We start from the raw sequence: 72,089 nt of genomic DNA on the forward strand, positions 1-72,089 counted from the left end.
CATTTTTCAAACTATTATTTAAAAAATATAATTTTTTTTCAAAAAATAGAAAACTCAAAATTAATTATTAATTAGGGTTAATTGCAAATTCATACACGAACTTTGCCTAATTTACAATAACAACATAAACTTTGAAACTTGAAAATGTTAGTAACCAACTTTACACTTTTGGCAAATCGATACACCAAACACGAAAAACACTAACGTGGACATTGTAATATACCGCCATGTGTCATTGCGTGATTGGTCGGTGTACCAATTTGCCAAAAAATGAAAATTGGTTACTGATATTGCGAAGTTTCAAAGTTTATGTTGTAATTGGAAATTAGAGTAAAATTTGTGTATGCATTTGCAATTAACCCTATTAATTAAATATTATATATATTGAGAGTTCAAATGTTTTTTTATCCAAACATTAGATTTGAAAATCATGAATTTAAAATGTAGAATTTAAAATGTAAAATCTAAAATCCAAAATTTCAAATTCAAATCCATGTATGCAAACATAATCTAAGGGTGCGTTTGGATAAAGGTGAATTTGAATTTGGATTGAGTCTAATCTTCTATTTGGATTGTTAAATTGGTTGGATTTGGATTTGATCAAATCCAAGTTAATTTTAACACATACAAAGTTGAATATTTGAAATAACTTCTATTATCTATGAATTTCAAATAATCTCATTATCTTTATTAAAAAAATTAACCGATTGAATTAATTTAGTCAAAATTCGACTATAACCCGATTCGAATAAAGAAAAAAATGAATTTTTTATCCGGCCAATATTTTTCCGATTTTTTTTCCAGAAAAAAATTTATGGAGGAAGAGCCTGTTTCACCTTTTCCGAGATACCCGCCGTCGCTATTCGACGGTAATTTTTTCCGAATTGTTTTTTGAAGAATCAGGCTCCTCCGCTTTCGAGGTACCCGCTGCCGCCGTCCGATATAATTTTTTTTCGAAAAATCAGGCTCCTCCTCTTACGAGGTACCCGCTGCCGCCGTCCGACATAATTTTTTTCCAAAGTTTTTTTATCTGCATATTTTTTCGATTTTTTTTTATTTATTCCAGAATTGTTTTCAACGGTAATTTTATTCGGAATTTTTTTTTCGAATGTTTCTCTCTAAAAGATAAGGTTCATCCTATTCCGAGGTAACCGCTGTCGGCGTTCGACATAAATTTTTTTCCGATAATTTTTTTTCCGATTTTTTAATCCACATATTATTCCTGGATTTTTTTTCCAGAGGATCGGACTACTCCTTTTTCGAGGTACCCGTTGTCGGCGTCTGGTGGAATTTTTTTTCCAACCATTTCTTTTTTAATTTTTTTAATCCACATATATTTTTTAAAAAAAAATATTTCGGAAACTTTTTTTCCGAACGATTAGGCTCGTCCTCTTCCGAGGTACCCGCTATGCCCATTCGACAAAAAAAATTTCCGATAATTTTTTTCCTAGAGGATCAGGCTCTTTCAAGGTACCCGCAGCAGCCATCTGACTCAAATTGTTTTTCCAATTTTTTTAATCCACAGATTTTTTCCAAATTTTTTTTCCAAAGGATCTGGCTCCTCCATTTTCGAGGTACCCCCTACAGCCGTTAGACGAAATTTTTTTTTCTGAGGAGGAGATTCTAAGATACCCACCGCCATCTCCCGACGGAATTTTTTTGTTTTTATAATCTTTTCTAAAGAAATTCCAATTTTTTTAAAAAAAATTCGTTAGAGGGTTGTGGCGGTATACCTAGGAAGAGAAGAAACAGGTTCCTCCTGAAAAATAAAATTTCATCGGAGGGTGGCGGCTAATAACTCTGAAGAGGAGGAGCAAGCTCCTTTTTCGTGAAAAACAATTTTGGAAAATTAATTTTTGAAAATTTTAAAAAATTATACGGATTAATTTTAAAGAATATTTAAAAATAATTTTAAAGAATATTTAAAAATAATTTTAAAAAATAGAAAAAATTTTGTTTTGAAAATTTCGGTTTAGTTTTATTTAAAAAAAACAAAAGAGATTTTATAAAAAATTTGTTTTCCTGTTCGGTTTTGAACATAAAAAATTTAGTTAAATTATAATAAAAACCAAACCAAAAAAATTAATAGGTTCAATATTTTTTAAAAAAAATTGTTGCTTTCAAAGTTTTGATTCTTTTTTATTTTGAAAAAAAAATGGTTTGGTTTGATGTAAAAAAGATACATTTTTGAGTTATTATTTAAAAACATATAATTTTTTAAGTTATTATTTAAAAAAATATGATTTTTTAAAAAAACAAAAAAAAATTAAAATTAATTATTAGTTAAATATTATATATATTGAGAGTTCAATTTTTTTTGTTCATCCAAACAATATATTTGAAATTCATGAATTTGAAATGTAGGATTTGAAACGTAAATTTTTGGATACATGAATTTGAATTTGGATTTCAAATTTTACATCTCTGATACATAATATACATGGTAGATATATTATTTATACATTTAATCCGTATTTGATATGTATCAACAATGTATCCGATAAACAATTTATAAAATTATACTTATTTTTTAAAGTAATATCATTTGTGTATTTTTATATTTTAAAAATTAATATTTAAAAATTTAAATAAATACATAAATAAATTATTTATTTTAAATAAAAAATGAGTTCCAAATTCAGCAGGCTGAATTGGGTACAAAATGAATTGGACCCGATTCAGCTTGCTGAATTGGCCAATTTCTACAATGCGCGCGAGTCAGTGTCATTTAATATGGTGCACCAAATAACGCTTCAGCTGGCCTAACGCACGCATCAGGCCAGCTGGCGCGTGTTGATATCAGTGTGCGTCAGACTGACGCACACTGACGTCAGAAAATGGCATTGTTGCAATTTATTTAAAAAATGGCAGAGATGAAATTTTTTATAATAACATGACATTGTGTGAAAATAGAAGCTATTTTATGGTGATTTTGTTATTTTTAAAAAAATAAAAGTATAGTTAATTTTGAAATAATTAATTTATATAATGTTTTCACTTTTATTTCTTTAAGTTTTTGACGTATAAATATTAATATCAAATATATAATTTAATTCATTTTAAATGATATATAAAATTATAAAGAATGTCAACTACTCTTATATTTTATGTTTCCTTTATTAACACATTTCATCATCACATAATATGTGTTTAATTTAATTTTAATAATTTTAATATAAAAATTAATTATTAATTGTGTATTACATTACTATTTAGTTTATTTTTTATTTTTTATTTATTAGCTCACAAACAAAATTAATATAATAAACTTAGGTGATAATTGAGAATTTAATGTCCAACTAACAATACTTTTATTTAAATATCATGAAATTAGTTTGACATGATATATGTAAAATAATATACAAAAATATTATACTTTTTGTCAAACAATTTCTAATTTGTCCAAATAGCACATAAATATATTTCCAAAATAAAAATATAATTATTCATAAATACAAAATTATTTAAAGAAAAATGCAAAAAAATATACTAATTAAATATTCTAAAAGAAGTAGTAAAAAATGTAATAATTTAGTTTAATAAACTATCTAATTTTTTTAAAAATATTATAATCATAATTTTATTAAAAATAAATGAAAATCCAATAATAAATAAATAAACCGTGCAACGCGCGGGCCTATCGCTAGTGTTTATATATAATGGAACACGTCGGTGATTAATTCAAAAAATTATAACCAAAAAACAAACAAACCATAAATAGATATAGTCTTTGAGGTTTTCATCATTACATTATTTATTGGATTAATGTTATAAAAATTCACCAACTTTATACGTTTTTTCATTTTAATCATGTAGTCTAAATTTTCTCATTTTCATACACGAACTACCACTTTTCCCCAAATTCATGCATTGTGTTGATATTTCATGGTTCTATTGGTGCAATTCAGTGAGGTGGAGGTCATTATATACCAATGAATGAGTGCCACCTCAGCACCGTCCATGAATTTAAGAAAAAGTGGTAGTTCGTGCATGAAAATGAAAAAATTTAAACTGCATGATTAAAATGAGAAAACGTGTAAAGTTCATTATTTTTTTGACATTAACCCTTATTTATTTTAGTAGACATCAATTGTTTTTATTATAAACAATGAAAAAATAAAAGAAAGAAAGAGAGTACAAAATGCATACATATATGGAAAATAAAATATATTGGACGGATAATAAAAAATAGTGATAATTTCCTGAAATACATGTTTTGGTAACTTATTTACACCTTTATCCGCCAAATTTTGATTTTTCTTTTTTACCTTTTTTTTATTTACGAAAAATACCTTTTTGTTTTTTTAATTTCAAAAATACCTTTTCCTCGGTTTCCAATTTTGGTTTTCGGTTTTCGGTTTGTTTGGTTCGGTCGACCGAACCGACTGACAGTTTTTTTATATAGTGTAAGATTAGTGTATATATAGTGTTAATTTTTATTTTTCATAGATTTTTTTTTCTGGAATTTCTTTTATTTTTATAGTGTAATAGTAGTGTATATATAGTGTTTTTATGGTGTTTATATAGCGTAAGATTAGTGTATAAGTAGTGTATATATAGTGTATAAGTAGTGTATTTATGGCATTTTGTAGTGTTTTTTGTGGTTTTACACCATGAAACACTGCAAATACACCATAAACACTGCAAATACACCATAAATACTGGAAATGCACCATAAATATACTAAAAAACGACAGAAATACACTATAAATACACCAAAAATACACTAAAACGTAAATATATTACAAAATTACTACAAATGCACCATATATCAATTTTTTCTTTATAAAATTAGTAGCAATAAACAAATCTATGAATAAGAGAAGACAAAATAAATAATTATATGAATAATAGAACAATTTTATAAACAAAAAATTATAGATCTACAATAATTTATTTACAAAATATTTAAATCATTACAAAAACCTAAAAAGTTACACAAATCTAAAAATGAGTCCAGAAATTCATAGCGCGAACGGAAGAGACGAACAGACTAGCGCGAACGGAAAAGACGAATGGAAAAACGACCGAAAACGACGAGAAATCCATCGGAATTAGACGAACGGAAGCGCGGCCGGAAAGACGAACGGAAAAGACGAACAGAAAAGTAATCGGAGGAGATAAACTGAAAATCGAATAAAAAAAAGAAGAAAAGAAGAAGAAAAGAAGAAGAGAGAAGACAGAGAGAAAAAAAGGTGGATATGTAAAAGTTTAACCTAAAATGAGATAAGCCTTCTTTATATAGTGGGTATTTTTGGTAAATAAGTTAGCTTATTAGATAATGTAGGATAAGAGGAAAGATGGGTCAAAATGGTGTAAATACTTTACCCAAAACAGGTATTTGAAAAATAATTCCTAAAAAATAAGATATAAATTTTCTTTTAATCTTACATATATATTTATTTTTGTCATACAATAACAATTTATAAACTCGGACACCAAATTTATGATTTCGTTAACTGATTTTTTTTTGTTGAAAAATTGAATTTTATGATTCATAACGTGAAAAAATTGAATTAGCATAAGAATGTTTCAAATATATTAAAATAATAATTTTTGGATATAAATTAAAATTAAAATTAAAAATTTTAATTTTTTGTAAATTAACAAATAAAATTTCTTTTAAAATTAGAAAATACATAAATTAATATAGAGATCCATAATATAAATAACCTTTTGAAATTATTGTAGTAAGAGAAATAATATCAAAGAGTTTGTATTTTTAAATAAAAAAATTAAAATAGATCTTTATATAACAATTTCAGCTATTAAAGAAACGACAATATTTTTTTGAATGTTAATATTATAATTCGTCTATAATTAGGGCTCTTTCTTAATGAAAAAGCCCACTTGCAGCTAGGCTTGTTGTAATTTAGTAAAAGAATAAAGGACACTTTTATGGAATTGTCGCTGAATTTACATGAATAGGCATAGAAGTGATTTTAACTAGAATTGTCCATGGGACAGGCTTGGGCCAGCCCGCTGGACTTTTTAATTTTTAATATAAGCCCAAGTCTGATCCGAGTCCAGTTCATATTTTGTATTTTCTATCCAACTCGGCCCTAACACTATATATTTGCGAACTCAGGCCGGACTTATATACAAAACTATAAAAATAAAAGTTTGAGTCCGCTCGTAAAGCAGCGAGTTTTTTTCGGGTTCGGATTTAGGCAAAAAATCTTTGCCAAGCCCGGCCCTAAGGACCGGGTTTGGGCGGGTCGGGACGGGCACCAAAATTCATGAACATGCCTAATTTTATCTTTTATCTTTTTGTTTTGTACCATAAAATTATATTAATAATAATAAAACTTGATCACTTAATGTATAACACCATTTTATTCTAAATGAAACCTACTTTCCAAACATATTATCAATCAATTCAGCCATAACAACAAGTAAATTCGGAATATCAATTCTATCGTGGCTGAAATTATTCTGATAATTGCACTCATCGGTGCGCAGCTTCTCCTTCATTGCCTCTAGCACAAACAACATCGTACTAATAAGGGTTTTCCTCTCTTCTTTCTTAGAAAGACCAGGATCACCATTGAAAATAAGAGCCTTTGAGCAAGAAAATTTTTGACCCATTCTTTCTAAAAAAACGTTAATATCAGCTGTGTCTAATTTTATCTATAAGTGTAGTATTCTAACTCTTATATTTTGAGGATTTTTTAATGAAAGAACTCAAAACACTATTCAATGTATAGTGTGTTGGGTTGACTTTTATACTAGTTAGATAAATAATGAGATATGGTAAGTTATTTAATTTTTCATTAGTGCATGTTTATTTATATTTACTTGAAAATGCTCATAGATATTTCATAATTCAATTTTTTTCATTTTTTTTTGAATTAAATTATTTTCATTTTCGTTAACTTAGTTTGCAGATGATGCAATGGTACGGAAAGTTTCATATTGCTTTCTAGTAAGAGATCTTTCATTATCAACCAAACAATATTAATATTATGTGTTCATAATGCTTACTAGTGTTTATACTATGATCAGCTCTGTCGTTGTTGGTATCTTACCCGATAGAATAGGCCACAAATATACTATTGTCATATCCAGCATTAGTGTATTAACCGGTGCGGCATGGACATATTTGGGAAAACTATTCACACGGTTAATGATCAATAGATTCTTTTATTGGAATTGGGTTGGGCTTCGGCCTCACCGTTTCTCCTCGGTTTGTACGAGGTTTTCTATGCTCATTGCCTGAGATTAATTTTTACTCCGACCGTTAATATTTTTCATTATTAATTCTCGTTTCATTTTTCTTAATTAAAACATGTATACTAATTAAATATTCTTATTTAATTATTTGTAGATATTTTACAATATAAGCATGCTATTGGGTTTTATAATGCATGTCTTGTCACATGTAATCATAAATCATTTAAGATAGAGAATTTTGTTGAGTAGTAGTGCTATTTTATCTCTACTGATAGCTATGGTTATGCCTTTTTTGATAGAATTGCCCTATTGGCTTTTCTCAAAAGGTAGGGTTAGTAAAGGTAGTGAAGTTGTTCATAGATGTTCAGTTAGAGTGGCAGATACAAATCAATTACCTAATAAAACGAGAGCAACAATGGATATACCGGCAGAGGCAATAGGAAATAATGTTGGCATCCCTGCACATATTAGAATAAACAATATATTGGTTTTGAAAGACTTGTTATGTCCTAACCCTATTATTTCATACATTTTATTAACCATCGTGAGTATATATATTTCTCAACAAGGAGCAGCTTTACTTATGAATATATCATGCCAGATATATTCTAATATCTACTGGCCAATAGATAAAGCAAAGTGAATTATCAGTTTGGGTTGAGATATACATAGTCGCCTTCAAGCTACTCTCGTCAATAGTTCCAGTTCGGTAGTTAAGTAGGACTAGACCTGTTCACCGGATTTAGGCGGGCTTGACTTTTTTAAAGACAAGTCCAAGCCTGGCCCGAGCCTGATTCAGGCTTTAAATATACTATCCAAGGCCGGTCCTAATGTATTATTTTTACGGACTTGGGCGGGCTTACATTGATTTTTACAATATTAAAAGCCCAAGCCCGCCTATTAAAAACAGACTTTTTTTTGGATTAAGGCTCGAGCCGGGTTTTGGAAGAAAAAATTAACCCGACCCTAAGAGGACGGACTTGGGCAGACAAGCCGGGTACCCAAGTCCATAAACAAATCTAGATAAGACTAGACGTCGTCCATTACTATTACGTAGCATGAGGATTGTATTTGTCTCATTACTCATGTTTGGATCATCACTTATAGACGTTTACATTAATCCTCATCATTTTAACAGATTTATATGGGTTAAATACACAAATCCCTTAAAATGAGGCTTTGTTTTTATTTATATCTCATAAAAAAAATTATGCAAAAATCTCTCCAGTCTTTTTGAATGTTTTCATTTATACCTCAATACTTCAAATAAGTATATTTTAACAAACAAAAAGACAATATTATCCCTTATATGTGTCAACATCTCATTGGTCTCTATTTGAGTAGTAGTGCTATTCCATCTCTACTGATAGCTATGATTATGCCTTTTTGGATAGAATCGCCCTATTGGCTTTTCTCAAAAGATAGGGTTAGTAAAGGCAGTGAAGTTGTTCATAGATGTTCAGTTAGAGTGGCGGATACAAATCATTTACTTTATAAAACGAGAGCAACAATAGGTATACCGGCAGAGGCAATAGAAAATAATGTTGGCATCCCTGCACATATTAGAATAAACAATATATTGGTTTTAAAAGACTTGTTATGTCCTAACCCTATTGTTTCAAACATTTTATTAACTATCGTGGATATACATATTTCTCAACAAGGAGCAGCTTTACTCATGAATCTATCATGCCAGATATATTCTAACATCTACTGGCCGATAGATAAAGTAAAGTGATTTATCAGTTTGGGTTGAGATATACATAGTCGCCTTCAAACTACTCTCGTCAATAGTTCCAGTTCGATAGTTAAGTAGGACTAGACCTGTTCACCGGGTTTGGGCGGGCTTGATTTTTTCAAAGACAAGCCCAAGTCTGGTCCGAGCCTGATTCGGGCTTCAAATATACTATCTAAGACCGGTCTTAATGTATTATTTTTACGGACTTGGGCGGACCTACATTGATTTTTACAATATTAAGAGCTCAATTCCGCCTATAAAAAACGGAAATTTTTTGAAGGCTCGGGCCGGGCTTTGGAAAAAAAATTAATACCCAGGCCCGACCCTAAGAGGACGGATCTGGGCGGACAAGCCGGGTACCGAAGTCCATAAACAAGTCTAGATAGGATTAGACGTTGTCCATTACTATTACGTAGCATGAAGATTGTATTTGTCTCATTACTCATGTTTGGATCATCACTTATAGACGTTTACTTTAATCCTCATCATTTTAACAGATTATATGGGCTAAGTACACAAATCCCCGAAAATGGGGCTTTGTTTTCATTTATATCTCAAAAATAATTATGCAAAAATCTCTCAATTTTTTTTGAATGTTTTCATTTATACCTCAGTACCTCAAATAAGTATATTTTAACAAACAAAAAGACAATATTATCCCTTATATGTGTCAACATCTCATTGGTCTCTATTTGAGTAGTAGTGCTATTCCATCTCTAGTGATAGCTATGATTATGCCTTTTTGGATAGAATCGCCCTATTGGCTTTTCTCAAAAGATAGGGTTAGTAAAGGCAGTGAAGTTGTTCATAGATGTTCAGTTAGAGTGGCAGATACAAATCATTTACTTTATAAAACGAGAGCAACAATAGGTATACCGGCAGAGGCAATAGAAAATAATGTTGGCATCCTTGCACATATTAGAATAAACAATATATTGATTTTGAAAGACTTGTTATGTCCTAATCCTATTGTTTCAAACATTTTATTAACTATCGTGGATATACATATTTCTCAACAAGGAGCAGCTTTACTCGTGAATCTATCATGCCAGATATATTCTAACATCTACTGGCCGATAGATAAAGCAAAGTGATTTATCAGTTTGGGTTGAGATATACATAGTCGCCTTCAAACTACTCTCGTCAATAGTTCCAGTTCGATAGTTAAGTAGGACTAGACCTGTTCACCGGGTTTGGGCGGGCTTGATTTTTTCAAAGACAAGCCCAAGTCTGGTCCGAGCCTGATTCGGGCTTCAAATATACTATCTAAAACCGGTCTTAATGTATTATTTTTACGGACTTGGGCGGACCTACATTGATTTTTACAATATTAAGAGCTCAATTCCGCCTATAAAAAATGGAAATTTTTTGAAGGCTCGGGCCGGGCTTTGGAAAAAAAATTAATACCCAGGCCCGACCCTAAGAGGACGGTTCTAGGCGGACAAGCCGGGTACCGAAGTCCATAAACAAGTCTAGATAGGATTAGACGTCGTCCATTACTATTACGTAGCATGAAGATTGTATTTGTCTCATTACTCATGTTTGGATCATCACTTATAGACGTTTACTTTAATCCTCATCATTTTAACAGATTATATGGGCTAAGTACACAAATCCCCGAAAATGGGGCTTTGTTTTCATTTATATCTCAAAAATAATTATGCAAAAATCTCTCAAATTTTTTTGAATGTTTTCATTTATACCTCAGTACCTCAAATAAGTATATTTTAACAAACAAAAAGACAATATTATCCCTTATATGTGTCAACATCTCATTGGTCTCTATTTGTGTCAATAAGATGCCGACAAATATGGATCTTAGTTTGACAAACCCACCAATCACCACTGACCTCCGGCGACTCTCTCGTTGGCCACCACCGACCTCTGGCAACCCTCTGGCCAGTCACCAACCACCCCGGCCAGCGGTCAAGAACTGCTTGACCGACGGTGAATATAAGTCAAACTTTAAAATAGAAAATAAAATAAATATTTTCCTCTTTTTAGGATTTGAAACTTCAATTATTGCTGATAATTTCTTTAATAATCAAATTTTATTTTCATATATAACGAGATATATCAAGATATTCTTTAGCTTTAGTTTTTTTTATTATATTATTAAACTGTTTAGTGTTTATTTTGTACTCAAATATTTTTATTTCCATTTCTAATAATTTTTGGCAGCGAGAAATCCGATTTCTCGACTCCAGCTTTTCATTTAAAAAATATTCGTAAAAAGATATTCATTTTTTAGAATGAGATAATCAAATCCAAAATTTTGATGGTAGAAATGGGATATCATTTTCCATTTACCAAACATTGCCCTAATTGCTAACCATGTATTTTGTCCTCCACTTTATAGAGAAAGCTACAAATTGAAACATATATATAAGCATATGATCATAATGAAGCTCACATATTTTTCCACGTAGCATACTACATATTCAATTCGAATAGTGCATTACATCAATTATTATAGTAAATAATTTCAATTTATTTAATTTATTTTCTTATTATTAGATACTAATTAAATCAATCTTCAAGAGTCCATGCACCAACAGTAGTAATCAGACCTTGATAAAGCAAGCATGTCATCTGGATTCATTTTCTCAACCTCATTTTGTCTCCATGAAGCAAAATTGCTGCGGTTTTGTGGGTCAGAAGCAAGTGGATATTCTTCTGCTTTATGTCTTTGGGATCTCATTCTCATGTAGAGCCTCATTGCTGCTACACAATCCTCATAAGGATCTTGTATTCCATTTTGAATCTCATAACTACATTTAAATCAATCAGTAATTACATAATTATACTTTTAGGCTACTTGGGGTTTAATAATATTTTCACGGTTACTAAATTATAGAAGGTCCTAAAACGGTTAGCGAACTAAGTTTTTTAACAAAACGGTTGTCGAAATATTAAGAATTACAAAATAGTTATCAAACTATAGTAGCTTTTCTATGAAACGATCGATGGACGAGGCAAAAATGTACAACTAGGTAGCAAGCCGTTAATCATTTTTGTGAGAAATATAGTCAGGTAGTCATTTCATAACGTTTGATAATTCTGTAAACATTTTATATAAAAAGCTATATTTCGGTAATCATTCGATAACATTTTATAATTTGATAACTATTTTATATAAAAGCTACAGTTCGATAATGCAAATTTTTTATTCCATGTACTTGCCAATTAGAATGCATTGAATCTGTCGAGTTCTATGTTCCAACATTTTATTTTTAATTTTCAAAAACTATTTTTAAAACTCTAAATCTCCAAATTGTAACCTATTTTTGTACAAAATATAGTTATTTCCGCTTTCAACATTTCTTGTTTTCGTGCAATATAGCTCGTTTATGTGGATATATATATGTATAAAAAATGAACATTTTGGAAGAAATACAGAGAAAAGAAATTTTTACCCAAGATAGGCCTGTGTTAGATACTTTAGTGAGTTGCTGAGCTTGCTTGTTTTCATCAAAGGAGGATATTTTGCTGTGTCCCTGTATTCACAAAATAGATAATGCATTGATTAAAAGGGCTCCAATTATAGACCCCAGCCTATATATTTCAGCATTTTATTGCTTTTCTATGAATTCTTCTAAAACTCAAAAAAATTCCGTCAACGATGTAAAACATCGCAATGGAATAAAAGAATCAGTTAAAATTAAAAGAGACCATATAATTTCAATTAATTCAAGTAATTTACTATAATTTTTCAATATTTTACTTTGATTACCATATTTTGATTTGTTTTACTTGGCTGACTAAATCATAATTTAATTTAACAAGAAGTATTTTGGTCACCGAATAAAAATATCAAATTTGGTTTATTATGTGTACATAAAATAAAAAGTAAAATTTATTTGGTACAAATAATCAAAAACCAATTGCCGCACACACACAATTTGATTAGAAATAACTTAACCTTGGGATGTCATTAAATTCATAATTCAACTATACTATTGAGATAAATTAAAGTAGGATTACCGATTTGAAATAAGTACCAAGTAAATTAACTTTCAGAATTAAAATTACCTCCAAATTAATTATTTATTAATAATATTATTTTTCTGATTTTCATTTCAATATTTTTTGTTTTGGAATTTTTCTATTGGCGGAATTTTTCTGTGTCCCTGTATTCACAAAATAGATAATGCATTGATTACAAGGGCTCCAATCATAGACCTCAGCCTATATTATCGTACCAAATTTTTTGAATTTCATATTTTAGCATTTTATTTGTTTTTCTATGAATTCTTCTAAAACTCAAAAATTCGGGTAATTTACTAAAACTTTTCAATATTTTACTTTCATTACCATATTTTGATTTGTTTTACTTGGCTGACTAGATCATAATTTAATTCAACAAAAAGTATTTTGATTACCGAATAAAAATATCAAATTATTTTTGGTTTATTATTAGTTTGATGTGCACGCGCGCTGCACGTGAGTTATACTTTTATTATTTTCATGGTTTATATTTGAGATTGTTGAACGTAATTTTTAATTATATATGTATTGAGATTTTATATTTAAAATTGTTATGGGTGGTTTTCTTTTTTAACATTAATTGTCATCTATATTTGATATTATATATATTTAAAATTTAAAATTAAATTAGTGATATTAATAAACTAATATATATGATCATACAAAGCCGATACAATATAAAATTTATTAGTTACATATGATTCTTAGATCCATCAATTATAACTCCCAAAATTTACATAGGCATGTTCGTGAACCTAATTGATATTATTTATTTAAAATTATACTCTTAGTTTATTTAATTTTGTTTAGGTGTGATATACATCGTGATTAGTAAAATGCTCCGCTAATTTATTATTTATAATAATAAATATAAAGTTTATATGATTTATTATATATACATTTCACTAAGTATAAATATTTATAATTTATTATTTATATTTAAAATAGTCAAACGTATTTTTTTAATTTTTATACTTTTATGTTATTCATAACATGATTTTTTAATTTTTAGTATATTTATATGTTATTCATAGAGTATAATGTAATTGATTAGGATTAGGAATAATTTTCAAGTGGTTGATTAGGAGTAGGAAAACTTTTAATAGTTAAGGTTAAGAAGACATGTAGAGAATTTTTATCTTCATGTAAGTGTAAGTGGTTGATTAGGATTAGGGAAGATTTTCAATAGTTAAATTGTACAATTATAAAGACGGTATTTTTGTCCACAAATTGAAGTGTTCCCCCCATAATATATTTTTATATATGTTATCTATATATACTATATATAAAAGCACGGATGGGGGGGGGGGGGGGGAACAGACAAATTTACCGGATAATCCTTTTAAATTTAGTACTAAATAAAGGTTTTTTAGTCATTAACTAATTAGTCATTTAAATAATCACTAAAGATATATTATAATTAGAGTTTCAATTAAAACAAAATTGTATAATAATATAAAAAAATTTATTCCTAATTATATTCCTACTTTTACGTTTAAATAAAAAAATTACAAAGCCGACATTGTTTCCCATACCAATTACTCCCAAAAAGATTAAACCACCTCAATTAACTACTATTACTCCCTAAACCAGTGCTTAGATTTGGTCCATTTTATATATTTTTGGTGGATTTCATGTAGCCTTCTTCACACGATATTATTATAACTGCACTTCTACGTTATTATTCCTACCCTTCCCAACACAATAATAGTTGTCTGTTTCTTTGTTATATTAATAATTAATTTATAAATAAACATTCAACCTATTATCTGATTTTAATTTGTTTTTACTTTGACACTTATCTGATTTTAAACAATTATTATATATAATTAAATACTTATTCTTTCATTTTTCTTCATTCAGATATTTGTCTTTCATGGTTAAATTTTGTCTTTTTCACTTTTTGATATTTTTTATAATTTAAACACTTATTTTTAATATTTGTACATTTGTCATTTTAATTTTGATTTTTTAATTTAAAATTTTAAAATTGTTTCTGTCATAACTTTTTTTTAGGCCAAATGTCGTAAAAAGGCCAAACCTTTCATAAAAGTTTCATAAAAGTTCTGACCTTTTAATTTTGTCGATTTTGGCCAAAAACAAATTATTTGGTTTCAATTGTGGCCATTCTCAATTTAATTTCAATTTGCCTATGTGACGCCTATGTGGCATGCCAAATATTGAAAGGTCGGGACTTTTGTGAAACCAAATAATTCATTTTTGGTCAAAATCGACAAAATTGAAAGGTCGGAACTTTTGTGAAACCAAATAATCAGTTTTTGGCCAAAATCGACAAAATTGAAAAGTCAAGACTTTTGTGAAACTTTTATGAAAGGTTTGACCTTTTTACAACATTTGACATTTTTTTAATTATGTATATGTTTATATATCATTTGTTCAATTTTTATATGAAGACACTCTCTAGATAAACTATTATTTATTTCATTTATTTTGAAATATTTTATATAAGAAACATTTTTTTTTAATTTTAATTTCAAAAATTAACATAATTAAACATTTTTCTTTTTCTTTTTTAAAAATTTTCTTAATTAAAGTTTATAAGTTGTTTTCATTCAAAAAAATTCAATTTTTTTAAATATTTTTTTGATTTATTTTATATTATCAAACAAAAAAACATAATGATGTTAATATGTTATAATAATAAAAATTAGAATATAGATTACATAATTCATTTTGATTAGTATACAAACTCTATATAATATCCTTTACTCTGTAGACTATATATGAATATTATTTTTGTCTATTTTTAATATTTTCTAAAAAAATAACAGTAGATATAATAGTGTCGCATCAATTTAGATATGTCAGTATGCATTTATCATATTAAATAAAAATATTATAGAAATTATCATTACTAACTTTCCCAATTTAATTGATTCTCTTTCAATCACTAATAATTAGGGGTGGGCAAAAAACCCGGTCAAACCGATTAACCGAACCGAAACCGGAAAACCGAACCGGGAAATGTGGTTAACCGGACCAACGGTTTAGGTTTAGGTTTTGATTTTTAGTTTTCATGGTTAATGGTTTAGGTTTAGGTTTTGGATTTCTAAAAACCGTGGTTAATCGGTTAACCGGTTTATATATATATATTCATATATATTTTTAATAATTAATAAGATATATTTTATGATCTATAAAATAATATTGATTTTATAATATACACAATAAAATCTAAATATAAAAATATATTGACATATATTTTATTTAGGAATATTTACACATTTTAGGAGATTTTATATATGAAAATATTGTAAAAGAAATTTGTTTTCCTTATTAAAATATTTACTTAACAAAATAGAAATATTTAAGTCTATAAATAGTAGAAAGTGGACGTGAACAACACTACAAACAATTCAAAAAATACAAACCTAACTTTAATATTACTCATAAATTATTTGTAAATAATAATAATTTTAAATATTTGCATTGATTTAACTATTTATAAGATAGTTTAGATTTATATTTTTTTAATATAATTTGAATTTCTATAAATTTTTTTTGTTTGCTAAAAAATCAAATAGAATTAAAAATATATTTTTTTTGTCTTTAATTTTTCTAATGGTTATATGGTTAAAAACCGCAAAACCGAAAAATCGAACCGTTTTTTATGGTTAATCAATTTACCGGTTAACCGTTTAAAATTTTAGGTTTAGGTTTTTAATTTTAAAAACCGTATTACAATGGACCGGTTTACAAATTACCCTCATGGACCGGTTAACCGGTCCATGCCCACCCCTACTAATAATACCAAGTTCAACTTTTATAATCTCATAATAACTTCACTAGATTAATAGTCATATGTAAATAATTTTTTTATACTATACTATTAAATATAGTATATATGTTTCTAAAAAAGTTTTTTTAATTACTATTTCAATTTAATAGGTCTGCAACAAAAAGCTTTTTCTGGGCCTTTTCAACAGAAAAATATATAATAATAATTTGTCTTTTAAATTTTTTTATTAACCTACTTATAAATTATTATTATTTAATTAAAAATAAAATGATCATTACAAATATGTTTATTTGATTAATTCTTAAAATAAATCAATTGAAGTATTTCTATATCTCTATTAAAAACTCTAAATAATTTAATATTAATGACAAATAAAATAAATTAATATATAAATTGACGAGTCACATTACGAGCCACGTGCGTAGCACGTAATGCGAAACTAGTAGATATAGATGTATACATAAAATAAAGGTCTAATCATTCAAAAACCCTCCACTTTAAAACTTTTTTTTAATTACACCCTGACGTTAGAAATTTCTCTCAAAATCCTCCCACCTTTAAATTCCTTTCCAATTGCACCCTGACGTTGAAAAATCCTCTCAAAACCCCTCCATGTTTAGATTTTTTTTTTCAATTGTACCTCAAATTAGAAATTTTTATAGCTTTGATTTTAAAAAGTTATTGGATATAAATTTAGGATGAATGGTTTTTTACATCATTAATAATATTAGTGTTTAATTAGAATATAGATTAAAAATAAAAGATTATTTTAAATTTTTTTTCATGTGAAAAGAGGTCAATTTACTACTTTGGGGTACAATTGAAAAAGAATTTAAAGCTGGGGGAGTTTTGAGAGAATTTTCCTACGTCGGGGTGTAATTGACAAAAAGTTTTAAATTTGGGGGTTTTTGAGTGAGTAAGCCTAAAATAAATAGTAATCAAATTTTAATTACTTATGACAAATAATATCTTATATTTTATATATACACACAATCAACAAAACATCGACTCGAAATATTTTTCTTCAGTGACCAAACTTAACATAACCAAATAGTATAGTAACTAAAATGCTACGTTTTGAAGTTTGGTCATAATTTTGTAATTTTTGAAAAATACAGTGACTTCCAAACACAATTATCCGCCGATGTGAAATAAGTACAAAGTACATCAATTTTCAGAATTAATTACCTCCAAAAGTAGTTATTTAAAACTTATTTATGTAATAATATTTTTTTTCCAATTTTCATTTCAAAATTTTTTGTTTTGGAATTTTTCTATGGGCGGCACATCAATAGCTTTTGTGAATTATTAAAAGCAAGTCAAAATGGGTTTATATATATATATACCTGATCATGAGAGGTGGATATTCTAGCTGAAGACGGTCAAGATCATGACCCACAACAATTCTTGCTTTTCCTCCTCTGGGTCGAATTTTCCACATAGGCTCTCCATTACAAAGGAATGTTTGAATCTTAGATTGAACCATCCTTAGCGGCATTGCATCTCTTAGATATTCTGCCCGAATTCCGGTACTCTCGTACCTAGAATAAATTTATCGCAACAATATGAATTTCGTATGATTATTCCATGTTAACCCTAGAAAAACTGATATATGTATAGTTATTACTTATTAGTATATAGATACAAATATATTTATCTACCAATAATCATAGTTAATTTATAATATGTATTAAGATATTTAAAAAATTTCAGGGATACTTTATCTTTAAAAATATTTCATGACTCGATTGTTTCTGTCATAAAATAAAGTTGTATTCGTCAAATAAAATAAATTTTATATGCATACATAGACCTGTGGTGGAGCTGTAGTCAAGCAAAACCGGGCGTGTGCGCCGGCGTGTTTCAGATTTTGATTTTCTAAATTTGGAATAAGCTAACTGAAGAAGACGGCTTTTATTTGTTGTTCTTGGATCAAAGTGATAAGAAAAACAAAACTAGCTGTAAAAAATTACGTGATTTGTTTTTTTTAATATCTTTGTTTCACTAATACGATGTAAGCCCATTTGCTATAATAATAAAATAAGAGTCTATTTGTTTAATTTATAAATTGTGAGTTCATTATTTTTATTAATTAACTATGAGCTTTTCTAGAGAAATAAACCTATATAATGGCCAAGTAATAGTATTTTATTTAATTTAATGATGGATTTAAATAAAACTATAATAAAAATATATTAAAATAGTTAATATTAAAATTTATTTATTTATCGTTGATAAATTTATTTGTCATTATTCTTTAGTCTTAATTTAGAATAATCAACGTGTTAATAATGTATATAAATGAATTAAATAATTAATACTTGATTAACTTATGCATAAAATTTTAAAATTTTAAAATAACCAAATAATATTCTTTAAATTATTTTATAATCTTTTGACTTAAATAAATGATTCCTTTAAGAAATAATTTCTTCATCCAGAATTCTTGACTACGCCACTTTTTTTTTTATTAAGTGATAGATTGTATTAGCACATCCACAAAAGGTGAAAGGCAAAAGAAGCTATAAGAACGAAATCACTTAAGTCCTTACAACAAAAAATGCTAGATCAAATCGACAAAGGTTTAAAGATCATAATATTTAATGATAAATGATTTATAATTATTGGTAGATAAATTTGTTTTGCATAGTATGTGCTTACCTATAGTTGGTAACAGGAATTGGTGGTTTGACATAAGTGTGGAAGATAATATTTTCATTGTCATCAATTAGACAAACCCTTCCACAAACATCAAGAGACCCATCACTGCCTCCTCCGACCATTTTACAAGCAAGACCAACCACTTCTGAACCTCTAGTACTATAACCATTCTCAATGCTCAAGCTGTCACGCAGACCTAAATTAGCCATGCGAGCAAGTATGCCCTACATCAACAAAAAAAAAATTCATATCGGTCATTTTATTGAAGATATTACGGTTAAAAATATTTGCGGCTATCGAACTATAACGTTTAAGAAAACTTATATTGTTCGGTATATAATCGAAAACAAACCACCTCTTGTTTCTAAAAAATGTTAGTTTGATTATCAAAACATTACAAATTAATTGTTGGTAACCATCTTGTTAAAAGTGCATAGTTCGGTAATTATCTAAAATATTTTTAACATGGACTATATAAAAAATAAAAAGATTGGTCAATATACAGCATGAACATTTGATTGCCGACATCGATCTTGATGAATCATGCGTGCATTAGAGGTATCAAGAATGGTTAAGCAGAATCTGCATCCTCTGATATTGAAAATGTTTTTGCATTCTAGTTTAGGCAATGGTCCTGTAAAATAATCATATAGCACCCTTTTTAGGTCATACAAGGAATTAATCATGCATGCAAGACTATACTAATAGTAATAATGAATTATTACCTATAAGATGCTCTCTCAGTGATTCAAAGGATCTGCAGTGTTTCTTACAGATTCCACACATGGGCTCATGAACCGAGTGATATGAGACTCTCATGTGTTCCACTAAATGCTCCATTTTGTTGAATTGTCTGAAGCAAGCCGCACACTTATGCCTAGAGTCCATGATAATGCTGAGTAGTGAAGAGAAATGTAATGGAGATTATGATATTTATAATAAGGAGGAGCCAAAGAATATGTTCCAAGTTGCAGCAAGAGACGAATGAAACCTGAGTTTTGAAGCTTTTCTAACTTCTAACATTCGTTGTAATCCACAATGCTTCGGGTCCACTGCTCAACTTTATGATTCTCTCGTATATAGGAGTGAGCAAAAGTCGAGTCGAACCGAACTAAATCGAATCGAAAAATGACTAATATGAAGCAGTTTAGTTTTGGATTTTTATAAACTACGGTTTTCGGTTTGGTTTCGGGCACCAAACCAAACAAATAAAACCGAACTTCCACCTTGGTTTAATTTTTTATATATTTATATAAATTATATGAATTAAAATATTAAAATTATTAATTTTTAGCACCTTTATTAAAAATTAATATTAACCATCACTAATAATCATTGTATTTAGCAAAAATGTAATTATAAATATAATTTTAATGATGGTTTGTTGAAAATTAGTGTTTTTTTTTATTTTATTCTTTATAACCGAAAAAACAGACCGGAGTAAACCGATGCGAACCGAATTTTCGGTACACCAAACCGAAAAATCATAAAACGGACTATGAAGTTTGATTTTTAATTTTAGATGAACGGTTTGGTTCAGTTTTGGCATTTTTCATTCCAAACCGAACCGAACCAAACTGTGTACACTCGTATTCTCATATTCCAAACTCTTTATAGACACCAAGTAGTTCGTTGCTCAAGAAGATAGATACATTTAATAAGAGAAATTTATAGGAATTTGATATTTGGAAGACATTTTGTGCATCAATTAATTCGTGAGTCAAGATAAATAGATGGGTTAAAATATTTTTTAGTTACCGAAATCAACATTTTATTTGTTAGATTTTGATAACTCAATTTTTATCTTTACTACAACGAGAGATTATTTATTCTCACGCGAAATTTTGCTTACATTGCAAACGAAACCTAATGGTGTGTTCTAATATATCCATATATATAACACTTTTTACTAATTACTATTATCAAAATTAAAAAGATGTTGAATTTACAAAAATCCAACAAATTATTGACCACAATTATAGGAATTTTTATGACAGATAGGGTTTCAGTATACTGGGAGAGGAGATTACACGTAATAATTAACATGCAAAAATTATTTGAGCCTGAGTTTGGCGAATTTTGAGTTTCAAGAAGCTCAACTTAAGTTGAGAGAAACAAAGAGAAATTGTCTCCCTAGAAAGTTTTCATTTTCGATAATCACTGTTTTTAACTTCTCATTTAAATTTCTATATAACAATTCTAGCTCTTTAAATACGAGCTCAGATCATTCAATGAATATTGAACTATTTGATGCTCAAATACCAAATGAAAGTTAACAAAACTGAAAAAGTTTGTCATGATGAGGTTGGACAAAACCAATTAACTTTTAGCAAATATTATTATTTTTCTTTATGTAAGTTACTTCACTTTTTATTGAGTTCATTTACATTTTTTAACAATATCATATGGAAAAGATACAATGAAATTAAAGTAAAATAAATTTTTCTATCTATTATTTTAGCTATTTTATTAAATTTATTATGATTTTAAAATTTTATGAATTTAGCTTTTTTTTTTTAATTTTATTAAGTATAATCACAATTTTTTTTTTAATTTTATTAAATTTATTATGATTTTAAAATTTTATGAATTTAGCTTTTTTTTTATGAATTTAGCGAAAAATCATTTTGAAGTCCTTGATTGACAAAAACGACGCCATTTAAAGTAACAAATTGCATTTACAAAATAACGAAACAACATCGTTTTTATCATTCAGAAACTCAAAATAATTTTTCGCTAAATTGAAGAATCAGATAAAGATAAAAAATAGTTTAAGCACCGGATGAACAAAACAAATATAATTTATGGACGGATTATTCCTAAAAAAAAAGTAAGGTCAAAGATTACATGTAGCTATGGATGTGGACATGCATGGCTTAAATAAAATTATTGATGCTTTTGCCAAAGCTTTAAAAATACAATTTGATGGAGATAAGGTTTTTGAATATAATATAAGTTTGTATATATGCACACTATTTTTAATTTCCAGCCCATTCTTGAAAAGGAGAACACTACGTCTCCGTATATTCACTAAATTCTTTTGGCTTTACAACAGAAAAATTGGTCTCACTTTTTGAATATGAAGAATGTCAACCCGACTTGCTTTTGACTATCTTCCACTGCCTCTGATTTAATATTCCTCTTTTTACCTTTCGATCTCTCATTGATACCCTGCAGAAAGTTGGTGAGTATGTTCAAGGAATTTTTTCTTTTTGACCTTTCGTTTTTGTCCATTATGCAAGCAAAATTATGGAACACTTCAATCAAGAGTAATTATTCAAGAAATAACCCATTTTTTTTTAAATTATTTTTTATCCTTATCTAATCTTTCATCTAAGCGAAAATGCATTTTTAAATCTCTAAATAATAAAAACGACATTATTTCGTTTGTTTCGTTTAAGGCAAATTATTACCCTAAACGGCGTCGTTTTTATCAGTTAGAGATTGGTAAATGATTTTTTTGCTAAATTGAATGATCATATAAGGACAATAAATAGTTTAAGAAACAGATAAACAAAACAGATAAACAAAACAGGTATCGCTGAAAATTGGAGATATACAGCTGGCTACGGGAAAACTTGAAGATGATCTCGCCCAAGTACACGACGAACTTCTCGAAGTAAACTTAGGAACGTCTGAATCCCCTAAGCCTATTTATATCAACGCCGGATTAGATGAAGGATTCAAGGGACAGCTGATCGCCCTACTCGCCGAGTTCCGAGACTGTTTCGCTTGGTCATACGACGAAATGCCGGGCCTTGACCTTGATATTGTAGAACATAAGCTCCCCTTGAAGAGTGGATTTCGGCCATTTAGGCAACCCCCCCGACGAATGTCAAGAGAAGTGGACACACTCATCCAGGACGAGATTAAATGATTAGAAGATGCTAAGTTTATTAGGGAAGCTCAGTACACCGAATGGCTCTCCAACATCGTCTCGGTCATGAAGAAAAACGGGAAGCTAAGTGTGTGCGTAGATTTTCAAAACCTCAACCTGGCAACACCTAAGGACGAGTACCCGATGACTCTAGCCGACATGTTGATAGATAGGGCAGCAGGGCACACGATACTTAGTTTCCTTGACGCACATTCCGGGTACAATCAAGTCCCAATCCGCAAAGAAGACATCTCCAAAACAGCTTTCAGATGTCCCGGGCCGATTGGTGCTTACGAATGGGTCATCATGCCTTTCGGCCTAAAAAACGCGGGGGCAACATACCAAAAAGCGATGAACAAGATGTTCAGAGGGCTAGATTGCCTCGAAGTTTACATCGACGACGTGGTAGTCAAATCGAATAATAGCACAGTTCATCTGGCCGATCTTCGGAAGGGGTTCGAACGCATACGATGTCACGGATTGAAAATGAATCCCATAAAATGCGCTTTCGGCGTCTCGGCTGGAAACTTCTTGGGTTTCTTGGTTCACCAGCGGGGAGTAGAGATAGATAGGAATAAAGCCAAGGCGATCATCAATGCTGAACCTCCCAAAACCAAGAAGCAGCTCCAGAGGCTCATCGGTCAAATCAATTTCCTCAGACGATTTATAGCAAACACAGCAGGCCGACTTTGCAGGTGGAGTGTTCTGCTACGTGGAAAAGAGACCGATAATTAGATATGGACCGGCGAGCAACAGAGGGTCTTCGACGACCTGAAAGAGTACTTGGCCAAGCCTGCGGTTATGACTCCCCCAAAGCCGAATAAGCCATTGCTGCTTTATTTATTGGCTGCACACGAATCCTTGGGATGCATGCTCGCCCAAGAAGACAACGGGGTCGAGAGAGCGGTCTATTACTTGAGCCGTGGATTGATCGATACGGAGACTCGCTATACCGACATAGAAAAAATGTGCTTGTGCTTGTATTTCACATGTTGCAAGCTTCGGTATTACATGTTGCCGGTAGTGGTGTACGTACTATCCCAGACCGATATCATTAAGTATATTCTGTCAAAACCATACTTAAGGAATCGGATTGGGAAGTGGGCGATTGCAATGTTCGAGTTTACATTGGTTTATGTTCCTCAAAGGGCAGTTAAAGGACAAGTGTTGGCCGACTTCTTAGCCGATCATCCTGGTATTACCCTTATCGAGGAGACGATCAATTGCTGCGAGATAGCCATATGGGAGATGTGGTTCGATGGATCCAGGACTAGCCAGGGGGGAGGCGCAGGAGTACATATCGTTTCGCCCTTGGGGGCATCTTACCAATTGTCATTCAGGCTCTATTTTGACTGTACCAACAATCAGGCGGAATATGAGGCCCTAATATTCGGCCTCGAGATTTTATCCGAACTTGGAGCAAAGGCGATCAGTGTGAAAGGAGACTCTTTGTTGGTTATCAAACAAGTGACAGGGGAATTCAAATGCGAGTCTGAGCTACTAGTGAGATATTGCAATAAGGCAAAACATCTGATCGAAGGGTTTCAGGACACGAGGATAGAATACACCGAAAGGACCGACAATGGTATCGCGAATGATCTGGCTCAACATGGCAGCGGTTACAAGGTGAACCTCCAGTTCGATACAATCGAAAGAGAATTGCCGAATCTCCATACTGGGGGCATTAGTCTTGATGAAAAGAAATGCTCGGCCTACCAACTCGATATCACCCAAGATTGGAGGACCGAAATCCTGAAATGGTTTGAAAAACCAGAACTGATGAATAGGAGGTTGAGGACCTTGGCCCTAAATTACGTGGTTTTAGCAGGTGACTTGTACAAAAAGGGCTTTGAAGGACTACTTTTCAGATGCATTGGCCCCAGAGAAACAATGCTTGCAATGGCCGAAGTGCATGAAGGAATAGCCGGCGCTCACCAGGCGGGCCCCAGAATGAGATGGTTAATCCATAAATACGGCTTTTATTGGCCGAAGATGGAGCAAGACTGCATAAGGTATGCTAAGGGATGCGAGGCCTGCCAAAAAATGGTCCTATACAGCATGTCCCGGCCGAAGAATTACACTCTATTATCAAGCCATGGCCGTTTAGAGGATGGGCAGTCGACCTCATAGGGAAGATATACCCCGGCTCGTCAGATGGCCATACTTTTGTTATTATCGCCACCTGTTATTTCACCAAATGGGTCAAAGCCAAGCCCGTGAAATCGCCCACACAGGAAGCAGTGATCAAGTTCTTCAAAGAGCACATCGTTCACTGGCACGGGTTGTCTGAATCAATAACCACAGACCAAGGGACGATGTTCACAGGAGGCGATATAAATTGGTGGGCTTCCCAAATGAAGATCAAGATGCTTCACTCAACGCCGTACTATGCACAGGCCAACGGACAGGCCGAAGTGACGAACAAGGCTATTAAGCTTATCGTCCAAAAAATGATCGAGGAGAACTCAAGACAATGGCACGTTTTGCTATCGGAGGCAGTATGGGCGAATAGAACCAGCCAGAAGTCGGCCACATGAACTTCGCCGTTCCGGATGGTGTATGGGTACGACGCGATGTTGCCAATGGAGCTTACTGTGATGTCTACTCGCCGTTTATATCAGAATAGGTTGTCTAAAGACGATTACTTTGATAAGATGGTAATAGACGCTTTAGATCTCGACGAACAGAGATTGGCGGCGTTAGATTACCTTGAAGCTCAGAAAAGAAGAGTTGAGAGGGCATACAACAAACGAATGAAACGAAAAACATTTGCGGTGGGCGATCTGGTATGGAAGGCAGTCTTGCCTATTGGCCACAAGGACAATCGGCTCAGAAAATGGAGCCCGAATTGGGAAGGCCCATCGTGACTAATAAGTTGACAGGCGGTGCATATTTGCTGGCGAACATTGACGGAGAAGAACACGATAGGACGATCAACGGTCAGTTTCTAAAGAAATACGTCCCCAATTGTTGGGATAATATCGACAGACGGCTATTTGGAGCCGACGAGGAGTGATGAATATATTGCCTCCTTTCGCCGAACGACCTGAGTCGATGAGTGTTCGTGTACAAGGTTAAATGTTTGGCGTTTTCTTTAGACCGATGTTCATATTAATGTAATTTCGGTCCCTCATTATTACAGTGTTGAGTTTTTTCAACGGGACCTCCGTTTTTCTCAAATACATGTAATAATTTGATTTATAAAACTAATCATTAAATATCGGACTGAGTCGGAGACCGATAGTATGATAAAGCAAACAGAAAGTGTAACTTTCGGCTACCTGGCCGATTAAAATACAAAACAGTCAAATTGTCACAAGATACGGCCACCAGGCCGATCAAAATTCAAAACTATTACAAAAATTAAATTGTTCTGAACTTAAAAAATTTTCAAAAATGGCTGAATATGTCGCCCAGCTCGCTACGAAGGGTGCTGAATTGAGTACGAGCCTCTGCCACCTTAGGTTTCAACTTGGCAATGCTGTGTTTCAGATCGTTTCGGCTCTTTTTCACATCCACACCTTCGTGCAGATCTTTATCCATAGAAGCTTCGAGCTCACTGATGACTTTCTCCTCGGTTTCTAGCTCCAGCTTCAGGGCGACAACTTTTTCCCTAAGTCCCTTGGCATTGTCTCGGCGAGACGTGCGAGTTGAGACAGCCGACTTCACATTCACTTTCAACCCCTCCAGCTTCTCCTTGGCAAGGTTCTCCTGGGCGACCAACTCGTCATGGTTGGATTGAATAGTTGTTGACTCATTGTAGATCGCCCGGAAAGCTGGGAGCGACGCCGACAACTTAGCCATAGCACCGCGAGCTTTTTCGCTAAGAACTTCCGGAGGAGCATCGGCCAGGGCAGTTGCCGACTTCTGAAGCTTTTCGAGGTCCGTGGGCGATTTAAAAAGAGCGGTGCCTTGGGATTTCAGCTCAGAAATGACGTCCAAATGATCGCCCCAGTTTTCGGTAGACCCGCTGGTCACTTCACGCATCTCGCTTTCTGGGATAGGCGAGTCGTCGTCTTCACTGTCATAGTCCAGAAAAGCCGCTGCCTTTGCCGCCACATCATCATGGTCGGCCGAAGTGTCATCAGGAATCTGCCAAGTTTTGCCACAGTAAAAAATCAGCTGCTATTTTACTATTAGGGCGACAAATAATCGATAAGGGGTACCTTGGTTTTCTTGGCATCAAGTCGTGCTGGCAAGTTAGCCAGAGATGAACTCAATGGCGACAGCAGCTTGGGCAGCGGCGAGAACGTGAGTATCTGAGATGCGGTAGGCGTCGTGTCAGAAGGGTTTACTTCAGATGGGGCCTTTTGAGAAAGGGATTGTTGAACTGAACGGCCTTCATCCCCAGTTTGCTCGTCGGCCGTCTCAGTATCGCCCCTTGAAGAGGAGTGGGCACTTGGTTGACAGGATGGAGCTTCCTTGGGAGTAGGGTCAAACATGCGGGATCCTGTCGATTCTTTTTTCGCCTTCTTGGCCTTCAGTTCTTTCTTTGACGGTTTCTTTGCAGGGCGCTTGTGTCTCGCTTTCCTCGTTTCCACATTGTCTTCACCATCAGTGTCGAAGACATCGCCCTTATTCCATCGAGGCACGCCGACTGAAAGGAAAGGAAAAGTTAAAAGGCGAACAATGGTAAAATTTTAGGGGAAACCAAAAAAGAAATCGGTTTACCTGGTATTCTATCATAACCAATTCGGACAAGTTCGGCTATCGCCTCGACATCAGACGGGCATCTGATGCCGGTATAAGTTACACCTTCACTTGTTATTTCAGGCTTTCGTTTTTTAACCTTTTTCTTGGGGAGTTTTATGGGGTTGGGCGTAGACATGTTGACCTTAGGTACTGGTGGACTTTTACATTTAAATTTTGGGCGAATGAGGGCGAGATAAAATTCATAGGAATACTTATTTTCATAATGCTCTTTCCAGACCTTTTTCATTTTTTCATCGTATTTTAGCCTAGTCATTCGCCTATGGCGTTTCATCCTAAGATTCATGCCAGGGCGATCTAGTGGGTCATACTTAAACTTGTAAAAACGCTCAAATTTAGCTATTCCAAAGAGATGATAGAGATTACCTTCAAATTTGGGACGTTTTGGTGCCTGCAAAAGAAACAGATCGGCATGAGTAGGGTTTCGAGATAAAGGAGGTAATTGAAAATTATGAAGACTCAATATTTCTTTGGGTGAAAGGTCGAAGAAGGACTCGATGACTGAAGCCCACCAGCTTTCGTATTCAGAAGTGCAAGAAGGGGATATAGAAGGGCGAGAAATTTCAGAGATAGGGGGAAGATAAGCCCTGTTCAGGCGAAGTATGAATTGAAGGTCTGGACAGTCTTCGATTGAAGGTTTATAGGTCCCGCGATTATTGACGGAGATCAATAAAGGACAGGGAATTCCTTGATTATAGCCGAACTGATGGGCTACATAGTTAGGACGGTACGCTTCAATACTGCTGCGATTGTATTCCAAGCCGGCGATTAAATTACGGGACTTCAGAGAACTGCCCCAATATTGGCCCCCAAGTATTAACCATGGATCAGCTCTAGCTTCGTCTGTATCTTTGCAATCCCAGGCGACGAAGAGCCACGAAGGAAGATATTTCAGGGATAAGATCAGACAGAATAATTCCGAAGCTCTGATGGAATTGGTAAAAACCTCCAGCACATCCAATACGCGAGGAAGGCGAGTACCAGCGGCGATTAATTGATAGCCGCAAAGTTCGGCCTTGATCTGAGGGCCGACCTCGAATAACTCAAGAAAATGTAAGGCGAGCCATAACTGCAGCACCCATAGAGTTCCACTTGGACACTGGAAGACTCTGTTGTCACCATGAGGGGCGATTTCGTTGAGACTTCGGTATAAGTGGGCAAGCATGAATTCCCCAAGATTACATTTTCGCCCTTCAGCAAGAGCAGTGGCGAGTGTAAAGCAGTCCGTGGTAACTCTGAAGGAGGATGTACAGAGGACGAACTTGGCCATGAAGAAGGCGAGAAAGGCGATGTGTTCTCTAACATCGGGCTTGTAATGTTCTTCGACCATGAACAGCTTGACGAAGGGACCATAGCTTCTTTGAGCCTTTGAGAGTTTGAAAGTGGGTACTTCGGCATCTAGATTGGGCGATATACGTTCGCCGATGATTGGGATGTTGAGGATGGCTGCCATATCCGATAGAGTGACTGTCATCATGCCGAATTTGAAGCAGAAGCAATGGACAGCAGTTGACCAGAAAAGAGAGGCACCCATGATGAAATGCTTCGCTATCGGCCTGCTTGCCTTGCAAAGGCTGATCATGTCGTAAATCCCAACATCCTTCCACAGTTGGCCGAAATGGGGTTTCCTCTAATATATACGTAGCTGAATACAAATCCCAAAGCAAGAGCTGAGGCATGTACAACAGGAATCCAATAAAAGGATATCTTGTAGTAAAAGGGTATTAACATCAACATCAAAATCACAAATACCGCCCTGTTTACTACAATCCCAAGTGATACGCCTAGGGAACGGAGTCTTGTTAGCAATACTTCAGAACTGTAGAACCACGCTACAGGAGCTAACCCGCAAGAATAAGCTCCAGCAAATAACCCCAAGAAACAGAGTTGCAAAATTTTCTGTGTTAAGCTCTTGAAATCATGAAAATCAGAAAAATAGAGCGACAATCCAAGCGCTGTTAAAAGGCTGGCTGCAGACGTAATGCTCACCAAGAATAACGGACGACGTCCGGTCCTATCTAGTGAGACAGTCAGAAGTATTGACATCAATATCTTGAAGCCTATTATACCGACTTCAATCCAAGTCAGGTTCTCAGTAGTCAAATGTCCCGTAGATAACAAAATATGTGGCGTCACTGAGACGAATATCACACCCACAACCGCTGCTTGTTGAAAAAAATGGATGCCCACAATGGTTAACAGAATATTATGAATTGTAGAGTTAGGAAAAAACATCCCTCTCAATACTATTCCGATGTTTCCTCGAATGTGTTGGGGGATGTCAACAATATCTCCTGTTGGGTCCAAAGGTACACCCATTCCTACTCTCATGCTACTCAGTAATTGGCCTGTACTATCATCTGTAGCTGTACATTTATGTACAGCTTCGGTAGCTTTACCAAGTCTACCTTTGAAGAGAAGCCAATACGGCGAGTCGATCACGAAAGGCATGCTAATAATAAGAACAAGAGACGGGATTGCTGTGCAACTTAGGAAAGATATCCGTCGTAAACCTTTATCAATTAAAGTTATCGGTATCTGTTGCACAACAAAACCTAATAGCATGCTAAAATTGTAGAGTACCTACAAATAAATTAGAAGAAGAATATTTAGTAGTGCATTAGCAGAAGAATATCTTGAAAACAAGCTGTTATGTGTTAAGGATAAGCAATATGCTTTTGCTTTTCAAATTTGCTGACTCAGTAATCATATTGAAATTTGAACCTTGCATTGTAATCTCATTTTATACAAAGTGCACAGTTCCAACTATTGCAGAGATTGAGAACTCACTAAACAAAGCTAGAGAATGCAACAAACTGGTGAGCATGTACTTTATATTCATTTAATCTATTATCGTTGTTATTATCCATAATCAATACGAATAAATGATATGATCGTATTAGACCATGGTTCTGCATTTAAATGATATTACTAACTTTTTCTAATATAGTAATTAGCATTCTTGTTTATTTACAATGCGATTATACGAAACATAGGAATTAACAGTTGATTCTTAGAGGTTAGAACTGAAACTGTGTTATTTCAGCACTGCCTTAAACATAATTTAACTGTCTCCAAAGGTTTTTGTTCTGTCCATTGTTGTTGTTGAATTTGTTGTCTAAGGGATTTGTCAAGGTTTTCATGTTTTATGTGGTGCATTGGCTACACTTGTTGTCTCATAATAAGACAGCTTTCCATTAAATTCATATATTTTTATTTATTACTTGCCTTGTTGTTGAAGTACAGAGTAAATTATTTACACTCTTTGTATGATATTCTAATCTTGTCAACTGCAATTAATATCAAAATCTTGTATGTTAAAAATGTGAATTTGTAGCAGGACCAATCTTTGGGGCTCTCTTTGAGTTGTTTTTAGTTTCAGTAATTTTTTTTTTAGATTTTAATAGATTGATTTTGACTTTGACTTTGAAATTGTAATCACTTCAGCTCAAATTTAATAAAATCTGGATAATTGTCAGTTGAAGATGAAGTTTCATCAAGGCTAATAGAAAACAAAGAAACTTAGAGAAAAACAGATTTCTTTATTAATTACAAATCGAGCTCTTAGCTCAGTATTTATACAAAAAGCAGAAAATAACTGCTACTAACTAACTCTACAAGCAAGCTGTATCCAGCTGTAAACTAGACACACTAAAGGCATGACTAAATCCAGCTCATCAATCTAACACACTTTCTGCATGACTTGATGATCTGGCAATCTCTGCAACTTAATTCTGATCAATGGTTCTGAGTTCTTCATCCTGCACTTGGATTGCTGACATGGCTTGATCACCAGTTGTTGGATTAGTGTTGCTGAGATTGGGTTTTGTTATCCCCCCACAAGCTGGAGCATACAAGTCTTGTAAGCTCAGCTTGAGTATTGCAAGAAAGAACAAAGCAGGTGGAAGTGCTTTTGTAAAGCTGTCTGTTATTTGAATCTGAGAAGAAACTGGGAGAAGGTGAATAACCTTTTGTTGTAGAGTTTCTCTGATCACATGATAATCAATGTCAATGTGCTTAGTCCTCTCATGAAAAACTGGGTTATGAGCCAGTTGGATTGCTGACTTGCTATCACAAAAAATCACAGCAGTTTGCTTATGAGAGACTTGTAAATCACTTAACAAGTAGAGCAGCCATTGAATCTCACATGTTATTGTGGCTAAGGCTCTATATTCAGCTTCTGAAGATGATCTAGAAACAGTTGTCTGCTTCTTTGATTTCCAAGAAATCAGAGATTGACCGAGGAATACACAGAAGCCAGAAACAGACCTTCTAGTTTCAGTGCAGGCAGCCCAGTCTGAACTAGCAAAACCTTGTAGAGACAAAAGAGAGGTTGAGAAGAACATACATTTGCCAGGTGATGTCTTGATGTATCTCAATACCCTATGTGCAGCTTTGAGATGAACATCAATAGGACTAGACATAAACTGGGATAATTGATGAACTGCAAAGCTGATATCAGGTCTAGTTGTACAGAGATAAAGCAACTTGCCTATAAGTTCCCTGTAGGGAAGAGAATCAGAGAGAATAGTACCATCTGAAGATGCTAACTTCTGTGAATTAAGCATAGGTGTTGGAACTGGTTTTGACTACAGAAAACCAGTATCTCTAAGAAGATCCAAGACATATTTTCTCTGACAGATATTTATTCCTGATTTTGTTCTAGCAACTTCAAGTCCAAGGAAGTATTTTAGGTCCCCAAGATCCTTAATGTGAAATAAATTATGAAGATTGTGCTTGACTGAAATGATAGCAGTGAATGAATCACTGGCTAAGATTATATCATCTACATATACTAGTAGAGCAATGAAAGAATCTGCAGTTGTTTTAGTGAATAGGGAAGGATCAGAAGCAGCAGCTGTGAAACCATTGTCAATGAGAACATTGGTCAACTTTGTATGCCATTGCCTGCTTGCTTGTTTCAACCCATATATGGATTTCAGTAACCTACAAACTTGTGCAGATTTTGTCTTAAAACCAGGAGGAACATTTATGTGCACTTCTTCTTCAAGATCTCCATGTAAAAAGGCATTATTTACATCAAGTTGATGTAAATGCCATTGCTTGATGGATGCTACTTCCAGAAGAGTTCTAACAGTACTCATTTTAGCAACAGGAGAGAAGGTTTTCAAGTAGTCAAGCCCTGGTTGTTGTGTGAAACCTTTTGCCACTAATCTGGCTTTATATCTTTCCACTTGACCATCTGCCTTGTATTTTACCTTGTATATCCATTTGCAGCCAATTGGCTGTTTTCCAGAAGGTAAGTCACTCAATTCCCATGTGCCATTGCTGATAAGAGCTTGAATTTCTATGTTCATAGCATCTTGCCAATGCTTATGCTTAACTACTTCATTGTAGGATTGTGGCTTTGGAATGTTAGTTATTTGAATTGAAAAGGCTTTATGAGAAGGTGACAGATTGATGTAAGTATGAACTGAGTTTAAAGATGAACTGAGTTTAAAGAGTGTGGAGAGGTAATATTGGTGGAAGAGTTTGAATGAAGTGAAGAAGGAAGAGTATAGTGGTAATCTTTGAGATTTGCAGGAGATTTAATGGTTCTAGAACTCCTTTTTAATACTGGAAAATCCTCATCTGTAAAAAGTGTTGGTTCTGTTGGTGAAGTAGGTGGTGGGTGAGGTAAGGGTAAATTATTATATGATGGAATATCTAACATGGGATTTATGGTAGATGAAAACGTTGGTTGTATAGATAGAGACTGATTTGGAGTGATTTTAGGAGGTGATTTATATAGAGGAAATTATGTTTCATAGAAAAAGACTTTTCCAGAAACAAAAACTTTATTTGAGGTGAAATCATATAACTTGTAACCTTTAATATGAGATGAATACCCTATGAAAACAGATTTGATTGCTCTAGGATCAAATTTTGTTCTTAGTTGAGGAATGGTACCATCAAAAGTTAAACAGCCAAAGACTTTGATGTTGTGATATAAAGGTTGTGTTTTAAATAGCATGTAATAAGGGGAATGATCTTCAATAACAGGAGATGGGATTTTGTTAATGAGATAAACAGTATGTTCAATGCAATGATTCTAGAGAGAAATGTTCAAACCTAACTGATACTTGAGTGATCTTGCAATATTTAGTATGTGCTGCTGTTTTCTCTCTACCACACTATTCTGTTCAGGGGTGTAGGTGCAAGATTTTTGATGTATAGTTCCTTTGGAATTAAAGAAATCCACCATGTTGAATTCAACTCCATTGTTTGTTCTCACAGTCTTAATCTTGGTAGAAAATTGAGTTTCAACATAAGAGAAAAAATTATACATGAAATCTCTGGTCTGTGATTTATTATGCATAAGGAAAACCCATGTGTACTTACTGCAATCATACACAATGGTTAAGAAGTATCTATAACCATTTACAGTAGGTGTCTGAGTTGGACCCCATATGTCCATATGAACCAATTCAAAATTACACTTAGTTGAAGACTCACTAACAGGAAAAGTAAGTTTCTTCTGTTTATTGAAATGACAAATTTCACAAACATATTTATTTGAAAAGGTAATACCAGAGTCCATGCTATGAAGCTTTTTCAATCTCTGTGTGGATGGATGCCCCATTCTGAGATGCCACAAATATGCAGATGACATAGTTTTGGTGGAGCAGGAATTGCAACTGAAATTATTAGATAATTGCAACTCATAAAGACCCTCTTTCTTTTTAGCTGATCCAATATTCTTCGAAAGAGTTAGATCCTGGATGAGGCAGTTGTTTTAATACAGCATTAAGCATAATTGAGGATTTTTAGTCAATTTGCTTGCTGAAATGAGATTGAAGCTAAAAAATGGGACATATAGCACATCAGTGAGTAATAAATTAGAAGTAAGTTGTATGTCTCAAATACTTTCCGCAGATACCCGATGACCATTTGGCAATTTCACAACCATGTTTTTAATAGATCTACTGTTTTTGAACAAATCAGGCTTGCAAGTGAAGTGGTCAGTAGCTCCAGTGTCTATGATCTAATCAGAAGATTTAAATCCTTTTGACATCAGACAGAAAGAAATATTTGTACCTGGTTCTTCCTGTTTGAAATGAGCAGAAATTTGATTAACTTGAGCTGAATTTCCACTTTGCTGAATCAAAGACAGTAACTTTGAATACTGATCTTTTGTGAATGGAAAATGACCACCATTATTTCCTTCTGATTGCTCATTTCTACTGTGATTTTCTTGTCTGTTGTAATTTTCATTTGCTGCATCTTCATCATTGCAATATTCTTATTGAAATTTAACTTGATTGGCTGAACTTGGATTGCTCTTCAAATACTTAGACTGGTAATTTTGTGGAAAGCCATGTTTTCTGTAACATATGTCATGTATGTCTTTCCATTCCACCAAAATAACATACTGGTTTCTTATTTTGGCTGTAACTGAACTTCTTAGGCTTGAAACCAAAGTTGTTGTTACCTCCTGAGTAATTTCCATTGCCAAAGTTTTGATTGCCTCTGCTGTAGCATGCACTTGATTCATATTGAGAATCATTTTCACAATTGTACTTGTTTCCTCTAGAGAGAAAAGCCTGTGAATCAACATTTTGATTGCTAGTATTCAATCCTAGCTGTCTTTCATGCTGGACTATCATAGAGAACACTTTGTTAGTGGGAGGTAAAGGATCCTTCATCATGATCTGAATCTTCATAGCACCAAAGTTATCATTTAACCCCTTAAAAAAACGAATTACCTTTGCATTAGAGAAATACTCCTTAATTGTTCTGATAAGAACACAAGAGCATGTTGGATTGCAAACACAGTTAGGTATAGGTCTGAGACTTGATAACTCATCCCATAGCATCTTCAAATGTGTATAGTAATCTGTAACTGTCAAATTATTCTGTTTATATGAGTAAATTTCCTCCTGCAATTAAGAAATTTTTACTGCATCTATCTGAGAAAATCTTTCTCTTAAATCCTCCCAAATATCCACAACATTATCAATACACGATATGATTTCACTAATATAGTGATTAACAGTTCTACCTAACCAGGAACTCACCATTGTATTGCACCTCTCCAAAGGTGGAAAGGAGGCATCATTTCTGTTTGGAATTGCAATGCTTCCATCAACAAATTTCAACTTATTCTTCAAAATTAAAGCTTTCTTCATAGCTTTACACCATGAGTGGTAATTCTGATCTGTTAGAACATTAGTAACTAGCAAAAGTGAAGGATTTTCACTAGGATGGAGGTAATAAGGGCTTGATGGTTGATCCTCTGATCTACCAAACGGATCAGCCATTATTGACAGATTCAAGAACAAAGAATTTAACAAAATCAATGAAGAATGATGAAGAAGACGAGCAAAAATCAATGGAGCTTTCAAAAATCAGAGAACCAAAGCTCTGATACCTTAATAGAAAACAAAGAAACTTAGAGCAAAACAAATTTCTTTATTAATTACAAATCGAGCTCTTAGCTCAGTATTTATACAAAAAGCAGAAAAATAACTGCTACTAACTAACTCTACAAGCCAGCTGTATCCAGCTGTAAACTAGACACACTAAAGGCATGACTAAATCCAACTCATCAATCTAACACACTTTCTGCATGACTTGATAATCTGGCAATCTCTGCAACTTAATTCTGATCAATGGTTCTGAGTTTTCATCCTGCACTTGGATTGCTGACATGTCTTGATCACCAACTGTTGGATTATTGTTGCTGAGAATGGGTTTTGTTAAAGGTTGTTGTCACTACAACAAGACAGAGCTATGAGGGCGGTTTTCTAGGAGATTCAAAAATTAAACCAAGGTTCTGTGTTGTTCTGTATAACCATTCTATTCGTCGGCCTCTCATCCTCTCAACTCAAACACGATAGCATCTGATTCACTTCACTCCATTAGGTTTTTTAGGTTTATGATTTTTTCGTTTCACTCGATCGAGCAACGAGAGGTATGTATTAAATTAGTGTTAAGTGATTTGGTTTTCAACTTTATTTTTGAAATTCATGTGTATTACTGTGACAAATTGTTTGCTGTATGTAGCTATGGTCGTTTTAGGGTTTTAGGGTCTAGATCATGACAAATGGTTTGCAGTTATTAGGTTATTTTTATTGCTATTACAAGGGATTTAGTAATTTTCTTATTGTCAATGAAGTGATATAATTAACTTGATGTGGTCTATTAACATTGCATTATTATTGTGTTTGATTAAGGATATCATGTTTGCTACTATTTTTTTGGATGCATAGACTTTGAATTTAAAAATGCTCATTGTGTTTTAGGGGTTTTGTATGATTATTTGGACTGTACTCATAAGTCAGAGCACAATTTATTTCAATCTACTCAAATGAAATGCTCCTCCGCGTTTCGCTTGTTCTGTTTAGATTAGAATTGATGTTGCTAAGCTAGGATATTGATAGTTGCCTTGAGTTAGGACTTGTAGTTTTATTGGTGAACGATAGACATGCAACAATTTTGTTTATTCCTGAAACTAGGATTGTGTAATTGTTTTCTGAATTGTCTCACTTTGAAGCTTGATGGGTGAGAAACAGAAGCTATCCAGCTCATTTCTCTATGAATGCATCCATATTTTAATTTGGTAGATATGATATATATTTTTGCATTATCTAATAAGACTTAACTTTACAGGTTTTCAACCTCAGAATTCTTATTTCGTACTTTGTAGTCATAGAATGCATGTCTACTCTGATTACGACATATAACAAAGCGAATATTATTGACCGAGGTCTCTGATATATGCAGGAACCTTTAGATGTTTAAAAATTTACTCGAGGCAGACATCAGAAAATGGGAAGATCAAGAGGGGAAAAGAAGAAAAAGAGTGTTCACATGAATCTCAGAAGAAGGTTACTTTGGTAATTTTGTAAATGGTGCTTATATTGAGACTTACATTTCTAGCTGGCAGTGTTTTTTTAACAAAGGATCAAATCACCCCCTCAACAAAGGATCAAATCAGCCCGCCACCTTCTTCTTCATTGCCTCCACCCTATCACCACCTTCACTTCATCCCCTCACCTCTTCGTCTTCAACTATCAATTTATCTAGTCACCTCTTTGTCTTGATCGATCTGTTCATTGATGAACAGATCAATGTTCATCCTCAATAGTCCGCTGTTCATCCCCTGAGGATGAACTACCCGCTGCTCTTCATCCCTTGAAGATGAACAGATCGTTGTTCATCCTCAAGGGATGAATAGTTTTATTCATCCCTTGAGGATGAACAATGATTTGTTCTTGAGGGGCTGATTTGATTTTCGTGACAAGTGGTGGCCGGCCGGAGTGCAAGAGGAAGGAGGTGGCCGGAGTGGTGATGAGATTAAATATTTTAATTAAATACGATTAATAGCGTTTTATTAGCTTAATTAAGAGTTTGATTAATAATGGTAGCATTAGGAAATTAATTAAGTTAATTAAATCAAATTTTTAAACTCACTCTCTGAGGGGCTTTTTTGATACCAATACGCAATTTTTGGATCTGTTTGTACCAAAAATGGCGAAATTGACTCATTTGATATTTCGTGCCAAGTTAAGGGGCGATTTGATCCTTTATTCGTTTTTTTTAATGAATAAAGCCTTTTGTTTCTCTGTGTTTTCATGGCTATTGTTTTGATGAAAGTAATTTTATTCATAATCATCCAAATTCTATTTCCTATATATTTTTTTGAGCTAAATAAAAATAAGACATGTAGTAAATAAAAGCACTTGGATATAAAAACATCAGGGCCAACCTTAGACGAGATGAGGCCCTAAGCGATTTTTTAAAATATTTATAAAAATATCTATTTTTATCAAAGTATTATAAAAAAGGCTTGTTTTATTTTGTCATAAAATTACGTTCATTTTTCACTTTTTATATTTATAAAACCCTTTGCAGTTTAGAGCTTCAATTATTAAAATATCTAATTAATTTTTAAAATAAAAAAATTAATACATATTACTAAAAACTTCAATAAAACACATCTAAAAGAATATAATATATATATTTTATAAAAATATTAATTTTTTTTGAAGGACCCTATATTCATATGAGGCCCTCCAAAAGTAGAGGTCCTATGCATAGGTCTTAGTGGCCTATGCCTAATACCGAGCCTGCCAGGGCCGACCTTACACTAGATGAGGCCCTAAGATATGTTTTTGAAATTTATACTATATATAAAAGCACGGATGAAGGAGGGGGGGGGGGGGGGGGGGCGGTTGGCACAGGCAAATTTACTGAATAATCCTTTTCAATTTACTACTAAATAAAGGTTTTATAATCATTAACTAATTAGTTATTTAATTAATAACTATTGTAAATAAAATCCGAATTAGAGTAGGTATTTAGTATGTAAAAAATAACTAAATTGTCTCCAAATTAATAGGAATACATATGTTTTAGTTTGATTGAATTACAAAATTAAAAACTGTATTTGGTCAATATATTATTATTTAAATTTGTATCTTATTATTTTTAAAGATATTATTAATAAAATTAAGTTAATTATTTAATTATATTGACCAAATAGGTATTCCTACTAATTTGAAGACAATTTAGTTATTTTTTACATACTAAATCTAGATTGGATATAATTTAGCTATCTATTGTAATTAGGACTTTAATTACAATACTTTTAGATTGATTGAACTACAAAATTAAAATACTGTATTTGGTCAATATATTATTATTTAAATTTATATCTTATTATTTTTAAAGATATTATTAATAAAATTAAGTTAATTATTTAATTATAATTATTATAAAACCAAAAGAGGAGTAAATTATGTATGAAAAAAATTTGATAGCCGAATGTATTATATTTACTTTTACAAAAATTCTTAACTAATTTAATATTAATTATAAATAAAAAATTGATATAATTTACTAATATGTTCATTAACGAGTTACGTTACAAGCCACGTGCATAGCACGTAATGCAAAACTAGTATTTATAAAAATATCTATTTTTATCAAAGTATTATAAAAAAGGTTTGTTTTATTTTTTTTTCATAAAATTACGTTCATTTTTCACTTTTTATTTTTATAAAATATATTTTTATTAGACCATTGATAAATCTTTAAAAAATTCATTTGAAAATGTTTTTTAGAAAAAGTTAAAATAATGCATATAGATTATGCCCTGAATGATGAAAATATATAAATCAAATATTATTTTGGATGGTATTAGCCAAAAACTACATACGTATTACTAAGGATTCTGTTTAATTTTTTGAAATTAAATTTAGAATACCAATATTAAAATGCCCGATATATATATTTATTAAAAGGTTTATTTTTAAAAAATCTAAAATAAATATGAGGCCCTTTGCAATTTTGAGCTTTAATTATTAATATTTCTAATTAATTTTTCTTTAAAAAAAATAATAAATATTAATAATTTTTCTTTAAAAATAATAAATTTGAGGCCCTTTTCTCTAAAATAAAACCTCGTAAAGACGGAGGAGATATCTCAGCAATATATAGGGGGGGTGACGGTAAGCCCAATGCCAAATTTAACTCTAGTAAAAAACCGACTAATCATCACTAGTTTGTAAGATGCGACGAAGCATATGCTTATTGCACCGCATAAAAACATAAATCCTGAAGCAACAATGGTATACTTGTGGCCAATTCTGTCCGCCAACATACCAGTAGTGATGGATCCCAGCATAGCATACACTCTAGTAAGTGTCGTAAACAATGCATATCGTGTAAATGACACATGAAGCTCCCGTACAACAAATGTTACCATTCTACGCTCCACTCCAACATCTGAATTCAAAGTTTAATTAAAGAATGAGTAAAAAAGGTTTAAAATGGCAACAATATTACATAGTTTTGTTTGAAAGCTTACCATAACCCATTGTAAAAAATGGGATAGAAGCTAAACTAGCGCAAAGAAAGGCATACTTAGATGGGAACATTGTTCCAACATCGAGGGAAGTTTGAATATAAATGTTATAAAAAAAGAGATTAAAAAACAGAGTAAGAGCTTGTTTTATTGTTTAATCTTTCATAAACTGAAAATGGACATGGAAGGATCATTACCGGTGCTGCTTTTTGAAGGACCCCATATTCATATGAGGCCCTCCAAAAGTAGAGGCCATAGGCATAGGCCTTAGTGGCATATGCTTAAGGCCGGGCCTGAAAAATATTGAAGACTAACCTCGGGTAAAGAGCTGAGAAAACATCATACAGACGAAGGAGATATCTCAGCATTGTATAGGGGGGGGGGTGACGAAAAGCCCAATGCCAAATTCAAGTCCAGTAAAAAACCGACTAATCATCACTAGTTTGTAAGATGCGGCGAAGCATATGCTTATTGCACCGCATAAAAACATAAATCCTAAAGCAACAATGTTATACTTGCGGCCAATTTTGTCCGCCAATATACCAGCAGTGATGAATCCTAGCATAGCATACACACTAGTAAGTGTCGTAAATAATGCATATCGTGCAAATGTCACATGAAGCTCCTGTACAACAAATGTTACCATTCTACTCTCCACTCCATCATCTGAATTCAGAATTTAATTTAAGAATGAGTAAAAAAAAGGTTTAAAATGACAATAATATTACACAGTTTTGATTGAAAGCTTACCATAACCCATTATAAAAAATGGGATAGAAGCTAAACTGGCGCAAAGAAAGGGATACTTAGATGGTAACATTGTTCCTACATCGAGAGAAGTTTGGATATAAATGTTATAAAAAGAGATTAAAAAACAGAGTAAGAGCTTGTTTTTTTGTTTAATCTTTCATAAACTGAAAATGGAAAACAGAAGGATCGTTACCGGTGCTGCTTTTTGAAGGACCCCATATTCATATGAGGCCCTCCAAAAGTAGAGGCCCTAGGCATAGGCCTTAGTGGCCTATGCCTAAGGCCGAGCCTGAAAAATATTGAAGACTAACTTCGGGTAAAGAGCTGAGAAAACCTCATACAGACGGAAGAGATATCTCAGCAATGTATGAGGGGGGGGGGGGGGGTGATGGTAAGCCCAATGCCAAATTCAACTCTAGTAAAAAACCGAATAATCATCACTAGTTTGTAAGATGCGGCGAAGCATATGCTTGTTGCACCGCATAAAAACATAAATCCTGAAGCAACAATGGTATACTTGCGGCCAATTCTGTTGGCCAACATACCAGCAGTGATGGATCCCAGCATAGCATACACACTAGTAAGTGTCGTAAACAATGCATATCGTGTAAATGACACATGAAGCTCTCGTACAACAAATGTTACCATTCTACGCTCCACTCCATCATCCGAATTCAAAGTTTAATTTAAGAATGAGTAAAAAAGGTTTAAAATGACAACAATATTACATAGTTTTGATTGAAAGCTTACCATAAACCATTATAAAAAATGGGATAGAAGCTAAACTGGCGCAAAGAAAGGCATACTTAAAAGGGAACATTGTTCCTACATCGAGAGAAGTTTGGATATAAATGTTATAAAAAAGAGATTAAAAAACAGAGTAAGAGCTTATTTTATTGTTTAATCTTTCATAAACTGAAAATGGAAACAGAAGGATCTATACTGGTGCTGCTTTTTGAAGGACCCCATATTCATATAATGCCCTCCAAAAGTAGAGGCCCTAGGCATAGGCCTTAGTGGCCTATGCCTAAGGCCGGGCCTGAAAAATATTGAAGACTAACCTCAGGTAAAGAGCTGAGAAAACATCATACAGACGGAGGAGATATCTCAGCAATGTATAGGGGGGTGACGAAAAGCCCAATGCCAAATTCAACTCTAGTAAAAAACCGACTAATGATCACTAGTTTGTAAAATGCGGCGAAGCATATGCTTATTGCACCGCATAAAAACATAAATCCTGAAGCAACAATGGTATACTTGCGGCCAATTTTGTCTGCCAATATACCAGCAGTGATGAATCCCAGCATAGCATACACACTAGTAAGTGTCGTAAACAATGCATATCGTGCAAATGACACATGAAGCTCCTGTACAACAAATATTGCCATTCTACGCTCCACTCCAGCATTTGAATTCAGAATTTAAATTAAGAATGAGTAAAAAAGGTTTAAAATGGCAACAATATTACACAGTTTTGATTGAAAGCTTAGCATAACCCATTATAAAAAATGGGATAGAAGCTAAACTGGCGCAAAGAAAGGCATACTTAGATGGTAACATTGTTCCTACATCGAGAGAAGTTTGGATATAAATGTTATAAAAAAAAGAGATTAAAAAACAGAGTAAGAGCTTGTTTTTTTGTTTAATCTTTCATAAACTGAAAATGGAAAACGGAAGGATCATTACCGGTGCTGCTTTTTGAAGGACCCCATATTCATATATGGCCCACCAAAAGTAGAGGCCCTAGGCATAGGCCTTAGTGGCCTATGCCTAAGGCCGGGCCTGAAAATATTGAATACTAACCTCGGGTAAAGAGCTGAGAAAACCTCCTACAGACGGAGGAGATATCTTAGCAATGTATAGGGGGTGACAGTAAGCCCAATGCCAAATTCAACTCTAGTAAAAAACCGACTAATGATCACTAGTTTGTAAGATGCGGCGAAGCATATGCTTATTGCACCTCATAAAAACATAAATCCTGAAGCAACAATGGTATACTTACGGCCGTCCGCCAATATACCAGCGGTGATGGATCCCGTTATAGCATACACACTAGTAAGTGTCGTAAACAATGCATATCGTGTAAATGACACATGAAGCTCCCGTACAACAAATGTTACCATTCTACGCTCCACTCCATCATCTGAATTCAGAATTTAATTTAAGAATTAGTAAAAAAGGTTTAAAATGGCAACAATATTACACAGTTTTGATTTAAAGCTTACCATAACCCATTATAAAAAATGGGATAAAAGCTAAACTGGCGCAAAGAAAAGCATACTTAGATGGGAACATTGTTCCTATATCGAGAGAAGTTTTGATATAAATGTTATAAAAAAAAGAGATTAAAAAACAAAGTAAGAGCTTGTTTTTTTGTTTAATCTTTCATAAACTGAAAATGGAAAACAGAAGGATTGTTACCAGTGCTTCTTTTAAAAGGACCCCATATTCATATGAGGCCCTCCAAAAGTAGAGGCCCTAGGCATAGGCCTTAGTGGCCTATGCCTAAGGCCGGGCCTGAAAAATATTGAAGACTAACCTCGAGTAAAGAGATGAGAAAACCTCGTATAGATGGAGGAGAGATCTCAACAATGTGTAGGGGGGTGTTGAGAAGCCCAATGCCAAATTCACCTCCAGTAAAAAACCAACTAATGATCACTAGTTTGTAAGATGCGGCGAAGCATATGCTTATTGCACCACATAAAAACATAAATCCTGAAGCAACAATGGTATACTTGCGACCAATTTTGTCCGCCAATATACCAGCAGTGATGGATCCCAGCATAGCATACACACTAGTAAGTGTCGTAAACAATGCATATCGTGTAAATGACACATGAAGCTCTCGTACAACAAATGTTACCATTCTACGCTCCACTCCATCATCCGAATTCAAAGTTTAATTTAAGAATGAGTAAAAAAGGTTTAAAATGACAACAATATTACATAGTTTTGATTGAAAGCTTACCATAAACCATTATAAAAAATGGGATAGAAGCTAAACTGGCGCAAAGAAAGGCATACTTAAAAGGGAACATTGTTCCTACATCGAGAGAAGTTTGGATATAAATGTTATAAAAAAAGAGATTAAAAAACAGAGTAAGAGCTTATTTTATTGTTTAATCTTTCATAAACTGAAAATGGAAACAGAAGGATCTATACTGGTGCTGCTTTTTGAAGGACCCCATATTCATATAATGCCCTCCAAAAGTAGAGGCCCTAGGCATAGGCCTTAGTGGCCTATGCCTAAGGCCGGGCCTGAAAAATATTGAAGACTAACCTCAGGTAAAGAGCTGAGAAAACATCATACAGACGGAGGAGATATCTCAGCAATGTATAGGGGGGTGACGAAAAGCCCAATGCCAAATTCAACTCTAGTAAAAAACCGACTAATGATCACTAGTTTGTAAAATGCGGCGAAGCATATGCTTATTGCACCGCATAAAAACATAAATCCTGAAGCAACAATGGTATACTTGCGGCCAATTTTGTCTGCCAATATACCAGCAGTGATGAATCCCAGCATAGCATACACACTAGTAAGTGTCGTAAACAATGCATATCGTGCAAATGACACATGAAGCTCCTGTACAACAAATATTGCCATTCTACGCTCCACTCCAGCATTTGAATTCAGAATTTAAATTAAGAATGAGTAAAAAAGGTTTAAAATGGCAACAATATTACACAGTTTTGATTGAAAGCTTAGCATAACCCATTATAAAAAATGGGATAGAAGCTAAACTGGCGCAAAGAAAGGCATACTTAGATGGTAACATTGTTCCTACATCGAGAGAAGTTTGGATATAAATGTTATAAAAAAAAGAGATTAAAAAACAGAGTAAGAGCTTGTTTTTTTGTTTAATCTTTCATAAACTGAAAATGGAAAACGGAAGGATCATTACCGGTGCTGCTTTTTGAAGGACCCCATATTCATATATGGCCCACCAAAAGTAGAGGCCCTAGGCATAGGCCTTAGTGGCCTATGCCTAAGGCCGGGCCTGAAAAATATTGAATACTAACCTCGGGTAAAGAGCTGAGAAAACCTCCTACAGACGGAGGAGATATCTTAGCAATGTATAGGGGGTGACAGTAAGCCCAATGCCAAATTCAACTCTAGTAAAAAACCGACTAATGATCACTAGTTTGTAAGATGCGGCGAAGCATATGCTTATTGCACCTCATAAAAACATAAATCCTGAAGCAACAATGGTATACTTACGGCCGTCCGCCAATATACCAGCGGTGATGGATCCCGTTATAGCATACACACTAGTAAGTGTCGTAAACAATGCATATCGTGTAAATGACACATGAAGCTCCCGTACAACAAATGTTACCATTCTACGCTCCACTCCATCATCTGAATTCAGAATTTAATTTAAGAATTAGTAAAAAAGGTTTAAAATGGCAACAATATTACACAGTTTTGATTTAAAGCTTACCATAACCCATTATAAAAAATGGGATAAAAGCTAAACTGGCGCAAAGAAAAGCATACTTAGATGGGAACATTGTTCCTACATCGAGAGAAGTTTTGATATAAATGTTATAAAAAAAAGAGATTAAAAAACAAAGTAAGAGCTTATTTTTTTGTTTAATCTTTCATAAACTGAAAATGGAAAACAGAAGGATTGCTACCAGTGCTTCTTTTAAAAGGACCCCATATTCATATGAGGCCCTCCAAAAGTAGAGGCCCTAGGCATAGGCCTTAGTGGCCTATGCCTAAGGCCGGGCCTGAAAAATATTGAAGACTAACCTCGAGTAAAGAGATGAGAAAACCTCGTACAGATGGAGGAGAGATCTCAACAATGTGTAGGGGGGTGTTGAGAAGCCCAATGCCAAATTCACCTCCAGTAAAAAACCAACTAATGATCACTAGTTTGTAAGATGCGGCGAAGCATATGCTTATTGCACCACATAAAAACATAAATCCTGAAGCAACAATGGTATACTTGCGACCAATTTTGTCCGCCAATATACCAGCAGTGATGGATCCCAACATAGCATACACACTAGTAAGTGTCGTAAACAATGCATATCGTGCAAATGACACATGATGCTCCTGTACAACAAATGTTACCATTCTACGCTCCACTCCATCATCTGAATTCAGAATTTAATATAAGAATGATTAAAAAAGGTTTAAAATGGCAACAATATTCCACAGTTTTGATTGAAAGCTTGCCATAACACATTATAAAAAATGGGATGGAAGCTAAACTGGCGCAAAGAAAGGCATACTTAGATGGTAACATTGTTCCTAAATCGAGAGAAGTTTGGATATATATGTTATAGAAAAAAGAGATTGAAAAACTGAGTAAGAGCTTGTTTTTTGTTTAATCATTCATAAACTGAAAATGGAAAACGTAAGGATCGTTACCAGTGCTGCTTTTTGAAGAACCCCATATTCATATGAGGCCCTCCAAAAGTAGAGGGCATAGGCATACGCCTTAGTGGCCTATGCCTAAGGCCGGGCCTGAAAAATATTGAAGACTAACCTCGGGTAAAGAGCTGAGAAAACATCATACAGACAGAGGAGATATCTCAGCAATGAAAGGGGGGTGACGAAAAGCCCAATGCCAAATTCATCTCCAGTAAAAAACCGACTAATGATCACTAGTTGGTAAGATGCGGCGAAGCATATGCTTATTGCATCGCATAAAAACATAAATCCTGAAGCAACAATGTTATGCTTGCGGCCAATTTTGTCCGCCAATATACCACCAGTGATGAATCCCAGCATAGCATACACACTAGTAAGTGTCGTAAACAATGCATATCATGCAAATGACACATGAAGTTCCCGTACAACAAATGTTACCATTCTACGCTCCACTCCATCATCTGAATTCAGAATTTAATTTAAGAATGAGTAAAAAAGGTTTAAAATGGCAACAATATTACACAGTTTTGATTTAAAGCTTACCATAACCCATTATAAAAAATGGGATAGAAGCTAAACTGGCGCAAAGAAACGCATACTTAGATAGGAACATTTTTCCTACATCGAGAGAAGTTTGGATATAAATGTTATAAAAAAAGAGATTGAAAAACAGAGTAAGAGCTTGTTTTTTTGTTTAATCTTTCATAAACTGAAATTGGAAAACAGAAGGATCGTTACCGGTGCTGCTTTTTGAAGGACCCCATATTCATATGAGGCCCTCCAAAAGTAGAGACCCTAGGCATAGGCCTTAGTGGCCTATGCCTAAGGCCGGGCCTGAAAAATATTGAAGACTAACCTCGGGTAAAGAGTTGAGAAAACCTCGTACAGACGGAGGAGATATCTCCGCAATGTATAGGGGGGTGACGAAAAGCCCAATGCCAAATTCAACTCTAGTAAAAAACCGACTAATGATCACTAGTTTGTAAGATGCGGCGAAGCATATGCTTATTGCACCGCATAAAAACATAAATCCTGAAGCAACAATGGTATACTTGCGGCCAATTTTGTCTGCCAATATACCAGCAGTGATGAATCCCAGCATAGCATACACACTAGTAAGTGTCGTAAATAATGCATATCGTGCAAATGACACATGAAGCTCCCGTACAACAAATGTTACCATTCTACGCTCCACTCCATCATCTGAATTCAGAATTTAATTTAATAATGAGTAAAAAAGGTTTAAAATGACAACAATATTACACAGTTTTGATTGAAAGCTTAGCATAACCCATTATAAAAAATGGGATAGAAGCTAAACTGGCGCAAAGAAAAGCATACTTAGATGGGAACATTGTTCCTACATCGAGAGAAGTTTGGATATAAATGTTATAAAAAAAAAGAGATTAAAAAACAGAGTAAGAGCTTGTTTTTTTGTTTAATCTTTCATAATCTGAAAATGGAAAACAGAATGATCGTTACCGGTGTTGCTTGTTGTACCTGAGATGTGCAAGAATGAGACCAAAAAGAAGCGCTAGTGTGATCAAGTGTGCGGCGTGGGAGCAAAAATAAGGACTTAAGTGCTGAAAATTATAAATTTAGGGACTAGAAGAGTAACTATCAAAATGGGTAAAATATAAGTTGTTGTGATGAGAATTAAGGACTGTAAAGAAGTTGATGAAAAAGAAAAGGAAAATATATACATATTAGAGAAGGAATAGAAAATGGAGAGTGATGAAGTTTTGGAGCTAGAAGATGGTTAAATAGCAAGTTTACCCCTAAAATGTTTTGATAAAATTGTAAAAATTATACAAATGTGGCATAGGTAATTAACAATGTTTTGAGAAGCTTAAGTTCAGCTTACTTTGTCATTTACTGATAGCCAAATATATACAGAAGCATTGATACAACTAACTCCTTATTTTATGGAGTTGATATAACATAACTGAAATACAAAATCAAACACATTCAAATTAGTTTGAATGGGTAAAGATAAAACTGTTACAACAAGATATAGGAGAATATCTTAACATGCCCACTCAAGATGGCTTGCGGTTGAATAGTCCAATCTTTGCTTTAAGTTGAAGAAATTGAAGACGGGAAAGAGATTTTGTAAGAGCGTCTGCCAGTTGATCAGCTGATGAAACATGAGCCATTCGTAGGATTCCATTCTGAACTTGTTCACGTATGAAGTGAAAATAAATGGCCGCATGTTTCATTCGTGAGTGAAACACAGGATTTGAACAGAGTTGTGTTGCACCCGCATTATCACAATAAATAACTGGACATGTTGGTAACTATATATGCAATTCAGAAAGTAAGGAACATATCCAGTTTACCTCAGCTGCAGTATTAGCAACTGAACGATATTTTTCTTCTGTAGAGGAGCGAGCAACGGTTCTTTGCTTCTTAGAGCTCCAGGATATCGTATTTCGGGCAAGATAAATGATATATGCACCATTTGAAGAGAAATCATCTTTGTCTCCACCCCAATCAGCATCCGAATAAGCATGGAGGTTCAGTGAGGTGTTTTGATGAAGTTGAATGCCCTCATTAATGGTTCCTTTCAAATATCGTAGCAGCCGTTTAACACATATCCAATGATTTGTTGTAGGACGATGCATATACTGAGACAAACGGTTTACAGCAAAAGCAATATCTGCCTGGTAATAAGAAGATATTGAAGGCTTCCAAGGACTATACACTACTCAGTTGCATCAGATAGAGTTGTTCCACTATGAAGTGTGAGTGGAGCGTTGACGGGAAGCGGAGTCTGCACAGGTTTGGCCTCTAACATGTGTGTTTTGGCCAGCAACTCCTGTATGTATCGCTTCTGCGATAGTAGGACTCCAGTGGATAGTGATCCGAGATCCTTCAAAGAAAATTTCCTGGCTAAAAGAGTAACAAATTCAGTGAGCAATGTGGAATTTGCTCCTGTGAGTATAACATCATCAACATTAACAATAAGATACATAATATTGTTTCCATCATGATACACAAAAAGAGAAGTGTCAGCAAAGGAATTCTTGAACCCATACTGAAGGAGAAATGTTCGCAGTTCATGGTACCATGCTCTCGGTGCTTGCTTGAGTCCGTAAATAGCTTTACGTAGTTTACATACATGGTCTGCTTTATCGTTGTCAAGAAATCCTGGAGGTTGAATCATAAATACATCCTCATATAAGCGCCTTTGCAAAAACGCATTATTCACATCAAGTTGTTTTAACACCCATCCACTGCTAATAGTAATACTTAAAATCATACGAATTGTAGTTTGCTTCACTACAGGACTAAATGTGTCATGATAATCAACTCCGGGCCTTTGATGAAATCCCATAGCCACCAATCGTGCCTTGTACCTGTCAACAGAACCGTCAGATTTTATTTTGATTCTAAAAATCCATTTACACCCAACTAAATTGAGTTTAGGATCAGGTGGTACTAATTCCCATGTGCCATTGTTAACTAGAGCATTGAACTCTTCTGTCATTGCTTTCCTCCAAATGGGATCTTTTAGTGCTTGTTAAACAGTGGGTTCAAGTGTTCTTGAAGAAGCCAATTAAGCACATAAGTTCAGTTTGTGAATTGGTTTTTGGATATTATTTCTAGAGCGGGTGACCATGGAATGGGAAGTTGTGGTGGAGGTATTAGAAGGAACAGGAATGAGACAAGTGGTAGGGTGTAGAGGCTGTTGAGTTGGAGCTTCTATGGAAGGCATAATGAGTGGCACTGGTTGTGAAGTGGAGGGTATTTGAATTGGAGGTGGAAACCAAGTAGCAATAGTGTTATATTCAGGTCTAGACTCTGTGGGTTTAAGCTATTCAAACAGAAACATCGTTAATTTGACATGCCGTGAAACATAAACTTTGGAAGAATGGGATTCAAGACACAAATATGCACTTTGAGTAGTAGAGTACCCTAGAAAGACACATGGTATGGAATTAGACTCCAACTTATGATTGTTATATGGTTTGAGCCATAAGTAACAGAGACATCCAAATATTTTGAGCTTAAGATAATTTGGACGTTTGTTAAAAAATTTCTCAAATGGTGATTGAAGATTTAAATTAGGTGTAGGCGTTCTGTTGATTAAGTAAACTGCTGGCAAAAGCATATGTCCAATAGGATATGGGAAAAGAAGCATGAGTTAGCAGAGCCAAACCAGTTTCAACAATGTGCAAGTGTCTCCGTTCAGCCATGCCATTATGTTCTGGGGTATGTGGTGGAGTGGTGAGATGAGCTATGCCATTCATAGAAAGAAAATTTGTTAGAGCAATGAACTCGCCTCCATTATCAGTGTATAATTTTTTTATTGTGGTGTTAAAGTGTTTTTAAACAATGGTTTTAAAGCGAATGAATACATCTTTTACATCTGATTTGTGTCTTAAAGGGTACAGCCATACATACCTAGTAAAATGATCAACAAACAACACATAATATTTAAAATGATTAACAGACACCACAGGTGATATCCAAACATCAGAGTAAATGACTTCAAGAGGATTATTGGATGTGATTGTTGATTGAGATAAAGATAACTTATGACTTTTATTTGATAAACAACAATTACAATGAGTAGAGGAAATACTAGATGTTAAATCTAGATTGTTGGAAGAGACAATTCGTTTGAGAATTGAAGCTGATGGATAACCTAACCTGTGATGCCAGTGCACCATAGAGGTTTTAAAACTTGAAAAAGCAAAGAGAGGTGTACCGTCTTCACGGGCTACGCACTTCTATTGTGTCAGACAGAGATACTTGGTTCCTCAGTCATGCATTGTGGACGTGCAGTAACTAAATCATTCATACAAGAACAGCCTAATTGAATCGGTGACCCAGATTCATGGCTGCTTAATAGACAAATCCTACAAATTCTTCCAGACACCGGTGAAGCTCTACTAGAATCAGAACTAACAATAATCTGATCACGAGAGAACTCGTAATCATCCAGCTCTAGATGAGTAGAACTGGAAAAAATCAATGTCGTGCTCTAAATCTATGCCTTGCATTTTCAGAGAAAATATTTGTGAGTGAAGGAGTTTCAGGTCAAATACCTTCTTGAATTTCAGAGATTATAAGAAGCTGGTGATACTAGAAAGAAGATGGAGCTCAAGAATAGCTATTTTCGTTTTTTCTGGAGACTGTTTATTTTTCATTGTTTTTGGTTTCTGTTCCATTTGAAGCAAATTGATTGCACTAGTCAGTTGCTATTTTTGAAATGTGGTTGAAAAGTATTGTTTTCTATTTTTTTTTCTTTAACATGCATGTATTTATATTTAGTATGCATATGTATTCAATTTTTGTGCACGGTCATTATCAGGCCCGACCTTAGGCATAGGCCACTAAGGCCTATGTCTAGGGCCTCTACTTTTGGAGGGCCTCATATGAATGTGGGGTCCTCAAAAAATTAATTAGATATTTTAATTATTAAAACTCTAAATTGCAAAGGGCCTCATATTTATTTTAGATCTTTTAAAAATAGATCTTTTAATAAATGTATATATCGGTCATTTTAATAATTGATATTTTAATTTCAAAAAATTAAATAGACTCCTTAGTAATACGTATGCAATTTTTGACTAATACAATCCAAAATAATATTTGATTTATATATTTTCATCGTCGAGAGCCTAATTTATATGAATTATTTTTATTTTTTTCTAAAAAATAATTTCAAATGAACTTTTTAAATATTTATCAATGGTCTCATAACATATTTTATAAAAATAAAAAGTGAAAAATGAACGTAATTTTATGAAAAAACAAGCCTTATTTATAATACTTTGATAAAAATAGATTTTTTTATAAATATTTCAAAAAAATCGCTTAGAGCTTCATCTCATCTAAGGCCGGCCCTGCCAGGCCCGACCTTAGGCATAGGCCACTAAAGCATATGCCTAGGGCCTCTACTTTTGGAGGGCCTCATATGAATATGGGGTCCTTCAAAAAAAATTAAATTTTTATAAAATATATATATTATATTCTTTTAGATGTGTTTTATTGAAGTTTTTAGTAATATGTATTAATATTTTTATTTTAAAAATTGATTAGTTATTTTAATAATTAAAGATGCAAAGGGCCTCATATTTATTTTAGATCTTTTAAAAATATACATGTTAATAAATGTATATATCGGGCATTTTAATAATTGGTATTCTAAGTTTAATTTCAAAAAATTAAACAGACTCCTTAGTAATACGTATGTAATTTTTGACTAATATCATCCAAAATAATATTTGATTTATATATTTTCATCATTCAGGGCCTAATCTATATGCATTATTTTAACTTTTTCTAAAAAACAATTTCAAATGAACTTTCAATTCTCAACATAAGAACTTATATTTTATCCAATTTGATAATTACTCTTCTAGTCCCTAAACTTATAATTTTCCACACTTTAGTCCTTATTTTTGATCCCACGCCTCACACTTGATCACACTAGCGCTTCTTTTTGGTCTCATTCTTGCACATCTCAGGTACAACAAGCAGCACCGGAAACGATCCTTCCATTTTTCATTTTCAGTTTATGAATGATTAAATAAAAAAACAAGCTCTTACTCTGTTTTTTAATCTCTTTTTTAATAACATTTATATCCAAACTTCTCTCGATGTAGGAACAATGTTCTAATCTAAGTATGCGTTTCTTTGCGCCAGTTTAGCTTCTATCCCATCTTTTATAATGGGTTATGGTAAGCTTTCAATCAAAACTGTGTAATATTGTTGCCATTTTAAACCTTTTTTACTCATTCTTAAAATTAAATTCTGAATTCAGATGATGGAGTGGAGCATAGAGTGGTAACATTTGTTGTACGGGAGCTTCATGTGTCATTTACACGATATGCATTGTTTACGACACTTACTAGTGTGTATGCTATGCTGTGCTCCATCACTGCTGGTATATTGGCGGACAAAATTGGCCGCAAGTATACCATTGTTGCTTCAGGATTTATATTTTTATGCGGTGCAATAAGCATATGCTTCGCCGCATCTTACAAACTAGTGATGATTAGTCGGTTTTTTTACTGGAGTTGGATTTGGCAATGGGCTTACCGTCACCCACCTATATATTGCAGAGATATCTAATCCGTCTGTACGAGGTTTTCTTTGCTCTTTACCCGAGGTTAGTCTTTAATATTTTTCAGGCCCGACCTTAGGCATAGGCCACTAAGAAATGAAGGAAGTGAATCCATTTTGAAAATCACCGGGGCATCACTCTGATAAAATTATAAGCTGTTCTTTAAAGATATTTTCGTTGTATTATTTAAGATATCAAGAAAAAATGACATTATTTTGAACAGTATAATGTTGTAACTTATAACATTTTGAATACAGGCTCTTCTCGTATTTACATTTGCAAATCAGGTAGGACACGACATGCTCAAGACAACTTTGGTTTCACTATAACATATTAAATTCAATTACTTAATAAGATATACACTTAAATTTAAAGGCGTAAAAAGACAATATGTTGAAACAATAAATTATTACATCTATGATTTATAGTACAATACTCATGCTAAAACAAATAAAAATACCATGCATGCGTGAAAAAACTAAAGAAGCAGCAGACGCGACAAAGGCCTCGAATATCTGCATGGGTTACTGATGGTGCAGCTTCCGTTACTTGCTTCAGTCTCAGATAGTGCAGCTTCTGTTACGTCGTAACTTGCTTCAGTCTCAAATGGTGTAGCTTTTGTTACGACGTTACTTGTTTCAGCCTCATATGTTCTAATAACAACATTGCTAGCGTCTGAATTACATATCTCACAAGTTTGATCATGAGAGAACTCGTAATCATCAGCTCTAGATTAGTAGAACTGAAAAAAATCAGTGCCCTGCTCTAAATCTAAGCCTTGCATTTTCAGATAAAATATTTGTGACTGAAGGAGTTTCAGCTCAAATACCTTCTTGAATTTCAGCGATTATAAGAAGCTGGTGATACTAGAAAGAAGATGGAGCTGAAGAATAGCTATTTTCTTTTTTTTTCTAGAGATTGTTTATTTTTTATTGTTTCTGGTTTCTGTTCCATTTGAAGCAAATTGATTGCACTAGTAAGTTACTATTTTGGAAATGTGGTCGAAAAGTATTTTTTTTCTTTAACATGCATGTATTTATATTTAGTATGCATATGTATTTAATTTTTGTGTATATCAGACCCGACCTTAGGAATAGGCCACTAAGGCCTATTTCTAGGGCTTCTAATTTTGGAGGGCCTCATATGAATATGGTGTCCTTCAAAAAAAATTAAATTTTTATAGAAAGTATATATTATATTCTTTTAGATGTGTTTTATTGATGTTTTTAGTAATATGTATTAATTTTTTTTATTTTCAAAATTAATTAGATATTTAAATAATTAAAAATAGATATTTTTATAAATATTTCAAAAAAATCGCTTAGGGCCTCAACTCGTCTATGGCCGGCCCTGGCAGGCCCGACCTTAGGCATAGGCCACTAAGGCCTATGCCTAGGGCCTCTACTTTTGGAGGGCCTCATATGAATATGGGGTCCTTTAAAAAAAATTAAATTTTTATTATATTCTTTTAGATGTGTTTTATTGAAGTTTTTAGTAATATTTATTAATTTTTTTATTTTAAAAATTAATTAGATATTTTAATAATTAAAACTCTAAATTGCAAAGGGCCTCATATTTATTTTAGATCTTTTAAAAATAAACCTTTTAATAAATGTATATATCGGGCATTTTAATAACTGGTATTCTAAATTTAATTTCAAAAAATTAAACAGACTCCTTAGTAATACGTATGTAGTTTTTGACTAATACCATCCAAAATAATATTTAATTTATATATTTTCATCATCCAGGGCCTAATCCATATGCATTATTTTAACTTTTTCTAAAAAACTATTTCAAATGAACTTTTTAAAGATTTATCAATGGTCTAATAAAAACATATTTTATAAAAATAAAAAAGTGAAAAATGAACATAATTTTATGAAAAAATAAAACAATCCTTTTTTATAATACTCTGATAAAAATAGATATTTTTATAAATATTTCAAAAAAAATTGCTTAGGGCCTCATCTCGTCTAAGGCCGGCCCTGGCAGGCTCGGCCTTAGGGATAGGCCACTAAGGCCTATGCCTATGGCCTCTACTTTTGGAGGGCCTCATATGAAATTGATTTGGGTTTTCGGCATAAACAAATTTCTAGGTTGACAAAAACAGAATCAAACCGTTTTAACAAAAAAAAAACAAATCAAACAAAAAAATCGGTTCGATTCAGTTTGATTTTTTGGTTCAACTCGGTTTTTGCCTCTAAGAATTAATGAGTTACTTGTATCAGTTTCATGTGTTCTGATAACAACATTGCTAACGCCAAAATTACATATCTCACAAGTTCGGTTTCCTCTAATTTCGAACCAAGTCGTAGCACATTGTGGACGTGCAGTAACTAAATCATTCATACAAGAACAGCCTAATTGAATCAGTGACCCAGATTCATGGCTGCTTAATAGACAAATCCTACAAATTCTTCCAGATACCGGTGAAGCTCTACTAGAATCAGAACTAACAATAATCCGATCACGAGAGATCTCGTAATCATCCAGCTCTAGATGAATAGAACTGAAAAAAATCAGTGCCCTGCTCTAAATCTAAGCCTTGCATTTTCAGAGAAAACATTTGTGAGTGAAGGAGTTTCAGCTCAAATACCTTCCTGAATTTCAGAGATTATTAGAAGCTGGTGATACTAGAAAGAAGATGGAGCTGAAGAATAGCTATTTTTTTTTTCTGGAGACTGTTTATTTTTCATTGTTTTTGGTTTCTGTTCCATTTGAGGCAAATTGATTGCACTAGTCAGTTGCTATTTTGGAAATGTGGTTGAAAAGTATTGTTTTCTATTTTTTTTTCTTTAACATGCAAGTATTTATATTTAGTATGTATATGTATTTAATTTTTGTATATGGTCATTATCAGGCCCGACCTTAGGCATAGGCCACTAAGGCCTATATTTAAGGCATCTACTTTTGGAGGGCCTCATATGAATATGGGGTCCTTAAAAAAAAATTATAAAATATATATATATTATATTCTTTTAGATGTGTTTTATTGAAGTTTTTAGTAATATGTATTAAATTTTTTATTTTAAAAATTAATTAGATATTTTAATAATTAAAGTTGTAAATTGCAAAGGGATTCATATTTATTTCAGATCTTTTAAAAATAAATCTTTTAATAAATGTATATATCGGGCATTTTAATAATTGATGTTCTAAATTTAATTTCAAAAAATTAAACAGACTCCTTAGTAATCGTATGTAGTTTTTGACTAATACAATCCAAAATAATATTTGATTTATATATTTTCATCATCCAGAGCCTAACTTATATGCATTATTTTAACTTTTTCTAAAAAATAGTTTCAAATGAATTTTTTAAAGTTTTATCAATGGTCTAATAAAAATATATTTTATAAAAATAAAAAGTGAAAAATGAACGTAATTTTATGAAAAGACAAGCCTTTTTTTATAATACTTTGATAAAAATAAATATTATTATAAATATTTTAAAAAGATTGCTTAGAGCTTTATCATGTCTAAGGCCGGCCCTGGCAGGCCCGACCTTAGGTATAGGCCACTAAAGCCATGCCTATGGCCTCTACTTTTGGAGGACCTCATATGAATATGAGGTCCTTCGAAAAAAATTAAATGTTTATAACATATATATATTATTGTAATACCCCAAAATATTTTAAGGTAATTAAGTCGTGCCACGTGTCGTGATTTCCGATAAATTAAATTAAGGAGAATTTAATTTAATTATATCGGGAATTTAGAATAAATTTTAGTAAGTTAATTAACGGTATTTAAGGATTTAACTTTGAAAATTAATATAAAATAAATTATAAATCCCGTGACGGATTTTATTTCGCCAAAGTTCACGAAATAATTTATAGTATTTATAGTAAAAGTTTGAAGTCGATCGGAGACTGTTTAAAATTTGGACGCGGATAGACTTTGGACTAAATTGAAACTTTTGAAAAGTTTCAAGGACCAAAGTGCAAATTAGCCGTTATATATATAAGATTTCCTTCATAAGGAAGGATCCAGATTGCCATCAGATTCATCTTTCTCTCTATTCATCTCTCGCCGTTTACGTACGGTTCGTCGCGCGGTTTTCGTTTCTCGTCCGTTTCCGACGTTTAATAGCTCAAAACGATCGTATTTCAGTGGCGTATCACGGTAAGCTTGACGTTTTACCATTTAAACGGATATATTTTGAGTTATATCGATTCAAAGTTTTAGGCCACGAAACGATTTTATCGTTTTAACGATTATAGAATCATATTTGGATGTTTTGAAGTTAGAATTAGCGTTTTGGATGCGTTTAGGGCGTTTTTACGCCTAGAAGCATATCGGAAAGTTAAAAACGACGAAGTTAGGTTTGTGGCGACGCTTCAAAGGATTGAAGCGACGCTACACAGTGTGAAGCGACGCTTCAAAGGATTGAAGCGACGCTACACAGTGTGAAGCGACGCTTCAAAGGATTGAAGCGACGCTACACAGTGTGAAGCGACGCTTCAAAGGTTGTAGCGACGCTACACAATGTGAAGCGACGCTACACAGCCTTAAATGACGCTACATGCATTGGCATGACTTGCAAGGCCTGTTTTAGCTCGGGTACGGCGTGCCGAGACCCGACACGACGTACCCTGACCCGATATCAACTCCCAGACTCCGAAAATGCAAGATTCGGATGTTAAACGAGTAAATATGACTAGTTATTTGGAATGAGATAGTTTATAGATATCAATTGGTTTTGTTAAGAAAACCTATATTCTCTATTGAGAATTGAATCGAGAAGTAATAAGAAATGAAAGAACTATTATTCATTTATCGGAAAAGATTACGTTTGAAGCACGACGGTTAATAAGGATAGTGTGTCGTGTCTCGAGTCTAGAGTCAATCTTAGAATAGGATTCTGATGTGAGTCAAATGTTTTGAAATTGTTTTAGATCCGGCGAGGCAAGAAGCAGCTGGACCAGTAGTTCGGGAAGCTTGACGTTCCTAAGCCCCGACGTATTTTTGAATTAGCGTTTTCAGTGAGTTTATATGATTTGCTTTTAAAGTATTTATTTAAGCAATTATTTTATATTGCTTTATATTTGAATTGCATGTTCTATATGCGAATTCTTTTTATGAATTGCATATGTTTGATTTGAAACCAGTATCGATCTGATGGAACGTGCTACCTATTGGGCGACAATAGGACTGTGTGATCACCAGTTTTGATATGCCTCAGCTGGGAGCTGATGATGAATATGAAATTTACGATTGGGTTATAATTTCGATACGAGAGTGAACTCGGCTACGGTGTAGCCTGGAAGTCCCCGTATCTAGTGGCTGGGCCACCAGCGAGTTGGACTCGCAATTGATATTTATGATTGGGTTGCTCGATTGATTATTAGTATGTTTGAGGATTAAGGTTTCAATCGGATCCTGTACTTGGCTGCATATGATTGATTACGATTTTATGTTTTATTTGAATACTTATTAGTAAATGTATGAACTCACTCAGTATATCCCAATATACTGACCCCTCACAGATTTCCTTTCAGGATAAAGATGCTTTGAAGCAACGGACTTCTATCCTACTTCCAGAAGTCTGTATTTTTGAGTATGTAAAGAAACAGTACTTTACTCTTAGAGCTGCAGTAGATAAGTGTTTTGCAAGTCAGCCTGTAATATATAGTTTTCTGTAAATATAACTTTAACGTTTTAAAGTATATATGTTTTACGCCTGCTGCGTTGTGATATTTGTGATTGCCAGAGGATATGTGTGCCTGGCATGTGTTTCTGCATGACACGTGTCTATGTATGTCATGCATGACGTTCATGTTTTGCGAAAAATTATTTTACGTTTTTAGGCTTGCTACGGGTTTCGGAGCAACCACTCCCATTCCCTAGCGCCGGTCTCGGCCCATGAGATTGGGTCGTGACAATGTTGGTATCAGAGCATGGTCCAGTTACCATTGCTTATGTTAGAAGAGTGATTGATTTTCCTAGGATTCTACTGCAGCACATAGGACTCAAGTCTTGTCTTTGTTACGTATTCGTTTGATTTTCAAACTTTCAGCTTTTCCCTCTAGGATGTGAGTCTGTCTTACGTGTGTGTTCGCTTGTGATGAGATGCGCGTTTAATACGGTATGCGTTTGCGATAATATGCGATTATGTGGCTAAGTAACGCTGTTTGTCTTGGTCAGGATGTCTGACCAAAGACAAGAAGTAGAGCGAGCTGCCGCTGCAGCACGTAACATTATAGAAGGGCGCATGACGTCCATCCAGAAGCTCAAGATGAGTCTTCTGTTCAGGGTGGACTTAACTTACCACCTGAAGCGGTTGGTGATGGTAGAGGCCAAGAGGCCCAGGCGCAGGCACCTGGAGTGCAAGCGCAAGCCCAGCAACCTAATGTTGTGGGTTTTGATCTGAATCAGTTTCTTACGGGAATTGCGGCTATGCAATCAGGCTGAGGTGCAGAATATGCATCGTGAGCAACTACAGCAGCAACAGTTGCGTAATGTGGCTTTCACTGACCGAGATATCGTCTTGGCTTATATGCGTCTCAAACCAACTAAGTTTGACAGTACAGGCGATGCTCTCGATTTCCTCGAAGAAGTAGAACGTAATGCTCGACGCCTGTAAGCTAATGAGAGACAGACCATCATTATGGTGGAAATGTCATTGAAAGGACCTGCGAAAGATTGGTTTCAGCAGCATATTCAGCCAACCATGGACACTATGACCTGGGCTGAATTTGCAAACCACTTTAGGGAATACTTTTTACCATATGCGGTGACGGAGAGTTATCGTAGTCAGTGGTTGACCCTGAGTAGAGGCAATCGGTCTGTGCAAGAGTATGTAACGGAGTTTACCAGAGTGAGTAGGTTTGCACCAGACCTGACTACAGACCCAGTCAGAGTGAACTCGAGGTTTGTAGAGGGTCTAGGAGCTGAATTTGTGAGTCTGACGTCTGATATCGGAAGAACCCTAGAGCAATTGATTGATAGTGCTAGGCAAATGGAAGTTTCTCTTATCCGTTTTGGAAGAATTCCTGACCCTTCCAATGTTGCACCTGTGAGAGATAATACGTTTCGCAGCGTGCAGAGCGCACCTACCCGATCATATGCTGGGAGTTATTCTCGACCTCCATCACGTCAGCAGAGAAATAAGAGAGCTCGGTATGGAACTAGAGTCAGTACTTCAGGCACCGGATGTAGTGCCAGATCGATGAGTGACATGGGAGGCGGAGTTCCTTTATGTCTGAACTGTAATAGGAGGCACTACGGCGCGTGTTACACTGCTAATGGAGCATGCTTTAACTGTGGTCAACGGGGCCATTTTGCTAGAGACTGTCCGAGGCAGATACCCCAAGGCTCGATGACTACTGTAGTACAGCCTTCTTATCAGCAACAGAGGACTACACATCAGGCAGCGTCAGGACATGATCAAACAGGGAGTACCTTCACTGGCCAGAGAGGCCGTGGTTATGGAAATCGTGGAGGAAGAAATGGCGGAGGACGTGGTACTGGTCAGACTTCGCAGGCTGGCGGAAGTCAAGCCAGGGTCTTTGCACTGAATCCTCAGGAGGCACAGGCTTCCAATGCTGTGGTACAAGGTACCTTTCCTATCGCTTCTCAAGACGCACTAATTTTATTTGATCCGGGCGCTACGCATTCGTTTGTTTCGCCTAGTTTTGCTAGTAAATTAGGAGTGCAACCAGCGTACCTTAGGAACCCTTTATCCGTAGCTACCCCAGTTGGCGAAAGTGTGGAAGTTAGTATCGTTTATCCGTCCTGTCCTGTGAAAGTTCAAGGACGAGATTTGTTAGTTGACTTGATTTTACTCGAAGTATTAGCTTTTGATGTCATATTAGGAATGGATTGGCTAGCTCAACACTACGCCAATGTGGATTGCCGGAAGAAGACGGTAACGTTTAACACGCCTGGAATTGAAGCGGTATCAATTCAGGGCGATAAGATGGAATCTTCTACGAGTATTATCTCAGCTATTAAAGTTTATCGCATGTTGAAGAAAGGATGTCAAGGATTCTTAGCGATAGTACGAGACGTGGAGAAGAAAAGTGCAAATTTAAGTGACGTGCCAGTTGTGTCGGAATATCCAGACGTTTTTCCAGAGGAATTACCTGGATTACCCCCAGATCGCGAGATTGAATTTTGTATCGAATTGGCTCCTGGCACGAAGCCGATATCGATACCACCTTATCGAATGGCGCCAGCAGAGCTCAAAGAACTTAAGGATCAGCTAGAAGAGTTATTTGATCGTGGTTTCATCAGACCGAGTGTATCCCCATGGGGTGCACCAGTGCTATTTGTGAAAAAGAAGGATGGATCGCTTCGACTATGCATCGATTATCGACAGCTGAATAAGGTGACGATCAAGAATAAATATCCGTTACCTAGAATCGACGATTTGTTCGACCAGTTACAAGGAGCGAAGTTTTTCTCCAAGATTGACCTGAGATCAGGCTATCATCAGCTAAAGATTCGCGATGATGATATTCAGAAGACTGCCTTTCGAACTCGATATGGACATTACGAATTTCTCGTTATGTCATTCGGATTGACGAACGCGCCAGCAACCTTCATGGACTTGATGAATAGGATATTCAAACCGTACTTAGATCAATTCGTGATTGTGTTTATCGACGACATTTTGATCTATTCGCGTACAGAAGAAGAGCATGCACAACATTTGCGGATAGTACTACAGACGCTAAGAGAGCATCAGCTTTACGCCAAATTCTCTAAATGTGAATTTTGGCTAACGGAAGTGGCTTTCTTAGGTCATGTGGTTTCACAAAGCGGCATTAAGGTTGACCCAAAGAAGATCGAAGCTGTGATAGAATGGAAACGACCTGAATCAGTTACGGAAGTTAGAAGTTTCCTTGGTTTAGCAGGATATTATAGACGATTCGTACAGGACTTTTCAAAAATTGCCGTACCTTTGACGAAGCTAACTCAGAAAAACGCGAAATTCAACTGGACGGACCAGTGTGAACTCAGTTTTCTAAAACTGAAATAGTGTCTGACGACAGCACCAGTCTTAGCGCTACCAGAAGGAACGGAAGGATTCACAGTCTACTGTGATGCTTCACGAGTCGGATTAGGATGCGTCCTTATGCAACACGGTAAAGTGATTGCATACGCTTCGCGACAGCTTAAGAAGCACGAGACGAATTATCCAACGCATGATCTAGAATTAGCAGCAGTAATATTTGCGTTGAAGATTTGGAGACATTATTTATACGGTGCTACGTGCGAGATCTTTACAGATCATAAAAGTTTGAAGTACATTTTTGACCAACGAGAGTTAAACCTCAGACAGCGACGATGGATGGAGTTATTGAAAGACTATGACTGCACAATACAATACCATCCAGGCAAGGCCAACGTAGTGGCAGATGCCTTAAGCAGAAAGTCGGCAGGAAGTCTCGCGCACGTTACAATGACGTGGCGGAGGCCATTAATCAACGAGATTCATACGATGTTTAGCCAAGGGGTTGAGTTTGAGATTTCATCTCTCGGAAACCTAATGGCTCAGTTAACGATACGATCGACGTTGATAGATCAGATCAAAGAGTTGCAAGCGGACGACCCTCAATTGAAGCATCTAATTGAGGAAGTTCAACAAGGAAAGAGTCAAGATTTCAGTATCGTCAACGAAATGCTGAAATACGGCAGTCGAATGTGCGTTCCAGACGTGGAAGACTTAAGACAGAAGATCATGGAAGAGACTCATGGAACGATGTATAACGTTCATCCCGGTTCCACGAAGATGTACCATGACATCAAGACAACGTACTGGTGGAGCGGAATGAAGAAAGATATCGCAGAGTTTGTGGCTAAATGCCCGACTTGTCAGCAAGTTTAATTGGAGCATCAACGACCTTACGGATTTCTTCAGCCGTTACCCATCCCGGAGTGGAAGTGGCAGCAAATCACGATGGATTTCGTAATTGGATTGCCCAAGACGCAAAAAGGTTTTGACTCTATTTGGGTAATCGTGGATCGTTTGACGAAGTCAGCGCACTTCATTCCTATAAAGACGACTTATTCTGCAGCAAAGTTGGCAGAGATTTACATCGATAAAATCGTGAGCCTACACGGAGTTCCCGTGTCAATCGTTTCAGACAGAGGTTCCGTATTTACCTCTCATTTCTGGAAAATCTTACAAGACGCGTTAGGAACACGATTGAATTTCAGCACTGCGTTTCACCCTCAGACAGACGGTCAGTCTGAGCGGACGATTCAAACGTTAGAAGATATGCTTCGACTATGTGTATTAGACTTCGGAGGTAGTTGGGATACGTACCTACCTCTAGTCGAGTTTGCCTACAACAACAACTATCATTCAAGCATTGAGATGGCTCCTTACGAAGCATTATACGGTCGCAAGTGTCGATCCCCTATCTGTTGGGACGAAGTCGGTGAACGAAAGCTCACTGGAGCAGAGATCATCCAGATTACGTCAGAAAAAGTACCATTGATAAAGCAGCGTTTGACTACTGCTTCCAGTCGACAGAAGAGCTACGCGGACCCCAAGAGGAAGGATATTGAATTTCAGATCGGAGACTACGTGTTTCTCAAATTATCACCGATGAAGGGAGTAATTCGTTTTGGAAAGAAGGGTAAATTGGCACCGAGATATGTCGGACCTTACCAGATCGTAGAACGCATAGGCTCAGTTGCCTATAAGCTGGATTTGCCACCAGAGATGTCGCAAGTTCATCCTGTCTTCCATATTTCCATGCTCCGGAAATATGTACCAGACCCTTCTCGAATAATTCAACCACAAGTGGTGGACGTGAGCGAGGAACTAACATATGAAGAACGACCAGTACAGATTGTCGACACGCAGATACGACAATTGCGAACGAAGAGAATCCCAATGGTGAAAGTTTTTTGGAGAAGTAAATCTGTAGAAGAGTGCACGTGGGAGACAGAAGAGGATATGAGGCAGAAGTACCCATATCTATTCACTCAAGGTACGTGGCTAAGTTTAAATTCGAGGACGAATTTATTTTAAGGGGGGGTGAATGTAATACCCCAAAATATTTTAAGGTAATTAAGTCGTGCCACGTGTCGTGATTTCCGATAAATTAAATTAAGGAGAATTTAATTTAATTATATCGGGAATTTAGAATAAATTTTAGTAAGTTAATTAATGGTATTTAAGGATTTAACTTTGGAAATTAATATAAAATAAATTATAAATCCCGTGACGGATTTTATTTCGCCAAAGTCCACGAAATAATTTATAGTATTTATGGTAAAAGTTTGAAGTCGATCGGAGACTGTTTAAAATTTGGACGCGGATAGACTTTGGACTAAATTGAAACTTTTGAAAAGTTTCAAGGACCAAAGTGCAAATTAGCCGTTATATATATAAGATTTCCTTCATAAGGAAGGATCCAGATTGCCATCAGATTCATCTTTCTCTCTATTCATCTCTCGCCGTTTACGTACGGTTCGTCGCGCGGTTTTCGTTTCTCGTCCGTTTCCGACGTTTAATAGCTCAAAACGATCGTATTTCAGTGGCGTATCACGGTAAGCTTGACGTTTTACCATTTAAACGGATATATTTTGAGTTATATCGATTCAAAGTTTTAGGCCACGAAACGATTTTATCGTTTTAACGATTATAGAATCATATTTGGATGTTTTGAAGTTAGAATTAGCGTTTTGAATGCGTTTAGGGCGTTTTTACGCCTAGAAGCATATCGGAAAGTTAAAAACGACGAAGTTAGGTTTGTGGCGACGCTTCAAAGGATTGAAGCGACGCTACACAGTGTGAAGCGACGCTTCAAAGGATTGAAGCGACGCTACACAGTGTGAAGCGACGCTTCAAAGGATTGAAGCGACGCTACACAGTGTGAAGCGACGCTTCAAAGGTTGTAGCGACGCTACACAATGTGAAGCGACGCTACACAGCCTTAAATGACGCTACATGCATTGGCATGACTTGCAAGGCTTGTTTTAGCTCGGGTACGGCGTGCCGAGACCCGACACGACGTACCCTGACCCGATATCAACTCCCAGACTCCGAAAATGCAAGATTCGGATGTTAAACGAGTAAATATGACTAGTTATTTGGAATGAGATAGTTTATAGATATCAATTGGTTTTGTTAAGAAAACCTATATTCTCTATTGAGAATTGAATCGAGAAGTAATAAGAAATGAAAGAACTATTATTCATTTATCGGAAAAGATTACGTTTGAAGCACGACGGTTAATAAGGATAGTGTGTCGTGTCTCGAGTCTAGAGTCAATCTTAGAATAGGATTCTGATGTGAGTCAAATGTTTTGAAATTGTTTTAGATCCGGCGAGGCAAGAAGCAGCTGGACCAGTAGTTCGGGAAGCTTGACGTTCCTAAGCCCCGACGTATTTTTGAATTAGCGTTTTCAGTGAGTTTATATGATTTGCTTTTAAAGTATTTATTTAAGCAATTATTTTATATTGCTTTATATTTGAATTGCATGTTCTATATGCGAATTCTTTTTATGAATTGCATATGTTTGATTTGAAACCAGTATCGATCAGATGGAACGTGCTACCTATTGGGCGACAATAGGACTGTGTGATCACCAGTTTTGATATGCCTCAGCTGGGAGCTGATGATGAATATGAAATTTACGATTGGGTTATAATTTCGATACGAGAGTGAACTCGGCTACGGTGTAGCCTGGAAGTCCCCGTATCTAGTGGCTGGGCCACCAGCGAGTTGGACTCGCAATTGATATTTATGATTGGGTTGCTCGATTGATTATTAGTATGTTTGAGGATTAAGGTTTCAATCGGATCCTGTACTTGGCTGCATATGATTGATTACGATTTTATGTTTTATTTGAATACTTATTAGTAAATGTATGAACTCACTCAGTATATCCCAATATACTGACCCCTCACAGATTTCCTTTCAGGATAAAGACGCTTTGAAGCAACGGACTTCTATCCTACTTTCAGAAGTCTGTATTTTTGAGTATGTAAAGAAACAGTACTTTACTCTTAGAGCTGCAGTAGATAAGTGTTTTGCAAGTCAGCCTGTAATATATAGTTTTCTGTAAATATAACTTTAACGTTTTAAAGTATATATGTTTTACGCCTGCTGCGTTGTGATATTTGTGATTGCCAGAGGATATGTGTGCCTGGCATGTGTTTCTGCATGACACGTGTCTATGTATGTCATGCATGACGTTTATGTTTCGCGAAAAATTATTTTACGTTTTTAGGCTTGCTACGGGTTTTGGAGCAACCACTCCCATCCCCTAGCGCCGGTCTCGGCCCATGAGATTGGGTCGTGACAATTATATTTTTTTAGATGTGTTTTATTGAAGTTTTTAGTATTATGTATTAATTTTTTTATTTTAAAAATTAATTAAATATTTTAATAATTGAAGCTGCAAAGGGCTTCATATTTATTTTAGATCTTTTAAAAATATACATGTTAATAAATGTATATATCTGGCATTTTAATAATTGATATTCTAAATTTAATTTCAAAAAATAAACAGACTCCTAAGTAATACGTATGTTGTTTTTGACTAATACCATCCAAAATAATATTTGATTTATATATTTTCATCATCCAGAGCCTAATCTATATGCATTATTTTAACTTTTTCTAAAAACAATTTCAAATGAACTTTCAATTATCAACACAAGAACTTATATTCTACCCATTTTGATAATTACTCTTCTAGTCCCTAAACTTATAATTTTCAGAACTTTAGTCCTTATTTTTGCTCCCACGCCGCACACTTGATCACACTAGCGCTTATTTTTGGTCTCATTCCTGCACATTTCAGGTACAACAAGCAGCACCGGAAACGATCCTTCCGTTTTCCATTTTCAGTTTATGAAAGATTAAACAAAAAAACAAGCTCTTACTCTGTTTTTTAATCTCTTTTTTTATAACATTTATATCCAAACTTCTCTCGATGTAGGAACAATATTCTCATCTAAGTATGCCTTTCTTTGCGCCAGTTTAGCTTCTATCCCATCTTTTATAATGGGTTATGGTAAGCTTTCAATTAAAACTGTGTAATATTGTTGCCATTTTAAACCTTTTTTACTCATTCTTAAATTAAATTCTGAATTCAGATGATGAAGTGGAGAGTAGAGTGGTAACATTTGTTGTACGGGAGCTTCATGTGTCATTTACACTATATGCATTGTTTACGACACTTACTAGTGTGTATGTTATGCTGGGATCCATCACTGCTGGTATATTGGCGGACAGAATTGGCCGCAAGTATGCCATTGTTGCTTCAGGATTTACATTTTTATGCGGTGCAATAAGCATATGCTTCACCGCATCTTACAAACTGGTGATGATTAGTCGGTTTTTTACTGGAGTTGGATTTAGCATTGGGCTTACCGTCACCCACCTATACATTGCAGAGATATCTCCTCCGTTTGTACGAGGTTTTCTCTGCTCTTTACCCGAGGTTAGTCTTCAATATTTTTCAGGTCCGGCCTTAGGTATAGGCCACTAAGGCCTATGCCTAGGGCCTCTACTTTTGGAGAGCCTCATCTGAATATGGGGTCCTTGAAAAAAAAGTTAAATTTTTATAAAATATATATATTATATTCTTTTAGGTTTGTTTTATTGAAGTTTTTAGTAATATGTATTAATTTTTTTTATTTTAAAAATTAATTAGATATATTAATAATTAGAGCTCTAAATTGAAAAGGGCATCATATTTAGTTAGATCTTATAAAAATAAATCACTTAATAAATGTATATATCGGGCATTTTAATAATTGGTATTCTAAATTTAATTTTAAAAAATTAAATAGACTCCTTAGTAATACGTATGTAGTTTTTGACTAATACCATTTAAAATAATATTTGATTTATATATTTTTATTATTCAGGGCCTAATCTATATGCATTATAGTATGTTTTTCTAAAAAAACAATTTCAAATGAATTTTTTAAAGATTTATCAATGGTCTAATAAAAACATATTTTATAAAAATTAAAAATGAACGTAATTTATGAAAAAATAAAACAAGCCTTTTTTATAATAATTTGATAAAAAAATATATATATATTTATAAATATTTTAAAAAAGTAGTTTAGGACCTCATCTCGTCTAAAGCCGGTCCTGGCAGGCGCGGGCTTAGGCATAGGCCACTAAGGCCTATGCCTAGGGCCTCTACTTTTGGAGGGCCTCATATGAATATGGGGTCCTTCAAAAAAAATTGAATTTTTATAAAATATATATATTATATTCTTTTAGATGTGTTTTATTGAAGTTTTTAGTAATATGTATTAATTTTTTTATTTTAAAAATTAATTAGACATTTTAATAATTAAAGCTCTAAATTGTAAAGGGCCTCATATTTATTTTAGATCTTTTAAAAATAAACCTTTTAATAAATGTATATATCAAGTATTTTAATAATCGGTATTTTAAATTTAATTTCAAAAAATTAAACAGACTCCTTAGTAATACGCATGTAGTTTTTGACTAATACCATTTAAAATAATATTTGATTTATATATTTTCATTATTCAGGGCCTAATCTATATGCATTATAGTAAGTTTTTCTAAAAAACAATTTCAAATGAATTTTTTAAAGATTTATCAATGGTCTTATAAAAACATATTTTATAAAAATAAAAAGTGAAAAATGAACGTAATTTTATGAAAAAATAAAACAAGTTTTTTTTATAATACTTTGATAAAAATGAATATTATTATAAATATTTCAAAAAAATCACTTAAGGCCTCATCTCGTTTAAAGCCGGCCCTGCAAAAACGTATTGCATGATAAAAAAAAAGAGCACTACATAAAAATGATTCTTGCATTTTGATTAAATTAATTATGTTTCGTGTCACATTTATAAAATAATTTACTTGATTCTAGTACGCATATTATACCATGCATTATCATTTAATTTTTTTGATTTATTTTGTATTTTTTTCCAATATTCAATCAAGTGGAAATTAGGCTCAGCACGTCAAAAGGTCTAAATATTATCATAAGCACCACGCGGCTCAGCTTCCATCTTTATTACGATTATCATCTTCTTTTTTTACGATTTCTTATTTTTGTTTTCCTTTTTTACGATTATCATGAAAGGCTACTGAAACATGTGTTCGGCGACTCATTGGAAAGCGACGCCGCCGACGAACTACAACAACTACCACCCTGCAATTCACAAGCAAACGGCGATGAATCTCATTCGACCATCAATCAAGCTACAAACCCTACATGGCAACCAATTAAGCAAATCAACGCCTATGGCTTTGCGGAGACTTTCTATCTTCCAACAACATTCTACGCTTCTTTCCCATATTCAAAGCGGTTGAGTTTTACTTCATTTCCCCATTCTTCTTTTCTTTTCCGTTCTCAAATTGTCAATTTTGAATTAATTTTTGATACATACAGAGGGATGGTTCACCGAATCCACAAACAATCGGGTATAGCAGTAGTCAGTAAACAAACCTCAATCCAGCTACTCGAAGCACAACAAGTTCGTTTTTCTTGTTCATGTTCGGGTTTCGGTTCTGGTTTTTGCAAGCATTAATCAGAATGATATGGGATTCAATTTTTTAAGGTAATGTGTGGTTCTTCATGCTTCTTTATTTTGCATTGCTTTACATAACTCAGCAGATGAAAAGTCTTGAATCATATTTGATTGTTATGTATGTTGAACAATTATGCTTATTTGCTTGAGATGAGCCGGTAAAATTTCTATCAATTCTAGAATTTAGAGATAAAATAAGTATAATTGTTCTTTTATTCAGTTTTGTATTTTTGCTTGTGAATTTAAATCTTAATTTCAAATTACTTTATGTTTCTATGTTTGTTTGGTTTCAAATTCTTTATTGTGGAGACAATTTTTTTTAGTAATGCTCGTTAGGTGTTTGATGAAATACCTCAACAGAAATAGTGGTTCTAGATTTTAATTACGTCGTTTAATTATATATATTGACTAGAACTTTAAGTAAACCGATAGTAGTATGAAATTAATGAGGTTTATTTACAAAATATCCTATTTCGATAATTTTGATGATATGAGCATCACAGTTAACAATTGCAACGTCTTATCTCAAGTTGAATTACTTATAAGATTGAGTTCGATGATTTCCTGCTCATTATCTCCGGTTCTTATCACATTTTTGACATGTCACCTCTTTATTTATCCCTTGCATGCTAATTGTAATTTTGGCATATGCATCTTGATTTGTGTCCGCATCTGAAAAAGAAAACTACTTATTCTGCATAATGCTACTAATAATTATGAACCAAACCTGGGAAATGCTTCATGTTGCTTCTATGTGGCACCCAAATTTGTGGTCAGTGTTCTTTTTTGCATAATTCAAGATATGTCTAATGGGCATTCAAAAGTAAATAATCTTCACTTAGAAACAAGTTTGTTAAATCATTTCGAACACAAGATGATGTGGTAGTTTGGCTTTTGAATAATTTTATATATCGACCACTCGCAAAGTGCTTATGTTGGTAACTTTTTTTTTAATCTCAGTTTCGAGTTTTTGTTTATTTTTTTGGTAGGATGGAGATGTTGCTGATAAGAAAGATGATGAAGAGTAACATCATAAATTTTACTAATGGCTAGAGGATTGTAAATTTTAGCAAACCTTAAGTAAACCGTTGGTTTACCAATTATTTGATAATAGCAATACCAATAAATTTAGTTTTAATAATACTGTCCGTAAATCTTGAGTTAATCATTGGTAAATTTTATAATAATTTTTTTATAATAATCTTAATTTTTTATGTACTTTTTTTTTCACTTTTGTATTTATAATGGTTTTGTTATTGGTTATCCAATTGTTTACTAATGTAACACCAATAACTTTAGTAATTTAAGTAATAATTCATTTTAATTTTAGTAAAATAAAAAATAGTAATTTGATTTTTAAATAAACTGGTAATAGATTGTTAATGAACTTATAGTGAACAGATGTTTAGTAAACCGTTAGTGGAGAAATTTAAAACGTATCTTCATTTATTTGGTACTACAAAGCATTAGTCATCCATGTTTGGGAAACAGTTCTATTCAATTTCACAAGTGCAACACATACTTGACCCTTTAAACCATTGTTAAATTTATATTTAGTAAACTGATATAAACCATGAATTTAATGTTTTATAATTTAAAAAAAAATTAATAATATTAAATTGTTTTTTAAGTAAACTGGTAGTAAAACA

General features: G+C 34.0%; 6 protein-coding genes across 6 annotated transcripts; 1 reads left to right on the plus strand and 5 right to left on the minus strand.

Annotated features, from left to right (window-relative positions):
- Nucleotides 1-11,325: 11,325 nt before the first annotated feature.
- On the minus strand, nucleotides 11,326-20,208 carry LOC126674255 (RNA exonuclease 4-like). The gene is made up of 6 exons (XM_050368676.2): nucleotides 20,045-20,208; nucleotides 19,823-19,953; nucleotides 19,320-19,543; nucleotides 18,005-18,199; nucleotides 12,328-12,408; nucleotides 11,326-11,682 (listed from the first exon to the last, which is right to left on the minus strand). The coding sequence occupies exons 1-6, from the start codon at nucleotides 20,205-20,207 to the stop codon at nucleotides 11,448-11,450; spliced, it is 1,029 nt and encodes a 342-aa protein (XP_050224633.1). The 5' UTR covers nucleotide 20,208; the 3' UTR covers nucleotides 11,326-11,447.
- Nucleotides 20,209-23,997: 3,789 nt separating this feature from the next.
- On the plus strand, nucleotides 23,998-25,733 carry LOC126672287 (uncharacterized). The gene is made up of 2 exons (XM_050366235.1): nucleotides 23,998-25,208; nucleotides 25,304-25,733. The coding sequence occupies exons 1-2, from the start codon at nucleotides 23,998-24,000 to the stop codon at nucleotides 25,731-25,733; spliced, it is 1,641 nt and encodes a 546-aa protein (XP_050222192.1).
- Nucleotides 25,734-29,484: 3,751 nt separating this feature from the next.
- LOC126672288 (polyol transporter 5-like) lies at nucleotides 29,485-30,357 on the minus strand. Its single transcript, XM_050366236.1, has one exon. The coding sequence runs from the start codon at nucleotides 30,355-30,357 to the stop codon at nucleotides 29,485-29,487; it is 873 nt and encodes a 290-aa protein (XP_050222193.1).
- A 3,601-nt stretch (nucleotides 30,358-33,958) lies between these two features.
- LOC126672289 (uncharacterized) lies at nucleotides 33,959-36,167 on the minus strand. Its single transcript, XM_050366237.1, has 6 exons — nucleotides 35,925-36,167; nucleotides 35,613-35,786; nucleotides 35,339-35,564; nucleotides 34,945-35,130; nucleotides 34,787-34,884; nucleotides 33,959-34,624 (listed from the first exon to the last, which is right to left on the minus strand). Exons 1-6 carry the CDS (start codon nucleotides 36,165-36,167, stop codon nucleotides 33,959-33,961), a joined length of 1,593 nt encoding a protein of 530 aa, XP_050222194.1.
- A 7,677-nt stretch (nucleotides 36,168-43,844) lies between these two features.
- Nucleotides 43,845-44,333, minus strand: LOC126672290 (putative polyol transporter 2). The gene is made up of 2 exons (XM_050366238.1): nucleotides 44,007-44,333; nucleotides 43,845-43,859 (listed from the first exon to the last, which is right to left on the minus strand). The coding sequence occupies exons 1-2, from the start codon at nucleotides 44,331-44,333 to the stop codon at nucleotides 43,845-43,847; spliced, it is 342 nt and encodes a 113-aa protein (XP_050222195.1).
- A 10,076-nt stretch (nucleotides 44,334-54,409) lies between these two features.
- Nucleotides 54,410-56,810, minus strand: LOC126672291 (uncharacterized). Its single transcript, XM_050366239.1, has 4 exons — nucleotides 56,802-56,810; nucleotides 56,531-56,534; nucleotides 56,154-56,429; nucleotides 54,410-54,606 (listed from the first exon to the last, which is right to left on the minus strand). The coding sequence occupies exons 1-4, from the start codon at nucleotides 56,808-56,810 to the stop codon at nucleotides 54,410-54,412; spliced, it is 486 nt and encodes a 161-aa protein (XP_050222196.1).
- Between the last annotated feature and the right edge of the window lie 15,279 nt (nucleotides 56,811-72,089).

Source organism: Mercurialis annua, linkage group LG3 (assembly GCF_937616625.2).
Source record: "Mercurialis annua linkage group LG3, ddMerAnnu1.2, whole genome shotgun sequence".
Classification (NCBI taxonomy): Eukaryota; Viridiplantae; Streptophyta; class Magnoliopsida; order Malpighiales; family Euphorbiaceae; genus Mercurialis; species Mercurialis annua.

Coding starts and splice junctions, on each gene's coding strand:
- LOC126672289 (XM_050366237.1), bottom strand. CDS start 36,167: ATGGCTGATCCGTTTGGTAGATCAGAGGATCAACCATCAAGCCCTTAT. Junction 34,885..34,944: donor TTTCAAACAGGAAGAACCAG/GTACAAATATTT, acceptor ATTAGATCATAG/ACACTGGAGCTACTGACCAC. Junction 34,625..34,786: donor AATTGCCAAATGGTCATCGG/GTATCTGCGGAA, acceptor TGCCTCATCCAG/GATCTAACTCTTTCGAAGAA.
- LOC126672288 (XM_050366236.1), bottom strand. CDS start 30,357: ATGCCTTTCGTGATCGACTCGCCGTATTGGCTTCTCTTCAAAGGTAGA.
- LOC126672287 (XM_050366235.1), top strand. CDS start 23,998: ATGACTCCCCCAAAGCCGAATAAGCCATTGCTGCTTTATTTATTGGCT. Junction 25,209..25,303: donor ATGGAGCAAGACTGCATAAG/GTATGCTAAGGG, acceptor ATGGCCGTTTAG/AGGATGGGCAGTCGACCTCA.
- LOC126674255 (XM_050368676.2), bottom strand. CDS start 20,207: ATGGACTCTAGGCATAAGTGTGCGGCTTGCTTCAGACAATTCAACAAA. Junction 18,200..19,319: donor ATTCCTGTTACCAACTATAG/GTAAGCACATAC, acceptor AATTTATTCTAG/GTACGAGAGTACCGGAATTC. Junction 11,683..12,327: donor CTAACACAGGCCTATCTTGG/GTAAAAATTTCT, acceptor ATTTAAATGTAG/TTATGAGATTCAAAATGGAA.
- LOC126672290 (XM_050366238.1), bottom strand. CDS start 44,333: ATGGTAACATTTGTTGTACGAGAGCTTCATGTGTCATTTACACGATAT.
- LOC126672291 (XM_050366239.1), bottom strand. Junction 54,607..56,153: donor AACACATGAAACTGATACAA/GTAACTCATTAA, acceptor TATGTAATTCAG/ACGCTAGCAATGTTGTTATT.